This window comes from Electrophorus electricus, chromosome 6 (genome assembly GCF_041902795.1).
Source record: "Electrophorus electricus isolate QZ-2024a chromosome 6, ASM4190279v1, whole genome shotgun sequence".
NCBI lineage: Eukaryota > Metazoa > Chordata > Actinopteri > Gymnotiformes > Gymnotidae > Electrophorus > Electrophorus electricus.
In genome coordinates, this window is record NC_137502.1 from 14,870,002 (window position 1) to 14,926,664 (window position 56,663).

Consider the following 56,663-nt stretch of genomic DNA (forward strand, 5'->3'; position numbering starts at 1 on the left):
TGTTCGAGCCCTTACTAGCTTTAAGGTTGGGCTCAGTACAGGTTTGACTAGGCTGTGTCCTTGTTTGGTGACCATGTTAAAGTGATGTAATGCTTAGTTTGTAAAGTGTGTCAAATGTCCCATTCAGAGGCACTTTAACATCTGATCCTCTGCCTCTTGTGATTTGCCCTAGTAGCAAACGTGGTTATTAGGTGCACATTATGAAACCTGACATTATTGACACTTGCAGTTCATGTCAAAAATTAATATGACAAGTAACTTAAAGCTCCACTGCCTGACAGCATAAAATGTCATCATGTTGCCACTTTATTTGCTCAGTTGGGCATTTCTTGTACATGTCAATCCTGTAAAAATGACTAAAGTCAGAGCTGTGGGAAACTGGCTAAATAACATTGGGTAGAGTTCTTCATGAATATAAAACTCACTTTACAGTCTCTGGCGTTTTATGTTTTTCATCACAGCTGTAGACTTGCACACTATAGTCAGTTCCCAGATGTGGTGAGCTAAGTTGTGATTGTACAGTGTACATCATAATTTACACAGATATCCTATGATATGTTAGAAATTTTTTTTTTTAAGTCAAAACGCTTTGGTTTTATGTGCCATTTGGTAAGTTAGGGTGACTATATTTTGGAACAACTATGTTAACCACATTTATTAGACTTACAGAACAATAACAATTGCATTCTGAGTCTATATGGCCAGGTAATCTTATTCCTCTCCAATCAGCTGTTCCTTATAAATACAATACAGTTTTAAAAATGTATGTTTTATTCATGGTCATAGAATAAATCAAAGTCGGTTGCCATAAAAATGGACTACTTCACTAATTACTTTTCAGTAGTTCAGAGCTATTTGGGGTAGTTCTAAGACTTATTAAGGGGCCATACAAAATGCAGGTACATACAGGTAGATACTAGATAATCGAGCAGTCTGATAACCTATGCTGCGTGTAGGGCATGTACATGAGCTGGGGCGTACGAGAAGGCGGGACCTAAACACAATGGTCAATGCAATGCAAAAAAAAAAAAAACAGCTGCGCGAAGTATGGAAAATGTCGATATGAAACAGATGCCAGATTTGTGCCATTTTACAAATTTTTTACATTTTTAGAACATGTTCGCAAAAAGTACGTATGGTCACCCTTCTATAAGACTGAAGAGCGGAAGTGTGGTAGCGCTACAGAGAGCAGGTACAGCTGTAACTAACCCACGGTATGGGAGCACGCTAGTCGAATAGCTACATATGGGAATGGAGAATAAAATCCGTTGCTAATTCAGCTATTACCTCATGACTGTCTCTTGTTAATGGCACCTCAAATGCTGATGGTACTGTTTACTTAAATAAGTGAGCCTTTGGCTATTTAGCTAGCTAGATAAGGTACTCGGACGGTGTTAGCTAGCATAGCTAACCTAGCTCTTGCAGACTAGATAACATAAGTAAGTTAGCTAGCAAGTTGAACGAGTTACTGTTTGTACCTACCCTCTTTCTTTCTTTTTAGCCGACATCCATATTGAAAACTAGGACCTTCTTTATATCTAACTTTTTTAAGTCTTAAAAGGTTGGCCATGTAATTGACTCCTAATGTCACCTGCCCTGTGTGAAGCCGTTAGTCTGGACAGTTTTGACGGATCTACCACGTCTTCGGAGAGGCCTCAGAGTTGGTAACTAGCCAGCTAATGACACTGGAACACAGATGTGTGCCGCTGTAACAGAGACATGCTGTATAAAGAAATGCCTAACGCTACGTGGCGTGTTCAGTATTTTGTCGTAATGTTTCATCGCGCCAGTTAGCTAACCTAGCAAGGTCGCTGAAAAAGTCGGCAGTTATCGCCAACCACTGACGTGGGGTTTTGGGCACGCGTCAAATCTCGGCTGAAGCTGGAAACTCGCAGAGGTGACAGACGAAAGACCCTCCGCGTCTCCGCGACGAAAAGCTAGTAACTTAACGGGACTTTTTTTTAAGTATGTCCAAAAGCAGCCGAAGATACAAGGCTTTGCAAGGGAGCAATGGCAACGCTGCGTCCGGCTGTGCGCGGACGAGAGTGGCCCGTGCTCGCGTGTTGCTCTTCTGCCTGTGCTGCGTGCTGTCGCTGGCCTTGATCCTGGGCTGGTACCTGTCCGGCGAGACGGCCGGCGTCGACCTCCGAACCCGGGCTGCTGATTTATTGAAGGACAAGGTGGGTCTCCGCTGTCCGTGTGCATTTCACACTAAACGTGCAGATGCCGATCATCGCTTGGCATTCATAAAGAACCGCACCCAGAGATTCTTAAACTTTGGTTGAGAGTTAAAGTTGTAGGGCATGGTGTCCCAGTCCCTATTACAGTTTTGTTTACTGTGGTCTTCTGCAGCAAAACCTCCCTCCCTTGCTCACATGAACGTCTGATGTGCAGTCGTCCTAGGTGTTGAAGAATGTTAAAGGATGAAAGTTACTCCAGTTCTTCACATTTCTATTCAATGATGGACTGCTGTGCCAATTACAAGTTCATAAAGTGCTAATTACAAGTTGTAATTATTGGGCTAATTGCCTACTAAGTAGTCTCATTCAGTATCAGAATCAGAAGGATACACAAGCTGATTTTCTTGGTTTCTGCATAAATAAGGAATTAATGATACAAATACAAAATACAAATATAAATAATGCATGCACTGAGTATAGAGTTCAGTTACATTACATATAAATACCATTGACATGACCTGTTATGCAATAAATATTTACATTGTAGCATGTGTACCACAGTGTGACACCACTGGTGCCAGGTGAGGGGACTTTGGCTTGGGGAAAGAAGCCGTGCATGTAAGGGTTAGTCCTAGAGTTCAGAGCTCTGCCTTTTGGTCTCTGCTGAGAGGTAAAGGAATGGAAGAGGGAGTGTGTCTATTGTGTGTCGGATCAGTCGTGATCTTTATTCCCTAAAGGGTGCAGATTCAGGGCTGGGAGCCAACGCTTTCCTTTGCACGTAACAGAAGGCCCTGTATTGTTCGCTTATTGCAGGACGAGATGATCAATTCCAGTGTGGGTGTAAAGAAACAGGACTAGCGGTGCTTGTGACGGTCTCAATTCCATAAGCTGATGTGCATGCATGGTTAGGCCTGCTCAGAAGCTGTAGGCTTGTTCTTGAGCGCATTGGAAATCCTGTGGGTGATAACTAAGTAACTAAAACTTTGCAGTACTGCGCTGTGTTCACCACAGAGCCATGTGTGCTGTGGCTGGCCTTGTGAAGTCCACAGCCATCCCCACTGCGCTCTGTGTGCTGAGCTCCAGATCATTTGCTTCACATTGTGATGCCAGACATGAGCGTGAGAGCTGAGCAGCTGCTGCAGCAGGCAGCACAGAGATAATCCTCCACACACCTGGTAGAATTGTAAACAAAGGTATGCAGTAGATGCACTAAATCAAAATTTTTAAAAGTTACATAGAAAGAGAAGTCTGCTAACTAAGATTGGCTTTCGCTGAGCCGCTCATCTTAAAGTGTCTTGGAGAACGGTAAAAGAAAAGAGCTAATGAAAAAGTTACAAGAATGAGCAGTAGCAAACAAACTAGCCCACATTTTTTCTGCATAAACTTTACCATCTCGCCACCTCATTCATCAGCCCTTAACTCCTCACTGCTGAGGAGTCTCCAGGGGCCCTGGAGTGTCAGTGGAGGAAAGGCCGCACTGTCGGACTCCCGCTACCGCTCACTCGCTTGGCTCTCCTCTTCTGCTCCCCCTCTGCGCAGGTCTCCCACAAGCCCAGGAAGTGTTCCACGGCACAGGTGCGCAGGCTGGCCAGCCAGGTGGACAGGACTCGTCTGTGGGAGAGCCAGCTGAGGCCCATGCTGGTGGAGCGGGTACCGGGCACGGCAGGAAGCCAAGCTGTAAGGCGGGTAAGAGCCAGGGGCGCTCACCGATGTAGGCAGCCCCCCGGGACACAGAGCGACTCTGCTGCAGTGATTTTTTTTTTTAAGTACAGATTAATAATTTAATTAATTAATAGATTGAACCTCAGTTTTTTGTTAGTATGTATGCCATTTGCATGGAATAACTATTAAAAAACATAACTATGATGCTTTTGGCAATATTCAATTGATATTATCTATACATCTGGCACATACATTTTAAAATGCATAAATTAATTATGTTCTCCATTAAAAGCAGATTTTAGACATTTATTAGGGTCTTTTTGACACAACCCTATGTTAATTTTTGTCATATTTTGAAGTATGCACAACCATGGGAACAACATTTTTAAAAAGTTTGAATATTTTTTCATGATATGTACAGGGGATCGAGTGACTCGCCATCGATATACTGCTAATTCCCCTAGAGTGCAGCTTTGTGACTGCTCTTATCCTTGTGTGGTCAGCACATCACCAGCCAGCTCAGGTCCCTCTCCGCGGGGTGGACGGTGGAGGAGGACTCATTCGAGTCGGCCACACCAAAAGGCACCGTGGTCTTCAGCAACGTGCTGGCTGTTCTGGATCCCACCGCCCCACGCAGGCTCCTCCTTGCCTGCCACCACGACTCCAAAATCATCCCTCGCGACCCTAAAGAGCCGCAGCGGGCGTTTGTGGGCGCTAGCGACTCGGCCGTGCCCTGCGCCATGCTGTTGGAGCTGGCGTCGGCGCTGGATACGCAGCTCCGAGCCCTGAAGCAGCAGGTGGTGTGACTCAGCCCCCAACCAACATTTCAGCGCACACAGCAGATACTCGGGTGATGGTGTAAGCTTCCGCGTGTAGATAAGCTTGCACAGCTCAGTGGGTGTGGTATTTTTCACTTTACATAGCAGGCCTGGGAAATAAGGCGAGACAAAGGAACTCGATCCGGCTGCTGAAAACTAATTCCCAAGTTGGCGATTTTTAGAGATTTTGTTTGTACAGTGGTAACAGTACCTGTTTAAAGTCGTGTATGTGTGTGAGGGTGGGGGTGTTTTGGTAAGAAAGGCATTTGAGAAAGGGAGCGAGAGAGTGTGAAATGGAGCAAGGCCCAGAAACTGCTGGCTGTGTGCCTTTCGTTGCAGCTCTGGGCCTGTGGCTGGGGTTGCCCATCATAATGATAAAACATTTTTAAAAAATGATTGACCTTGTGGGATCATTTTGCTCATTATTAGGACAAAATGCCTTTTTTGTATGTACTTTGATTTAAATTTTTGTTCCATAAAAATTTGTTGGCTACTAAAGTTCAAATTTGGGCATAAAGATTTTTTTTTATGACAATTAAACATTTAATCTCAGTTTACAGTGATACAAACTCAGTTACAAATTGTCATCACCAAGTTTTGTTCGTTACAAAACACAAATACACCCCCCACTCTCCCACCAACCAGCAGACATTTGGAATGTCCAAGAGTGTCCACTTCAACCCTGTCAGGGTGTTAGATGAGGACAGGCCTGAGGAAGGATCAGTGAAACGCTTCCAGCACCTATAGAACATGTCTGTGGGTCCTCGAAGACCAAAAGTAATCTTCTTGAGATGTAGAAAAAAAATGTCAGATCTGTCAGCCACAGAGGGCAGGTTGGAGGAGTGGTACATTTCCTGTTGATAAATATTCTCTGCCTCACCAAAAGAAGCAATAAGCAATAGCATTCAGTCCTCAGGGCCTAAACGCATTAGCAGAAACGCCAAAATTAGCGAACAGGACAAACCTTTAGGTGTTCATTAAAAACTGAAGCAAGGTAAAAATTCCAAAATCTCCCCATGGTTTTACACAACCAAAACATGAAAGGGATGTGCTGGAACATTGTGTCAGAGAGGACATGCAGGACTAATGGGAGCCGGCTAAATCTCAGTTTGGCATTTCACTCAGCAGCGAGCTGCATTATTTATCTAGAGGAACATTCAGGTTAACAGATAATTCCACACACAGTGGGCAGAGTGTAAGAATGAGTGAGTACGGTCCTTTCTTGCCAAACAGTTTCTTCACAAATCAGCACCGTGTGCATTCAGTGACACATGCATCCACTTAGTTGTGCTGAGCCAGCTCTTAGAAGTGTGTCGGAACACTTGCATTGCTCGGCCAGACTCACACTCCCTATGTACTGTGACCCCACCCCCATCCCCTTTTTCAGAGGTCAGTAATCACTCTGCAACTCATCTTTTTTGACGGGGAGGAGGCCTTCGAGGAGTGGACGGACAAAGACTCCCTCTACGGCTCCCGCCATCTCGCTGAGCTCATGAGCCACACACCTCATCCGCCTGGCTCCACACACACCACGCAGCTGCATGCAGTGGTGAGGCTGTGTGTGTGTGTTTCTGTCTGTGAGCTCACATTTGTGATTTTCAGTAAATTTTCAGGACACTCACTCTTTTGTATGTCTGTCAGGATCTGTTTGTGCTGTTGGACTTACTGGGCGGTCCAGAGCCCCTGATCGTCAGCCATTTTGATAACACAGCCCGCTGGTTCGACCTCCTGGTTGCTGCAGGTCAGTAATCTGCCTTTCCTATGTTCTCTCTGACACTTCAGCATTTCTACATCGGCCTGCAAAGAGTTCAAACTGCGCTATTCAAGGGTCCTTCACGCCCGCACCGTCTCATTAGCGGAAGACGAGAACCAGATGTCTTAAATGATAGAGGACGCTTACGTCCGCAGTGCTGTGGTCCTCCAGCACTGGAGTCTGACAGCTGTGTTATAGCATGCCCTCGTAACAAAGTGCTGACACTGCGGTTCTCCCTGCTCTGTTGGTCCTGCCGTCTCAGAGGCAAGACTGCACCGACAGGGCCTCCTCTCCTCCCACCCCTCCGAACAGAGCTACTTCAGGAAGGACTTTTACCTGGGCCCCGTGCAAGACGACCACATTCCCTTCTTACATCGAGGTGAGTGACAGCACACCCCCACACACGCACACAACATTTGAGGACTTGTACTGACTCCGATGTTACTACAGCAAGTGTGTGACCATGTCGCTGCTGGCTCCCCTCCCAGGCGTGCCAGTGCTCCACATCATCCCCACGCCGTTCCCTTCCTTCTGGCACACGCTGAAGGACACGGAGGAAAGCATGCACAGGCCTACGGTGGAGAACCTCACCAAGATCCTGGCCATCTTCCTGACCGAGTACCTGCACCTCTAACCTCTGCTTTCGCACACACGACTTTTCGACACGCAGGCGTGCGCAGCAGCGAACGCTGATGGTACTTCATCAGCTGGTGACCAGCAAGCAGGGCGTCGTGCACAGGAGTGCGCCGCACAGACTTTTTGAATGCATCATTTTATTTATCTGCTGAAGCAAGCCATAGGTCACAATGACCATGAACCTAGCTGCTTTGCACAACTCGAAACCGCAAAGCCGTCGCCTCGGTCTGTTACTGCACCAGTCCGTGCAGGATGAGACAGAGCCATTGTTGATGAGACTCGCTACCAAAGACCACACTCATCATCTAGTCATCAAGTGGATCTGACTTATTTCAACAGCCTTGAACTTAAAATCTTTGCATTTGAGCCATTGGTCACTAACCCCTTGCACTGTATGTGCAGGTGAGCAGTGCTGGTTAGTTTCAGTTGTACTGTGTTATATATTTTAGTATCTGAATAATAAAGTCCTGTTAAGAGCCGAATCCTGTTAAGAATTCTGTTTCTCACCCGTGTTGTTCTGAAAGCAGTGAATGTTTAACAGAATAATTTGCAACTAGTTACAAGTACAAAATCATTTTCAGTGATCAGAACTTATCATTGAAATGGGAACAGTAAAAAAAAAAAAATTTAAAGTCTAAGTAACAGATTCAGTAATACATTAAATAATCGATTAGTTAAATGATAAATGGTGAGAGACGAGGGGGTTTGTTACCATAGCTATGACTGTAAAAAAGAATTCTTGATCATCACAGCCTTTGTGGTATGTAACTACAAGCTGAATATTTATATTCACTAAATCAGGTTTCGTGCTACGTCAAAGTATGATTCAGTTTTGAAAAAGGGAAGTGAATTTGTTCAGACATCAGTTCTGTTCCATTAATTTGTCATTCAGCATTCTACAATGAAAAGCAGATGTAGCACAGAAACAGACAGACTCTTAATAAATCGAGAAAAACTGGAACATTGGCCTTTTTTTATTACAGTGCCCCAGTCATTTCTAACTGAATTTTAAAAAATAACAACTTGCTACTGAGGTCTTTTTTCTCCATGTAGAATATATCCCACAAAAGTCGCTTGATGAAGCGCTTTTCTGTCACTAGGTGGCAGTAGCTGTCCGTGTTCATACTCCAGATTTTGGAACAGGCTCAAGTGCGGCCGGTGTGCAGTGCCGCTCAGGCCCTCCCCCCTCAGTACCGGTAGTAGTGCCCAGGCCCCAGGTGCCTGAGGGGAGGTGGCTGAGCACAGGACAGCTGCAAACAGGGGAGGAAGGAGCTGGGGCTCACTGGAGGTGAAAGGTCATCTTCAGAACTCTGGAATGTACCCCTCAATGTTCCGTCGTAGCACAATGACTGCTGTGGCGGGCAATCCTCTGTTTGTCTAAGAGACAGATTTAATGAGATTGAGTTTGTGGGGAGATAAAATGGTATAAATCATAAGGATGTAAGCAAGAAATTTTCATGGGAACACTGAGAATGAGGGAATTTTACAAACTCTAGAAACCAGCGAGTTACCGAGGCTCTAAAGCCAAGCTCACAGCAGAGGTCAACTCATCGCCTCCTGGGCTGCATGCTAGCTCGTGTCCCTCTGCCCGGTGTCCTGTAAAGTCGGTGCCGCGGCCGGGCATCAAAAAAGAACGCGCATGCACGCCTCACCCTTCACGGCTCTGGGCTGCTCTGTCTCGCTGCCGCCGGTTCTTGAACCAGTTGCTGACCTGAGTGGCAGTGAGACCCGTAGCTGCAGCCAGGTCCCGCTTCTCACGCGGCGATGGATACGGCTTCTGGCAGTACCACTCTCTCAGGACACAGCGAGACCTCTCCTACACCCAACCAGGAAAGGGCATGTGGGACTGGCCGTTTGGCATGCTCACCCGGCTATCTAAGCACAGATCTCACCAGGGCCAGTGACAATATAAGACGTCTTGACAGTCTATAATCTCCTAGTTACAGATTATAATCCTATAAATGTGGCACATCTCATAAATCCTTAACAGTAGTGTTATACCCTGAAACAGGTGTAAAAAGCTTGATAAAGACTACATTAACAGCACGTAGGCCTTGTACTGTGCGTCGGGGCTTAACTACCTTAAAGCAATAGCTCGTCTCCTCTCCGTCCCAGATCGTCCTAGGCAGAGGGAATTTACGGCGCACGCGGTACTTGCCCACCGCCCCTAGAGGGCGCCCTCGCTGCAACTCCGCCTCCAGGTAGTGCGCTCGGAGCCAGAGCTGCTGGAGGAGCGAGTGACTGCGAAGGGAGAACGTGCTCCCCTCGATAAGGGCGTAAAGCTCAGCAAAGCGGCCCTGATGGAAGGCAACGGCCGCCCGTGCCTTCAGGACGCTCTCTGCGCCCGGCTGCAGGCCAGGGTACGAGGAAGAGGTGAAGGGTAAAGAGCACAGGAAGGCAGTCAGACGCTCCATGCAGCCACCCTGTAGCAGAACCTCACACACGCACGCCACTTGGTCTTGGGAAAAGCCCATAGCCATGGTCATAGCAGAGATGTGCAGGAGTCTGAATCTGTGAGACAGGAGGAGACAGTAATGTTGGGTTAAGTTCAAATCACACAGCACAGTTCCTTATAGTATTATTCCACCTAATAATCTATCACACTGCTGAACATATCCTAATATTATTACTCAATTCCATTATCATTACTCTACTAGTTTGGGCTTTTTTTTTTTAATGGTGCTTTAGTAGTAGAGGCCAATGTTGTAGCATTTCTTTAATGCAATTAACATCAGGAAATCTATGAAATATAAGTCCAGACTCTTGAATAAAAAGTACCTTCTTTAGGATCTGTTCTCAGTAGAATAGTTCCCCCTCTCATGTGAAAGATGTCTCATATCTTCATATGGTAATCCTTAGTGCTGCTGTACTGTCGAATTGCTGGGTGGCTGAGAAGCTGAGAGTAAGCCCCAGCATGTGAGACTGCACACACTTGTACCTGTACTCACCTGAAAAGATCCACCCACTCAGGTACATTTGGGTAACCGGAGACCATGAGGGTTACAAAAACACTGACATGTACTGACACACACTTTGCGTTGAGTCATGCGCGCATGCACCTGCGCGCACACACACACACACACACACACACACACACACACACACAAAAATAGAAAAAATAAATAAAAACTGTTAATCTGTTGCTTTGACATCATGGATAACAAGAAAAGGAGTAAATTTAAATATGAGTGCAATCCCATTTCCAAATCAAATTAGAGCACTTACATTTGTTAACTAGATTTGGTTACTGGTGCGTCCTACATGACCTACATACATTAAGATCTGAAGGGATGAGGGTTAAGCCTCAAAATGTATAACCTGAAAAAAGCCTTAGCATGAAGACAGCAATGATATCCACAATGTCCAAACACAAATGTATAAAAGAAAAGGACATGGATTGAGTATCTCTCATTAAGCAAGACCTTTGCATATAATGGAATGACTTACCCCTGCAAAAAAAATAAATAAATAAATAAATAAAAAAAAATAAAAAAAAAAAATAAATAAAAAATAGAATGAGACCAATCAGATTGCATTGTAAAGGAGGTTTAATACAGTCATGATAAAACTGAATATAAAAAATAAAATAACTATAACAAGTACAAAACACACCTCTAAAGAGAGATCTGCTGTTTTATGCTGCAGAAAAAAAAATCCCTTTTGTAAATTTAAAGAACATTTCAAAATTCTTTGGTTTGATCAGCTGCATATTTTTCCTCTGGGTATAGATGGAGGTGACCATTTATATGTGAGAGTACTATTAAAAAAAACAAAACAACAACCTAGCTAAAATAAGTCACAAAACATTTATGATTTTGTAACAGCTACTGCAAAAATCACTCAGTCACACTTTCATACATTGCAACACTCATGAGTGGCAGAACTGTCACACAGAAATTCCCTTTGTTTCCGTCATATAAAAAAGCAAGATACATTATCCAGCTAAATGGAAGACGATAGGAAAAAGTGAAATACAAACCTTTGGCAAATAAATGCTACATGACATCTCAAATACACTTGTAAAATACAACCATTTCCAGAAAGGTATTTTAGAATGTATAGTATAGAACACACAAGATGTTCTTTGTGAAGGATCATGCAGCGTATACCTATTAAAGTCCAGGTCCTCTAACATCAAAATGCCACTTCATAACTGATAAATGCCTTAAATACACACAAACTAAAATATGTAATTAGAATTGGGAAAAGGCCAGAATTAACAAGAGATTATGTGTACCAAAGGCAGGGTCCCTCAGGTCTATGAAAGAAACCACCCAATGCATGTTCGTGATAAGTTTACAGTTAAGTAGCTGAGGGAAATTAATTGCACAAGTTCTAGATGGCTTCCAAAAGGGTATTCCAAAGAAGAAACAAAGCAATGTTTTATGGCTAAAATGTGCAAAACATTAAGACATGTCCCCTCTGTAGAGCAAAACACAGACTACTGGAAATGACCACCAGAACAAGTGACATGCACATGGAGTTAAAGGTCATGCTGTACAAAGCCTGCAGGCTTCCTTTCCACCAAAGGCACCCAGAACCATACTGCTGATGCTACATGTGTTACAATTAACTTAATTTAGTTAATTAACCAAAAGGACATGAGATCACTAACAGTACACCATTGACAAATTGGTGAAAGGAACTTTGCACACACTTCATGAGTAAGTCATTCAATTTTAGTATTGACCTGAATTTGGAGAGCACAGTTCTGTTTGATTTGACTGCAGAGGAGTAAAAGATGGCATTTCATGCAACTGAAAAAAACCTACATTTCGACAAAAAATACTTTTCAACATGCCAAGACAAACAAACTGACATATCATTTATGTATAAATGCTGTAATGTAGTGTGAAAACTGGACTGCAATCAAACAGTGTACACCCTGTTTTAGCCTAAATGTCATTTTAGAAAAAAGAGGTTACTAGGTATAGCTTTACTTCTCTGTATAGTAACTGTAGTTATGCCACATCTCTCCAACACTACTCCCAAGTTGGGGTTACCAGTTCACTTTTCAGTGGAGAACCTAGTCGTTGCATAGATAAAGCGTTAAAATACAATATCTTTTTTTTTTCCTTTTTTTTTTTTTTATTTTTTAAATAAACTGGCCAACAGTGCCTTTTCAACATATGTTGCATTGTAGTGATGGACTGGAGTGTCATATAAATAACAAAATGTTCAACTAAAAAGGAGCAATATCTTGTAAACTAGTTGTATAACGAAGGAGTTTTCGTGAAAAATTTAAACTTGGAAAGATCAGACCTCATTCTGTGTGTATGTCTATAAAGTACTGCCCTGTGCTTTGCCAACAACATCTAAAGCCATCGGTACTACCCACTTTTTCCATGGAGATGACAGGTTTAATGAGCCAATGTGCCATCCACATAACATCTGGCATAGATGAGATGCTAGTAATGCTCTGAAGAACTAGTTTATACTTAAAATGTACATAAATGGTTAATTAAATATAGATGTGTATACACATATTGCAGACGAATACTATGCAGAAGGAGATGGGTAGCACAATAAAGTAGCTAAAACTGATGAAATAACTGAGTATTTTATCAAACTAATTGTTTAAAACATTCATGAAACTCTTCCTATTTAGGAGATAATGAGAAATTGCAAGAGATTATGCACTTGATCTTGGTAGTGCTCACAAAACTGTAATCCTGGTTCTATTACACAACCCACATAAAATCAGTCCTATTTAAAGTAAATTTAGAGTAAAAGCCAGCTTTTTCAAATACATTGTCCTTGAATGTTGAAAGTGTCTAGTAATTGTATTAAGCGTGGAACTGTCACAAATGCCAAGGCTCGTGATGCTCTAAAGCGGGACGAGCGCCCTCGTTTCCAACAGTGGTTGTGTCAGACCTGCGAGCTATGCTGCTTCCTATTTCAGTGTCAGCATGCATGGTCATATCTGGAACTGAGACAACACGGATTATCAACAATATGTCTAACAGAGACCACAAAAAGGACTTTACTCCTTCAATTCCATTCTGAAATGTGCTGTGTTCTGACAACTGTGTTCAGCACCACAAAATAGCTGAGCAAAATGAATTTGGACTGTATATGATGAATGTGACAAGGCACAAAGTGGGCATCCCAGCTACCAAGACGCAATATCTACAGTGCTTATATATAGAAACAAAGTTCCATTTAGACTTCCTCTACTTTATGTTTCAACCCTGATGCTGGTTAGAAGCTAACCTTTTTTCCTTTTCTATAAAAGCCTTCTCTGCATATACATGCTGCACTGTAGTGATGGACTGGAGTGTCTGATAAATCAAACTATTAGGAGCATCCTCTCAAACTAGTACACAGCAGTTGCATTGCTAGCTCAAGTTTACATGCATAATTTAAACTGAAAAAACAACCGTGCCTCCAAGGTAATGTTACCTATCTAAAGATTTCTGTACCACCAATGCCTTCTTTAGAGACAACAGGCATGATGAGTAGATGAGAGACAATGGGCATAATGAGTACTAATCAGCACGAGAATGGCAACCAGTGTTGATTGTTTTAGGCCACATTGTAGCTCTAGGTCTCCCATCAATGAGGGAAGGCAAGGGAAGGCAAGAGGCTAGTGCTCCTGACATCAGTGCCCAGGCTCCTCATTGATAAGTAAAACTTCAATAACATATGCTGGTTTTATGATTTCGCTAAATGTTGGTTTCAGCAAAAGTGTGCTAGCTGACTACCCACCTTGTTAGTTATCAGCACTGGTCTTCTGCACTATTTTAGCATAAATCTATAGGAGAAGTAATAGGGTGTTTTGAGTTTACAACCAGGATTCCTACCTCAGAGGTCATATATCAGTTGTCCTCTGGGATAAATATAAGGAGTGTAACCTATTGGTGACTGAGTTCACTGGACACAGAGGCCCAGGGGAAGAAGCGTTACAAGCCCAATTCATCATCCACAGGGACAGACTGTAGTTGTGTCAGAATTTTCGAGTCTCCATCCATCTCCACATCATCCAGATGAGTCTCCCTTTCCAAGTCATCACTTGGAGGAGGGGTGCCCAATAAAAGAGACTCTCCACCTGGTAAGCCCAACAAAGCTGGGTCCTCAGGTAGATCCCCTTTGCCACGTACATCGAACAGCGCAAGGCCAGTAGATGAGGCCAAGGGAACAGGGCTCCATGCTGGTTGTGGGAGGTGGGAACCACTAGAAACACCACTGCTGATGGGACTGAAAGAAAGCATACTCTCAGGGCTAAGGGTCTGCTGGGATGGTAGCACACTACTTGGGGTCGGGGTTGAGGAGTCTGGAGTGTTGGGAGAGGCCCCTGGAGTAGGATTGGCCAGAGTTCCAGGTTCAGGACTGCAGTAAAGTGAAGATGAGCCAATGAAAGGTGATGACTGTAGGGGACAAGAGGTTGGGACAGAGGATGACGAAACCATCTGATTATCTAACGAAGAATGAAGTGGAGTTTGCTCCAGCCCACTGCTAGTGTCTGGGACTGGATTTTCTGGGATGGATTTGACAGGCATACTGGTGAACTGGATGCCAGTTGGGATGGTGAGGATGAGTTTGCCATTCTGAACACTCAGGAATGGGCTGCTTCCTGCCAGGAGGAAGTTACCTGAAGACAACAGAAGAATGATCCAATCTTATTTGGTGGTGTAAAGAACATTTTTGTGCACTATGCATACTTACTAAATGCAAGCTTCAGTTTCAGTGGACATTCAACTCTAATGATTCATCTAGTATGATCAACGAAACACATGTCTAACATGATCAAATGCATTACTCAGGGGCATGGACACGTGGCACAGGGTGGCAGCTGCCACTTTACACAAAAGCCTTGCCATCCAAGTTGCCACCCCAATTCAAGTTCTAAAATTAAATAATACAAATTAATTAATTAATTAAATTAAATTAAATTAAATTAACATCACAATTTTATGGTTATATTTTAGATCAGATATTTTCTCAAAACAGAATGTAAAAAGCAAATTAAGCATGCATTTTAAACTAATATGCCTTCGGACTGGATTGCTGGTCCATCCTCTGATTGGCTCAGCAATCATTATACCACAGTTAGTTCCATCTTGGCAATGTGGTCTAAGAAATATTTTGTGAAAGACACTCAGACCACATTTTTTAAAAATCTTGTGGCCTGCTCCATCACTACATCTGTATGTAAAAACTTGCTTGTTAGAACAGTGCATCATTTACATGCAGGTGAGCAATTCCTTTTTAGTTTCCACATAAAAAGAGATATTCTGAATATAATTTAGTGCATTCTGTCTACAGATCCATTCCGCATCCATGCTGATGCTAGCTATAATGACCAGTCCTAACATTTATCATTCTTTAAGACTTGTAATAGTCCTTTACTGTTCAACTACACTTAAGGCAATGCAATTAGACCTAGTTCCTTTTGTTGGTTACAATACATTCAATACTACTATAATTATTTAAATCAAATTCTTTGAGTTTTAGGAATTACAGAGCAAATATGAAGCCAATACATATGCCCATTAATTTTATAGGTAAAAATCATATATTCTGCAAATGCAGCTTTGCCCTAATAAATAATTAGGTGGTGCCACCCTTCATTGTGTTCTTCCCACCCCCATGCTATTACATGTATAAAATCCTGGACATGCCACTGGTCTTACCTGGAGGAGAAGTAGGGAGACGAATCACCCCTGAATTAAGAAGCTGGACACTTGGAATAGGCCCAGGTGTAGGTACACTCTGAGGGGGTCCTATTGGGCTAATACGTATAGGTCCCTGGGCCACACCAACACCTGCTCCAGTACCAGAGGCTAAAATCTGGAAAGCACCTCCAGTGGATGGTATGGACAGAGAAGGTGCTGCTGGGACCACCTGAGGAAAAGAGACAGTCCCTGCAGGGGCTCCAGCAATGGAGGACATTGGCATAAGTTGGGGCAATGGGACCAATTGGGCCTGCCCTGTGTCCTTGGACTGTGAAACAGGCACAACCTGCATTGGAGAGGAGATAGGAAGGACTTGGGTTCCCATTGGGGTCTGTATTTGGGGGGTGGAAGCTGAATTGCACTGGTCTCCCAGTTGAAATGTCAGCCCTTGTGGTAGCTGTCCATTTGATACCTGGGAGGGGATAGACACAACAGTGTTGTCACCAAGCGCAGAGGAGCCATTTTGAGGTTGGACTTTAGTAGGCCTCCGACCAATGTGTAGAGTCTGGGTCTGAAACTGAGGGATGGTGCCTTGGGGTAGTTGAGGTGTTATGGGAGACACTGGCACAAGCTGAGGGCAGGAAGAGACCTGAGGCCCAGATGGGTGCTGCACTAACTGGGATACTGGCATGCCCTGGATAGATGGTACCACCTGGGGCAAAGAAAGGACCTGAGGGCTGGAGACAGTGGAAGACGATGCAACATGAGAGATAGAGGTGGTAGAGTCCAACTGAGAACCAGTCGATGCCAACACCATGACCTCTGATGGCTGAGTGGATTGTAGTGGCACGATGGGGCTAGAAAGTATTGTACCAGATGAAGAAACTGTTGGAGAAAGAATCCCATTTTGGGTCAGTGTCAGTGAAGGAAGGGATGTCGGACTTATCACTGTGGAAGAGATTGTGGATGTCGATATGGAAGTGGCAGGCACTGTTTGGCTGGCATCTTCATTCTTTATCATGACACTTTCTGGAACATTAATAAAATCCAGTGGAGACACACTGCGGTCAGACACCTTCGCTTCCTCAGGTATCGGAACAGGAACTGCACTGGTGAGGTTGGCTTGTGGGTTTAGGACTACTGTGGACAGACTAGCCCGTGTATCCATGTCAGCAACACAGTGTTCCTCAGTGCTACTGTCAATTTCACTGCCCTTAGAAATAACCTGAGCCCCATTGAGCAACAGTGGAGGGTTAGTTGTAATGGAACTAAGCGTGACTGTGTGGCCATCACTCAGTGTAAGTCCATTGATGATGACTCCAGTTCCTGTCCCTGATAGCAATGGACTTCCATTGAGCAACAGGGGATGAGGGCTAGTCAAGAATCCACCTGTGCTGTTGAGAATGAGCTGACCTCCAGTATTACAAGGTGCACCAGAGAGGGATATGAGAGAAGCAGTCGAGCCTACAGCCTCTTGAGCAGCAGATTTGTCAGTTATATCCTCCAGATCTGCCTTGCTAGCTTCATCCTCTGTGCTGTGGTTTCCATCCGATTCACTGAAACAGTCACAAATATCACAACATGAATCAACAATTGTAATATGTCAAGTAAGAGGGTGGGTCTTGTTTAAAAGTGATATCTGTGTGTGGAACATGCTCTCCAGTGTCAACAGTACACAAATAAAGTTCTTCCTTTCATCTCTCTGGACTTAAATTTTGGATGATTCTGTACTACCAACTTTGCAGTGGTTTGACTTGAATCCAGATTTTCTAAATTTGACCATTTTCACCACCCTCACACAGTTCTCAGTACAGAAAAGATTTTATGAACTAGACACACCCAACTCCATGATGCCATGTGGCCACATGTCAGCATTGTAACAGTTACATATGAATTCAACAGAAAAATAATGTATTGTGGATAAATAAGTCAATAAGGGTGTGCCCACAGACCTGCACTGCCACACACTTTGCCTAGTATTTAAAAAATACATTTACTAAATATACATTTTTAATAATATTAGATGCAAGTAACAGCAAAACTATAACCACAATTCACATGAATAATGTACTATTTTTTAAATTGATTTTTCCTTCATTCATAGTTTTATTGCATTAATGGATTTATCATATATTTTGTTTATTCTTTTTTATGTTAAAGCCTGAGATTGTCCTAAACAAAGATTCTTATTTTTTTATTGCATAATTATTCCAGAATTAGCAGGATTACTACCTCATGCAGTCTGGCCTGACCCACCTTGAGACCCTTCATGACTCACTTAACTAATTTTTCTAGAGAAGCAGTAAATACAAAAGCAGGTTAAAATTAATTAACCTCTGTCTCAATCTATGATAAATGGAGTGACCAGATGTTCCACTACTCTGACAGCAGCCATGTGCAGCTGTTCCTATCAATGTAGTCTGGAGTGTAGAGCTTTATCACCTAACTACAAATTATTCTGATAAGAGACAGGACAGCAGTTAGCTGTTTGTCTTCATCTCCAACTACATTTCTAGGCCTAACCTAACGTAACTTCATGTTCCACCAGTCGTTTCAAATTTCCAAATTTTTCAAGACTATCTGAAAGTCTTTAAAATGTATAACTTTGCTGTAGTCCAAGAAATTATATCCTCAACTCTCGATGACTTCAGAACGCAGTAATGTTATGAGAACTGAATTGAATATTTTGATTATTATTCAGCGATGTTCGTTCCTTTGCCTTAGGCTTCGTGTAGCACGCACTGGCCTGTGTACCGCTGGGAGACATCGCGGTGCGGGATTTCAGGAAACGTGAGCCAGTCAGGGTGCCGCGGGCTCACATTTCACAACAAAGCAACATGCTTCCAGTCGTGCTTTCCGTGATATCAGTGAAACAACCACCGTCGCATTCTCGAACAGTTGGCTAGACGCGATCGATGTCATCTTAGGAACAAAATAGCGACCTTTCAACACCTTTTTTTCCCCATTTTGGAATCGTAATCCAAGAACAAACGCCACCTTCCACATTCCAATGGTCACAGATCTTAATTTGAAATCGTACTGGCCACCACGCTGATTCACCCACGTCCGTATAATAGACTGTGATTATAGCCGCAATACATCCTTTAATACACTGTATCGAGAGGCAGAAGGTGCAAATGAAAGTAACCAAACACTAGGCCTATCATCTTTAAAGCAACAAAAAGGGCTCATGGGCGTATAACTTTGTTTCTGATTCATCAGCCCCCATCTGTCAAGTATTATTTTGTTTATATTGACCTCTTCCGTCGTAAATGCACAAATCTGTTAAACAAATCAGGCCTGTTTGCATATATTTGGGTTAGAGAGAGTTTGCCTGGGCCTACAAACTTCCAAGACTGCAAAATGTCTTCGATCACTTATTCACATCCCGAAGAACCTGAGCATTTACCTTTTACTGTTGGTACCGGACGGGGTTCGGTCTCTCTGTCGGCGATTCTTAAACCAGTTGCTAACTTGAGTCAAAGAAAGTCCAGTAAGTTTTGCTAAATTTTTCTTTTCGTCTGGAGTGGGATACCTGTTTATTTTATAGCATTCTTTGAGAGCATTTCGGGACTTTTCTTTAAAGCAATACACGGTCTCCTCTCCGTCCCAAATTGTTTTTGGCAAAGGAAACTTTTTCCGAAGTCGGTACTTGTCCACGGCGCCCAGGCTGCGTCCTCGGGACCTCTCTGCCTCCTTGTAACGTGCCTGCAAATAGAGGTCCTGAAGGAACCCATGGTTACTCGGGTGAAAGTCCCGGCTTTCTAAAATTGCGTATAGCTCTTTGAATTCTTCGCGGTGAAAGGCGACTAAAGCCTGGGCCTTCAGTAGGGTCTCGTTGCCACGTAGCAGGTCAGACGAAGGAGGGATGGTGGTAAGGAATCTCCACAGGCGATCCACATTGCCCGCCTGCAAGAGCGCTTCGCAAAGACACGCGACTTGGTCGGTGGAAAAGCTCAGGGAAGAGTTCTGAAAAGTTTGGAGCAGTTGTTCGGAAACTTCGTCCGAATCCGTCTCTTCTTTAACTTTGGCTTCTTCTTGTGTGAACCCCCCTGCGCTATTCTCGGTTTGTTCTGCAGACTCCAAAGACAAGGAAGCCATTTTTAGTTGAACTTTTTTCTTTCAGTTCCTCCTCCCTCCCCTTCGCTCTCTCTACCATTCTCCGCGTAGACGAGTGTCTGCAACAGATTGAGACGTCACGCCCCTGCCTTTCGTCAACCACCCCATTCAAACATTTATGGTATGCTAGAACATAACACAAAGTAGTGAAGATAATTTCATATAAATAGAATTTCACTAATTCGTGAATTTCTAGGTCCACAGTCTCTTGACACAATATCTTTGTGTGTTCGTTTCCTTTCTTTTTTACTTATGTAAAATGTGTCAAGAAAATTCCGTGTCTATTTAGATTTGCTTGTGTCACTTGTGACCACTGATTCTATTTCCACTGGTGAGGTGCAAATTGCCACTATACTTGCAAACTATACTTAACGCAAATATGTACGCAGGAAATAAGCCCAACACACCGTCTTCTGTTACATGTCAGTGGTTTTAACAGTGTAATACTTTATAATGCTTGCTCAGTCGAAGTTTTTACACTGTGCAATATCTAATAATCTTAGACCGACTTCTGCTGTTGGGGGTGGCCTGTTTAATTAAAGGTTAAACTAAATAGGCTAAATGAATAAACCCCACACTGTACATTTTGCCAGTAGTATGTGGCTAATAGTTAAACGGAGCGCACTGCAACTAACAACTTAATACATATGGAAAGCGTTTCGTTGCATAGCAGGTATGCAAGCGTAAGTACAACATGGAGACCATGTGGTGTTTTTAGAGCTAACTGAAGCTGATCAAGAATAACTCTACAGTAGTTTAGTCTGTTATTTCATAAGCTAAAACTAACAGCTAATAAAATTGTTTGCTATTGTTATAGTTGTTTAGTTGTTACATGTTTGAAAATGAGCAATAGGATAATGTGGTGATTCCAAGAATATCACTAGAAAGTCAGTGACACTGCTGTCAGCCATCTCCCAAGTTCAAATTCGATGCTGCAGTGTATAAACCACCCAAATTGGAAAATTACCTTTTGCTTGTACATTGCCTAGAAAATACAAATGACATATATTAGGAATAAAATCATTGTTTTACAAGCATGCTATGAGTACAAAGATAACAAAAAGCTTTTTGCATGTGGGTGTATGTATATGCGTGTGTGCATGTTTGTGTATTTGTATGTGTGCTTCAGCTTTGCATGCTGAGTAGACAGGGTGAATGAAGACTTTAACATATAAACAGTGACATGTACACCTGGAGACATATTGACAGAAGGAAACAAAGCAGGACCTAGCACCTCCATATCATCCTTCTGAAGAATGTAAACTCCACTTCCATGGGTGGAGACAGAGAGCAGTGAGGGACTGTGGGTGGATGGGTGCAACCCCCTGCCCCCATGCTCCTTTGCACCTCTGGAGCAGGCAGCCTTTGATCTATGTGTGCCTGTGCACACTTGTCCACCTAACTTACAAACACCAATCTTTTCAAAGTATAATAGTATCTAGTAGGATTTTGCTCTAGTCATGTTTTCACTTTATATATATATATATATATATATATATATATATATATATATATATATATATACACACACACACACTGCCTGGCCAAAAAAAAAAAGTCACCACCTGGATTTAACTAAGCAAATAGGTAAGAGCCTCCCATTGGATAATTACTACATGGGTGATTGAGTAGCTTCTCATTTGTTAAACGACAGTGTCGAAAGACACATCCTGTGGTCGTGGAACAGATGTTAATGTGTTTCAGAAGGGTCAAATTATTGGTATGCATCAAGCAGAGAAAACATCTAAGGAAGTTGCTGAAACTACTAAAATCAGGTTAAGAACTGTCCAACGCATTATTAAAAAGTGGAAGGACAGTGGGGAAACATCATCTTCGAGGAAGGAATGTGGTCGGAAAAAAAAATCTTGAATGATCATGATCGGCAATCATTTAAATGTGTGGTGAAATAAAATCATAGAAAAACAACAGTAGAAATCAGGGATATGTTTAATAATGAAAGCAAGAGCATTCCACAATGCAAAGGGAACTCAAGGGACTGGGACTTAACAGCTGTGTAGCCTTAAGAAAACCACTTGTCAGTGAGGCTAACCGGCAAAAACGGCTTTAATTTGCAAGGGAGCAGAAAGATTGGACTGTGGAGCAATGGAAGAAGGTCATGTGGTCTGATGAGTCCAGATTTACTCTGTTCCAGAGTGATGGGTTCATCAGGGTAAGAAGAGAGGCGGCTGGAGTGATGCACCCATCATGCTTAGTGCCTACCCTACAAGCCTGTGGGGGCAGTGCTATGATCTGGGGTTGCTGCAGTTGGTCAGGTCTAGGTTCAGCAGTTATGTGCCCAAAGAATGAGGTCAGCTGACTACCTGAATATGCTGAATGACCAGATTATTCCATCTATGGATTTTTTGTTCCCTGATGGCACGGGCATATTCCAAGATGACAATGCCAGGATTCATCGGGCTCAAATTATGAAAGGGTGGTTCAGGGAGCACAAGACATCATTTTCACACATGGATTGGCCACCACAGATTCCAAACCTGAACCCCATTGAGAATATTTGGGATGTACTGGAGAAGACTTTGCTCAGTGGTACAAATCTCCCATCAATACAAGATCTTGGGGAAAAATTAATGCAGCTCTGGACAGAAATAAAATGATGTGACATTGCAGAAGCTTGTGGAAACGATACCAAAGCGAATGCGTGCCATAATCAAAGCTAAAGTCAAAATATTAGTGTGTGACCCTTTTTTTGGCCAGGCTGTGTGTGTGTGTGTGTGTGTGTGTGTGTGTGTGTGTGTGTGTGTGTGTGTGTGTGTATATATAATATATAAAATGTGTGTGTGTGTGTGTGTGTGTGTAATATAAGCAATAATGTTTTTAACTGATTTACTGAGCCTCATTTATTTTACAATTTAGATCGCCAACCAATTAAGGAAGGAGCACAAATGGTAAAAGAAAGTTGAATTATCAATCGATGGTGTCTATATCAAAATGCCATGCCTTTTATTCGTAAGCACCCTCGTGTGGAAGAATTTGGTGGCGTCTCTCCAGGGAGATTCTGGTACATCTTTTATCCAGTAAAACACAATCTGATTGGATTTACATTTCTGAGTAAATGTAACACAGGATTAGCTCGAGCACACTGAGACCTTAAAGTAACATAATGTTCTATTGGTCAACTCTCTATTCCGCCCTTGCGGTTTATTTTCATTGGATCAACACTGGAGTGGGTGGGCAGAATATTCCAGAAGTGGGCGCTGGCGTGGCCTGTGGAAGGTCTGTTTTCAAGTCATCTGATTTTACCCAGCTATCTACAACATTTACGATATAAGAATTCGCTCGCTTTATTTGTGGGCTTTAATAAGGACGAACTCCAGAATAAATTTACAAAGGTGTGAAAGTGTTTGGTAAGTCTTGTCACGCGTAGAGGTTGGCTAAGCTAGCTAGGTTAGCTAACTTCCAGTTAGCAAGCAGGTGTTATTTTTAACGGCGTTTGTTGTCTAATTAGTAAGTCTTGCTTTTTGACATTTATCTAGAAGAGATTTCCTTGGCAGCTTGGTTGAGTTTGCTTATTTTGTACTTTTCCACTTTAAACAGCAAGTGAAAGAGGAAGCCGGCCACATTGATCCCAGACCAGATAGCCGTGTGCTTAGCAACAGGAAGATGGAAGAGTGCGTGACAGTGGTCAGCAGTCCTACGGTGTCTGTGCGCTTGACCAGCACCCTCAGCTCCTTCGAGGTGAACCGGAGATTTAACCGAGGGATCACAATCGCAGAGTTCAAGGTACTTCATCCTTTTGGAATGAGTTATCTAGCTTGGGTAGCTACCATGCTAGGAGTGTTCTTTGTTTGAAAATGTCATTATTCACACCATATCTGGAAATAAAAAAACAACACTATTTTAAAGTTAGACACATGCACATCCTTTAACTGTTCTGTCCAGCTTCTCTGTACCCATAGGTTAAGGAAACCAGAATGTTTCAACATCTGTTTCAGTATTACTCTGAGTATATTGGGCATTTATAACAGAATTTTATGTTGATTTTTGCCACCTCCTTGTTATTGTATTTTTGTGCCACTATGTTGTGTGCGTTTGTTCCTCAGAGCAAGCTGGAGCTTGTCATAGGTTGCCCTGCTGCCTCTATGGACCTTCAGCTGTTCAGTACTTCTGACAAGTTTCTGCAGAGTCTTGATGATAATGACACACTGCTGGGTTCCTACCCTGTAGATGATGACTGCAGAATACATGTGAGTCCAGGCGGTGCTGAGAGAATGTTGTCACAAGGGTAAAGCTTTATTGGAAAAATGTTCTTTTGACCTGGCTTTTACTTTATAAGTAATCAGAGTAATTCTCTTTACAAGTGATTGCAGGCTTTGTGTGCCTGATAAACATAAGCCACACACTTGATGTGATTTTAGAAAGAGGACAAATAAACGACAATTTTATATTTTCTTTTTTTTTTTTTTTTTAGTTTGTGTTAATTACTAGTTTGGATATTCTTCTATGTTGTAACCAAAGGTGATCGATCGCAGTGGTTCTCTGACTGGAGCTTTCAGCGATTTGTCCAAGGTTGAGAAATATGAGATCTCTGAAGATGCATATGAGAAGCGAGCAGGTAATGTGTAAGACATCTCATGTAAAGGGTTGTGTTGTCACAAAGATTGCTTGGTTATACAATATCAGTTTGTACAAAAATGCTGTCTACTCGACCTGCTGCATTCTCAAGCTTGTCTGTGTTAATCTCATCCTTGGGAATTTATATGTGAATCTTCCTGATGTTTCCTTTTCTAAGAATAATACTTCACACATTTGTTAATGTTCTGATTTGTCCCCAATATCCTCATAGAAGTTTGCTTGACCACATTTTCAGTCTTCAGCCATTTGCACATTAAACTTTGCAATACACCTTGTCTGCCACTGACTTTCCTTAGACTCACTGCGAAACCTCAAGAAAAACATGAAGCTTGGGCGCTTCAACGAGGAGTATGTGGCCATGCGTGAGGAGACACTTGCGCAGAAGGAGGCGGAAAATAAAGCTGCATTAGCCTCAATCACCGTTGGCAAGCGCTGCCAGGTTCAGGTCGTTGGGCAGCCCACAAAGATTGGCACAGTTATGTTTGTGGGTGAGTCCGTCTGAAGCTTGTCTTCATGCTAATGTACAATCAATTGTGTGGCCTAGTTGAATATTGGCCAGGGGATTATGTGATTTTATTAGGCTTTCAAAATTAAGTTCCCAAAATCATAATTTTGTTGCTCAGTTGTAGCTCTCATCAAAATGATGAGATCTAAAACCTCATCCCTGTTGAAACCAAACTTTGGTGAGGATTTTCCCAAAATACTAGTGTCAGCAGTTCTTTTGGTAGTTGTAAAATTTGTGTGTCCGAACTGGGAGGAGAAAAGCCCAGCCAGCCGAGATGAGACAAAATGTTTCACCATAACATAGTTTGAAACTTTGAATTTTACAAACATTTCCTATTGTCCATCCCCCTATCCTTAGGAATGACAGACTTCAAACCAGGCTACTGGGTAGGCGTAAAGTATGACGAGCCACTTGGCAAAAACGATGGCTGGTCAGTATCTGCCAAACTCATCTCCATTGTACTTCTGCTATTTTTATATGCTTCAACAAAGCACTTACACAGTCTGTACTCCATAGTCTGTGGAGGTAGCACAGATTCCTCATGTTGACGTGTGTGTCCCCATTTCAGTGTGAATGGGAAGCGCTACTTTGAGTGTGAGCCAAAGTATGGTGCATTTGTGAAGCCCATGTCTGTGACTGTGGGAGACTTCCCAGAGGAGGACTACGGTCTGGATGAGATGTAGGCCCTACCTGGGACAGCGGAGCAAAGGTGCCGGGCTGGACACACATCCTGTGCTAAAGGATGAACTTTGGGGAGTCCAGTGTCACAGCCTGTGACTGAAAGGGTTTTTTTTTTTTCCCCTCATTGTCACAACTAATCATTGTTTGTCTTGCTGGTCTAGAAGAGGCCAAAATGATGCTATCATACCATTACTAGGGTAACTTGTATGTTGATTCTTTATGGTCAGACTGAAACTGATTTAAAAAAAGACATCTATTGTGACTATAGGCTGTCCAGCTGTGAAGCACAGGAGTAGGCCAGATTAACCTGTGGGTGTATCAGATGAGCCGTAGTTAGCACATTATGCTCTTTGCAAAGCATTTTGCCACTTGTACATATTTGATTACTGAAGCCTCTTCCAACTTCAGTACAGTGTTTTATTTACCTTAACATCTCTTCACAACTTCTTTTTATGTAAGGGGCATATAACATGCACACAATCATTTGGATTTCAGCAGAGCTGTTTTATTTTCGATAGTCTGTATAATATGTATAAATGACCTTTTGGATATTCTAAGAAGTTTTGGTTTGAGATAAGTACACGCACGTTCATTTTAGATGCGCACACAAGATTCCAAAAGAAGGTGGTGTGGGGGAGGAATGGCATGGAAGTTTGTTGTGCTGTATGTTTTGTAATTGCACTTGTCCATAATGCTGCCCTGATTTCACCATGGGATAAACAGGTAATATATTTTATATCAGTTTGTCCATCAGAACCTATGGTACACAGTGGCAGTGTGTGGTAAACTATAATTACCGCATTAAACACCAAGTGGCAAAGCAGTCTTGTTCTCTTAGATTCTTTGAACGTTTAGGTATATAGGCTAATTAGAGTGCAGATGCAGGCTAAACACATTGGCAGTGTTTTTAAAAATTAAGAATGTACATGTTGAAACGATCGTCTGACCTTACGAATATGAAATTTCTCATGTATAGGCTATGACATACAGATCTGTTGGTGTGCAGCAGTTGTTCTGTAATTCTCCAATAAATCGTATGAATTATTTGAATATCATTAAAACACTGCAAATCTCCACTAACTACCAGTGCACCTAACAATCCCGTCTATTCATGGGCGAGCTCCAGTGTATGACCCCTGAAACCGACTAAATTTGGAATCGGCGCAATGATCTGTTGGAAAATTCCAGCTGATGCTTTAAAAAGTAGGATTTTTACGATTAAATTCACTCGCATAATATTGTGCATTTGAAAACTAAACTAAAAAACAACGCACTGGCGCTCTGATGACGCGAGCGCCTTTCCGAACATGACTTGCGCACATTCCAAGAGCTGTGCAAACGTCATCCGTTCGTGATGAGAATGAAAATCAGAGCATATTTAATGATCGGCTGTATCGTTTGTTTTGAGACGCATGGTAAGTCTGTTTTCCCTACTAGTGCGTTTAAGAAAGATGTCCTTTTCTGGCAGCGTGTTGCTCTCTGCTTAACGCAAATCATGTCTCATTCTGTATAGTCTACTAGCCTACGTGTACATAGTTTGTATGGCGTCCCAGCAGCAAACTGAAGTTTTTTCGACACGTTGATCAAAATCACTATAATATTGTCTGGAACTCTTATGTTCTCTGTACTTCGAAGTCAGTGTAGGCGACCGTAGGCCAAATCTGCGATTAGGCAAACCTTTTAATGTTTGTCTGATATTCAAATTTATCAGCTTCCCACCACTCAGACAACAGGAGCACGTCAGACAGCACAGCAACACATTTCCCCACTAAAAAGCCTTTTGCAACTATGGCCGGCCATTCAAACCATGACTCTATATCCCAGCCTGGACCAGTGAGAGCGGGAGCTGCACCAACAGTGATCCCAACTCAGACTCCAGTTCCTACAGCAGGTATTACCCAAACTGCTGTCTTCCTTTCACGTACATTCAGACCACACACGAGCTAATGTGTCGTTTGGTAGGTTATAATAGAATTTACAAACCAAATCATGGGACATGTCATTTTATCCTTAAAGGCACAATCAGGAATTTTAAAGGAACAATAAGTCATTTTGTACCATCAAAAAGTAGCCGATATTTATTAAAGTATTTATTTATTTATCTAAAAAGTGCAGCTCACATGAGAGGAAGAATCAGATTACTTTGTAGTTCTTCAAATGAACCAGTGTATGCTTAATAGAGTAGATCCCACACATGGAGGCAGCCATGTTTAAAATAATTTATTATGGAATTTCTGAAACATCCAGGCGACTAGGTCTTAGTATAATGGTTGTTTCATAACATGAAGAAGAATCACTGGAAAATTGCCTTGTTGTTCCTTTAAAACATAGTAGCATCAACACAAAACTTTTAAAAATAAAACAAAGCAGATGTATGTTTACAATTAAAAGTTTCACCGGAGATACTGAAAAAGTAGAAAAATAACCACAAAGACTGGTTAAAAACATTTAATCAATTTAAGTACAAAAATATTTTTTACATTTCCATATTTCAAACCACATTTTGGAACTGGGTATTTGCTATAAGTATTTGGGCCAAAATGCATTTCCATTGTCCTATTAATGGCTTTACTACAGAATAATACAAGCCTGGTTTCTGACTTTACTGCATTTACTGCATGTTGTTTTTACAGACCACTGGGCCATAAATAAACAAATAGTTTATTTGCTGTTGTTTTGCCAAACGCAGGTATTATCCCCAGCAGCACAATATACCAGTCCACAGAAGCCCAGTTCCACACTGGCACATTCCTGGGTGGGATGATGCTAGCCTTCATCATAACACTGGCTGGCTGTGTATGCTACAGGTTAGCCTGCTCACGCCACTTGGGCCACTACAGACCCATGTGAGTACAGCCCCTCCTCAGCCTGGTTACATCAGGTTAATTGATTCCAATTTTATCAGTTCTTACTTAAGTTATCACTTAGTTGATATTTTCATGATTTTATATGTCAAATAACTTTGGACTAACTTAATAAAACTCTTGTCCTTCTGTGTAAATGTGAATGTCAGATGTTTAAATTTGGCAAATAACCGTGCTATTTCTTATCTTTCAGCGAGGAACATGATGCCATCATATAATAATGGAATCACTACACAGCCTCACTGTCATAAGAAACTGATTTTCATTATGAAGGGACTCAAAGGTCGTACTATTGTGCTATGCGTTTTGTTGTCACTGGTTAAGTGCATTTACAGATGGATTTCGGTCATTATGGGCTTGAGGTGTCCTTGATCTTTCTTGCTTTTCATTTTAAAGAATTGGTCAAATGTAGAGAATTACAGGTCAGTATTTCACAACTCATTACTGAAAATGTGTTTTTAAATGTACAGCTGACTGAAATGTTCCATTTCATGGAAGAGAAATATCTGCATTGTTTACAAACTATCATAACATTTGGCTTCTTGTATTTCTCTGTATCACAAAATGGGGGTGTACAGTGAAGTCAGAGTTAACTCACCAAGATTACATTTTTGACTGAAGTAGGTAGCATTGATATGACCACTTACACTGGCTATATTTCAAAGTCCTTTTAATCAAAACAATTTAATGGAATGGCTGAATTATGTTGGTTTCAAACTACACCCAATATACTTCAAAGTGCACTATCCAGCGTGTCCTATACTTGTTCTCATACTACTCACATCTGGCAATATAAGATTCATGACCATTTTTACCCACCACATCTCGAATCCTCACTCTGGTTTCTTTGGGTTCAGAAGTAGTAGTTTAATACAAATTTGCATTCAAGACATGTTCTATTGTGACAATTGTCTAGTAAATTTAATATGCTTAAATGTTGTTTTTGATCTGCTTTATGAAACATCTTCCATACCCTCTTACTGTATATACATTTTGTAGCATTTGCAGAAAATAATCTCTAAATAATCAGATCAATTTAACAGGCTTTGCACACAACAAAACTGACTTAAATATTAGCAGAACATGTTAAAAAATATTTTTGCTCCAATTACTAAAAGGTTCTAGAGATAAGTGATTAAATTCAGCCAGTACAACAAAGTATATACTTTATTACAGACCCATTTTAAAGTATTATGCAAAGAGATAGACTGTAACAGAACATAAGGTTTTAAGATACATGCACATACATCTATTTTAAAAAAGAAAAAGGTCATAAATGGATAAATTCATTCTTTGTGCATTTAGAGAGATCTAAATACCAATCCTTTAACTTGGCTGATTAGTACTACCACTACAAACTGTAAAGTTATTATATATTTTTGAGAGCTGCACACTAACTACGCATAAAGTCATGTTTAAGTAACATACACATTTTACGCAATGTTCTTTTAAACGTGCAACACCAGCACTGTACCAACAATTTATAAAAATTTGTTGCATTGCTTTCTCCAACACTGTTTTACCTCACTAGTGTTCGCCATCAATACTATACTTCTGCAAAATAGATTTTACTCTACAGATATTACTTAGCATTTTTTCACATATCACAGTGGCACAGCTTGCCTGATTTGATCACAAATTTTGATCATTGATCATTGTTCACATGGACTCAAAGGGAAAATTCATCTGTAAATGTAGGGATATATGTAGAACATCAAATAAACCATAGTACATCAAAACCTTAACTAAACAAAAATACATTTAGAATGTCATCACTGAAACATTACGTAGTGTAGGGGCAATAATCTTGTAAACATTTGAAAATACACATCTTGTCACTGTATAAAGCATTCGCAATAATATTGTCGTTGAAGAGTTTTCTGTAGTGTTTCTCTCTACATCAATGTAAACGATTCGGACAAGGCCGTGGTAGGTAACAGTTATAGGTAACTTGCTCAACCAATGTCTAGTACGGAATCAGTATGGGAGATTGTGAGAAAATAATTAATCAAATATCCACCGTTAAGTCATCAGCTGGAGTTTTTTTCATTAGCTTATGCCATATGTTACACAAAAGAATATGATAAATTATTTGTTTTTTTTAACAGGAAAAAAAACAAAACCAAACAAAAAAAAAAAACCAAAACAAAATTCTTTGGAAGCCTTTAAAAAAAAAAAAAAAAATCCTGACAGAAATCATAACTGATTGTTTCCATTAGTCTACAGCAACCATCATCCATAACCACAATTCCCAAATCAAGTACCATCTAAGCGCTACTCTACACCACTAACCCTCAAGACTTGCTTAACCATCTAAAACATAGCAGAACCATCACTTCCAGCCACCATTGCTTCATCAGCATTGTACACCAGTCTGAAGGTCATCGCTTATAAAGGGTCCCAGAGCAAAGGCATCCATCCTCTAGTTCATGCTGTTCACAAGTTACAGCTGAGCCAAGTTCCATTGACCTGTTTGTTCCTTGCATTTGGCTGTCAGTTCATAGGATACTGTCATTAAATATGCAAAAATAATAAAAACTAGATACTGGTATACAAAAAAAGATTTCAATCTAGGGAGACCATTCTCCACTGATTACTGGGTAATAGCATCAATTGGTTTCGTGTATTCAAATGATATTCCATGATATCTGCCATTTTAGTAGACATAAGAAATGTGCTGGAAGGCAAATGATGTTAGAGTGGCAAAAGACAACCAACAGAAATCAGGTATAGTGAGAAACTAATCAGTTTGATCAAATCAGACACAAATGCAATAATCAAGTCAAAAAAAAAGGAAAAAAATAAAAATCAGACTTAAATAAGACTGTCATACAAACAGGCTATGGTTTATAAAAAAGACTCCTAATTCCCAACATAATACATTTTATATAACCTTTGAAAGACAATTTTTGATTAATGAAAATGGTAAATAGAAAAGAATGTGGTTGATTTTGTTCTGAAATATAAGGTGTACTACCTTATAAAAAGATAAAGAAGAAACATGATGTTTTAGTTGCTCCACTAAGAGATTAAGTGATAAACTGAAGGCACTTGATTACAGGTTCCTAGTTAGATGTGCTGGCACAGCCAAGCAGGGACACTCGCTTTCCCAAAGCCACAGGTTCAACCCCCTCAGAGATCAAGAGCTCCATCCCATTATAAGCCACAGCTAGATATCTAGGCCTACTGCTCCTTTTGGTTTGCCAGGATCACGATAACTGAAGGTGGGAAGAGAGGATGCAGGGCTGGTTCTGGCTGTGGGTGGGTTAGAGTGTGGGGTCACGGAGGAACCTGATGAGGGTTCGGCACTCTCGGCCGAACGACAAAGCCCTCAGAGAAACGCGCTCAGAGCGGGAAAACACACAGACTATCAGCTATGAGGGAGATGCGGGTTCTTGTAAGTAATCGTCTGTTCATGGGCCAGCCTTGAGGATGCAGACATGGGGGGAAAAAAGAAGAAGAAAAACTCTGCCTCTACAACTGCGTACAAGCCGTGAGTGCCGAATGTGGGAGGAAAACGAGAGCAAAGTCCATGGGAGTGAAATGTCCTTTAAGGAGGGGAGGGGGAAGAAAACATAGCAAAGCATCTACACCTCCTCCACAGATGTGACCAGGCAGCAGTTCGGTGTGTGTGGAAGGGGGTGGCGTGGTGGTGCTAGCAGGACGCCTATAGCCAGGTGAGGAAGCTCTCCTTGTCAATCTTGGTAGCTGCCAGCACCGACTCCATGTCGTTGAGGATGTCGGAGCTCAGGGCCTCCTGCAGGCTAGGCATCAGCTCCTCACCCTCCACCGCCATGCTCTCGCCCTCCAGCGTGCCCAGGTCCACGTCGGTGCCGGGGATGGCATCCAGGTAGTCAGGGAAACGGTTTGGCTGCGTCGCCATAGAAGCAGGGCCGAGGGAGTCACCTGGGGGTGAAGGAGGATGAAGATGGATTTATGTAAACGGCTCACTTTTGTTGTTTATAACCATAACTGACCTTAGTAGAGCTTTTAAAAGCACGGTGCATTATAAAGTTTTTTTTTTGTTTTGTTTTTTTTTGTTCTCCCTCATCCACCACCCAGATCCACCCCAACCCAGAATTTTACTGAATTTTGATTCGGTTTAGTTGTTACACATTCCTGACCTTCCCCACCTCATATCATGCGATGGCTACCAATCTAGTGAAAGTAAGGGCTACATGTTTGAAGACGGTGAGAAACTAGTGACCACAGAGCAAGAGCAACTAGGCTTCTTTAGACTCTCACTTTGGTGGCTGTGTCACATGACTGCACTTGAATCGGATTTTAATGAATATTTTTAAGCACTGTACTTGTCTCCATCTCATCCACACTGTTGAGGAAGTCGTCTGGAGTGCGTGGAACACTGTAGCTGCTCATACTCAGGCCACTGTCTGTGCTCTCGTCTCTGGAGTGATACGTCCCACTGGGGTTGGGGGTTAAGACAGACACAGAAGAACAGTCAGACACACAACCATTACCTCACCATAATCAGAGCTTTTCTGCCATCTCACAGTACAAACTCCATTAAAACTATATGTTTGACTGTTCGACGTGAGAAATCAAATTTTACCTTCAATGGCCTATAAAACCAACTATTCAGCTGAGGGACCAACAACTTCGGAGAACTTGAGAGATTTTATTAACTGTACATTTAGTAAATAACCAGACAGACAGTTAGCCTTGGACTGCTCCGAGACTGAAAGCTCTGTGAAAGGTGGTGTCTGGCGAGAGCTTGGGAATAAATGCCTCTCTGCAAATAGAGCCCTTCCCAGGCGAGGGAGGCTGAGCCGCTGGCTACAGTGCGAGAGGAAATATAGCAGGCTTATACTAATGAAGAGGGCGAGAGAGATGTGTGTGCAGTGTTATGAGTGTGGCGCAATGAATGGGGTCTTTGTGAGAGCTAAGGGGCGGGGGTGGGGGGCAGTGGACTGTCTAAGGCTGAGACCGCATGTTCTCACGGGCCGTGCTGCCTGCTCACCCCCCCACCCCCCTTCACAAGAGGAGAGGCTCTACCAGACAGGGCCCTCTTCCCGTTAACGGCCACTGGGTGGTGTGCTACTGTTATATATAAGGACTGCACAAGTCACACAGGACTACTTGTGTCAGTTCCGCAACACCCGGCTGCGTCAGCTTAAAATTATCGGAGATCAGCAGTGAGTAATGCCATCCTGACTAGTGCACTAGAGGGCTCTATAAAGTACAGCCTCCAATTACATTCTACTGTTAGTGACGGAGGCCCCAACCCCACTAACAGTCATCAAGACTCAAACGGATGCGGTTCCTGGGGAAGACCACAGTACTGGGCAGTCACCTGTTGAGGAAAGGGTCAGAGCTGTTGGTGGTCATACTGCGGGCGTCCTGTGGCATGCTGGGTGATGACACTGGGTTCTGGCTGCCTCCGTCCTGCTCCATGCTAGTGGCCAACTGGTTCCTCAGTGCCAGTTCCTGCACAAAACACGGACACGCGCCATGGTTTCTAAAAGACTATAGTAATGTTTTTCACGCTAGTGAAATAAATGTGTAGAAATACTGTACATCAAGCTGTTTTGAATGCTTCTGTACTAGTAACATGGCTTCAAAAAGGTCAGACCTTCCACGAAGGGGCCGTAATAAAAGTTTCTAATAAGAGCGGGTGCCAGTTTTGTTTAAAACAATAGAAATATGATCAAGCATTGCATCACTGACAACTGAGCTTAGTACTGGAACTATTATGTCACCAACATTTAGGTTTGTAATCAGAACTCATGATGGGAAGCTTCTGGCTAAATCAGAACCTCCTGTTCTGCTCATCCTTAAGGCTACTCTGCTCTTTCAAATACAAAGAAACAAAGAATTGCACTCCTGTTCTGTTGGAGAACAAACAATTCAGGTTTTGCCATGGCAGGCATGCGAACATCATGTGAAAAAACTTCTTCACCTACAAGGTGTTTCTTTTTTCCTCCCTCAGCAGTTTCCTCCTTTACCTGTTTGAATGACACCATGATGCCCATCCCAGCTAGCACGTCATGAGCCACGGATCTGGTTCTCGTTTGCGAAGAGTCACTCTCCATAAATATCCTCGGTAACTTTATGGCCGCAGCCCAACTGGGTGGTTAACTGCATTACAGCACTAAGCTCTTGCTAAGGTGTGTGTTTATTGCACATCATTGAGGACTGGTTAGGGCATGGGGTCAGAACCCTCCTCCCCACACCTTCTTTTTATTACACACTTCCTATGCGCAAAGAACCGTAAACAATGACATAAACCTTGTTAACAAATGGACAACGTTATAAATGACAGGGCATGGAGAGTTTCCCCTGAATTACTCACTGCACAAGAAATCAGTGTTTCACAGTAAACAGGAGGAGTGATTCAGTCATTAAAAGCCTCGGAGAGGCAGCGAGGCCAGGCCGAACTTCATTAGCGTGGAGAGCGATCTGCCAGCAGTCCAGATTGGCCCTTACAGCGCAGTGTTTGTTTAGTTTGGTACTGGGGGTGGGGGGTTGCAGGGCAATGTCAACACTGTGTTTACATTCCAAAGCGGGGGGGTGGGGGGAGGGGTGGCCCCTCCCCCCCCGGCTCCGGCTCGCCCCTTCCCCGTCTGCCCAAGGACCCCCACGTGCCTGCCTCGTCTTCCGATTCCCGACCTCTCGCAGTGCCCCACTCCAACACACTCTCCCGCACAAACACAGACCATCTCATCAATCCACACAAGATACCGGGATTGACGAGACACACATTCCGAGATCAAAGTAAAGATCTTTGCTTGCTTTCAACAGCACGGTGCTGATCGCGCCGTGCTGAGCACTTTCGTACACGTGTGTACGAAAGCGTGACACTGCGTGAGAGACGGAGAGAGAGAGAGAGACAGACACATCCTGAACAAGAGTAGGCAAACTGGCAGAACTTCAAGCATGACAAAACAAGACTCTGACACCAAAGAAGCCGCCTCAAAGGGATCATCTTACAACAGGCCTCAAAGTGAGTCGAATCGGAGACGCGGTTATGTAACAAAGATATGCACACGCAAGTACACCACGCACCATTTCAGCAGGACTGTGCTGGTGCCTGGTTCCTGTTGGCCTAGTGTCAGAGGTGTGTGCATGCATGAATGTTGTGCATGCAGTGTGTGTCGCATGCGTGTCTGTCTCGGACCTGAGGTCTCTGGCGGAGCAGTTCCTGGTGCTTGAGTCGCAGTCTCTCTTTATCCATCTGAAGCTGCTGTAGCCTCATCTGACTGTTTCCGCCCAGGATGGGCGCATTCTGGGGGCTGGAGGGCAGAGGGGCTCCCGGCTTCACTGGAGCACTCTGGGAGATGCGCTGTTGGTTCAGAGCTGCACACAGGAATGCACACAGCTGCTCATTTGTGCTTCTAACACACACACACACACACACATTACAATACTTATAAGCACTTGTAGAAGACGGCAGTATGATATGGACAAGGATACCACACTGCAACTGTTCTGATACACTGCAGTAGTTTGCAAATGTAAAACCTTGATGTAACGGTTTAAAAAAAAAAAAAGAAGAAAAAAAAAGGGCACATTATTCCCTTTTCTGGTTCATGATTGCAATGATTCCTCAAAAACACCCATAGAAGTCCAAGGAGATGTTGGCCAGGCTGGTCCAGAGACTCCCAACACACAGTAAAACTTTGTGCATTTGAACAAGAACTCGCCTGGACCGCAACAACGTACTGGAGCCGCCTGCTCCTGACTGCTGGCCACGATCCGTAGCTGCGGCGCTACGGTGTTTACAGGCCACTGTCAGCTCCACGGGACAACAAAGGATCTCAGTGTAAATGTCCCGAGTCGAAGCGAGGGCAGGACGGGGCAGGAGTGCAGGTGCCGTGTAACAATGCGCTTCAGTCGTCTAAGCGCTCCCTGGCTGGGAGGCGAGTACATGTGAATGAGGTCATGCGTACTGCCGGGGACTCCAGTAAATGAAAGGGACAAGCGGGGTCTGCTGTGGGAGGTGCCAGGTGTTACTGTACTGACCAGCATGCCTGTTTACTTATGCGCTCGGGCCACCAATGGGAGCACAGCCGTGACGGCGCTGGTGTTGTCATGCGGGCGAGCGTCCCCGCCCGTCCCCACTCAATCAGTGTGTGTTTACACTCGCTCAGGCTTCATTGAGTCTCTGGCCTCCTCTCTCCGTGGGAATCCAAGCCTCACCCCCTCACACACACACACACACACACACACACACACTTCCCCCACCTTGCCAGAGGCTCTCTATTAGTGTGTGGGAATTTTGTGATTGTGGTATACAGGGGGTGGTGATGTGTGTGTGTGTGTGTGTGTGTGCGTGTGTGTGATGGGGGGCTCCTTTCATACCCTTATCTTGCATAGATATGGGTCTATTGAGGGAGGACCATGGCACTAAAAGGACAGCCTTTTCGGTTCCCAGAGCAGGAGTAAACCCAGCTAATGAGCTGCTACACTGAAACCTGTTCCATCTTGCCCCCATTACCATTTAAATGTGAAGCAACTCCATGTTATAACTAAAATGTTTTCAAGGTTTAAAAAAATAAATAAAAATCTGAAACCACCACTAAACGCACCCCCCCCCCCCCCCCCCCCAAAAAAAAAACACCCTTATATTCAAGTCTAGATGTGCCCGGCATGTCTGTGACCCACTTACTGAATGTCAACCGTCTTCCAAACAGAGACGATATACTAGAGTTTAGACTGGGACTATAGGAGCAGAAACGAGGAGGAGGTTTAGAGATAGAGTCAGAAATGCTTGCTCCTGATAAACCTGCAGTTTAACTTGGAGCTCAAGTTCAGTGCGAATGAGTGTGTCATACTATGGCCATCAAGCTACATTTTAAACCAGTCCTGTGCGTGCAGATATAATTGTATAAGTACATGACATATTCATTAAAGTAGCTGTGAGTGTGCATGTGAGTCTACAGTAGGTGTATATGAAGCTTTAATATACATATTTTTTCCCATTTTTGTTCTCTCTCTCTCTCAACAATCATCACTTTTAATGTTAATAACTGTAGTAACTGTTCATCACTTTGGCAACAGTTGTTAATTACAATACATGCCTGTACTGCTTGGCATGAACTGTAATGAACAACTTGCGAGTGACAGTGAGCGCTATACGTCCTTCCTCCCGCACGGCCCGGTGGAGCAGGCTGGGGAAGTCATCGCTCTGGCAGCTTAGCCAATGCCACGGGGATCCTCTGCGAAGGCAGGTGAGACTATGGGCATGCCTAGAAACTTCCAGAAGTGCTGTGAAGGAGCGAAGCCGAGCAGGGTCACTTTCTTTGAAGCCTGGGTAAATATTTGGTCCCTACAGCATCTGACTAGATAGGCTGCAATGTCGATGAAAAGGAGGGAGAGATAGATAGCTAGCTAGCTAGCTAGATAGATAGATAGATAGATGGATAGCACGCAAGCATCAGAGTTACAGAGAAAGTGAGAAAGTTAGTAGAGAGACAGAGCGAGCAAGAGGAAAAAAAGAAAAGAGACAGACATTGCTTAACTGCCTGAGTGAAGTCAGCTGTGTTGGGCTGTCACTATCTGGTATGGAGGGCAAACAGCCTGAAAACAAGATGGCTGCCATACACCCTATAAACAAACTTTGTACAGACATGAATAGGATAACACAGCCAATTAGGTTTCATTCAAAAGAGTTTTGTGTTTGGGTGTGTGTTTGTGCACACGCACAGCAAACACGACACTGATGTCAAACAAATTAACTGTTTACATGTGTATCTCCCTCAGTTTCCCAATAAGGTTAATGCCAAGTGTGTCTGTGTGTGTGTGTGTGTGTGTGTGTGTGTGTGTGTGTGTGTGTGTGTGCACAAGCAGGCATGTGTGTGGGAGTCTGAGTGCGAGTCGGAGGCAGGGTTAGCGCAGAGCTGAGTGCTGGAAACGAGAGCTCCATAAGAGGGTGACATCACCCAGACCCAGCCAACAAGGTGTCAACTCCTGCGCTGAAGTGTAGCGATAGCCAATCAGCCACAGCATGGCGCCTGACAGCTAACCCAAGGTGACGCCGTGCCACTTCACGGAGAGGAGCGGTCGTGCCAGGCCCGGGATCAGGTGGGTCTGCGCCTTTGAGGCTTTTTTTCCCCCTTCAGGCTCTGTGTTAAACACCCACTCCCCCTGCTTTCCTTGCAGACAGAGTGAAAAAAAAGGGAAGAAAAAAAACGCACATGAAAGCTCCGGGTCAAGAACGCCGAGCCCTGCCTGCTTTCTGAAGGCCTGCCTCCTCGCTGCTCCCAGCCTCTCAGGAGAAGGGGGGGGAGCCTGCTGTCGGGCTTCTTCCTTTAACTTTTCTTTTTTCTCCCTTTCTTTCTCCCTCTTTTTCTCTCCCTCAGACACCCCCCCCCCCCCCTCCCACTCGTTGGTTTGCTCTGACTGAAAAGGTCTGGAAGAGATTAGGTGCAGGCCTGCAGTATAAAGAGGTCTGGCTCCGGCTCAGACCTGTCTGCCTGCCCTGGGCCTCATGGGGGGGGACAGAAAGTGAGAGTGGGGAGGTGGGTGCGTAGAGGGGTGTACAGTACAGTTGCTTTTCTAACAACTCTAAATAAACCATTCCTATATCACTAATGATCAGAGATTCAAAATGCATCCAAGTTAAGCCTGGAAACCTACAGAGATGATGTGCCAAAACGCATCTAAAAGTGCCATCTGTTTACCCGGTCTCTAATATCTTTATTGCCAGCGTATGATTAATACACTCATCACTAAAATCACTTCGCTGTCTGTTATCTGTCCTACAGGACAAAACAGCAGAACTGGTCGACCCAGGATAAACTCAGCAAATGTTCCCAACACAGGCGGCGTCGCCTAAAGCCACACGGGAACAGCCAGACAGTTGGAGTCCGCGGCAAGGAACGGGTTAATGCCCTCTCCCTCTCTTGCGCCCCCCACATTACGTCTGTAATTCTGGGGCCCACCAGGCTTGTACAGTCGAGACGTATAAATCTTCAAAGAGCTGAAGGCATGTGAGCAGCAGCTTCGGCTCTTGGAGGCACTGCACACGGTGTCTCCTCCTTTCCCATGAGCGCCTCCATGTGCACAGCTGCACATCACACCATGGCAACCTGTTCTGTAACATTACCGCTGTTGGCCTTTTAACACGAAAGGGGCCAAATGGGTGAATGCTCGCTCTCTGTCACTCTCTCTTGCGCACGCACGCGCACACACACACACGAGAGAGAGAGAACAGTGAATAAGCAGGAAAGGGACAGAAGTGAGGGAATCTAGGATAAAGAGAGGAAACGTCAAGCGTGAGTAACTCAAAGTGACATAAGCAAAAGCCTGCATCTCTTTGTGAGTCTTATCCGGCAGAGGAGATTAAGGGGGAGGCAAGAAAAAAAAAATGGATCTCAGAAAGACCACCAGTGCTTGTTGCCATGCCGACAGTACACACTCTAAACCAAAAATGATTTTCTTTCCTTTTTTTTAAATTAGGGTACGAGAAAATTAATCTTTGACTATTGTCATGTGAAATTCCAAAGTTCATATCTGAGAAGGGCAGAAGGAGTACTGTGTGCATGGTGTGTGTGTGTGTGTGTGTGTATGTGCGCGCGCACGCTTGTGTGTATGTGCGCACAGAGACATCACATAGCTGAGTCCTGAGTTAGAAACAGGATTGGCTAACCTCAACATGAGTCACAGGAAGTGGGATTTTCAGAGAATTGTCTCTCTTAAAGACTCTCACACATACAGACACCAATTCCCTCTCACTATCACACACACACACACACACACACACTCCAGTCATCTAAAAGGTCACACACATACTCATACACCCAACACTAAACATGGGGGAGGGGGGGGGCGTTCTCCACGTTGACCTTCTCCATCCCCCTGAAAGGGGAGAACTTGGCTGTGCGCTCACCGTAACGCGGGTCAAGGCGTGGGTCCAGCCAGGACGTGGTTTTGTTCTTGTGGTTGATGTAGTAGATCTCTCCCTCAGCAGTGATGGCCTGCTCCCAGCCGTCAGGAAGAGGTCCTACCAGAACACATCCGGGTTACAGTGCCTCCTTCATGTTTACTGCACACATTTTCATTTTATGTGACGAACCCGAAACGGGTTCCGTGCAGCGTTTTTCCCTGCACTGAACAGTTGAGTGCTCTCCTCGCTCACTACACACACGGCTTGACTCACTGGCCAGTCAGTGAGCCATTCTTGCTGGGATGAGGAAAACGCTAAACTGCGGCGTGCAGGGCGGCTACGGGAGCAGGACTTTAGCGGCCCGGCAGAAGCACGGCCCAGACGGTGCGGCAGGGACCAACGTGCCTGCAGCGAGGGTAAAATGCAAGACTGGAGGCAGTGAAGTCTACAGGTGGGTAAATGGATCTGTGAACATTCGAATCACTGCGGTGGAGGCTCCACTGTCTTCACGGCAGGGGGTGGGGTAGGTGAGACGGGTGGATGAGGTGGCCCTGCAGGGACATGGGGTACGACCAGGCATGTTTTTACATCTCTCCCAAAGCGCCTCCAAGCTACCCCCTCCCACCACCTATGCATATGAGGCCTGTGGAGGAACTTCTAGTACTGCACACCACAGCCAACATCCATATGCAACCATCAGAACGCAGGCTGCTAAATCATCTATACGGCCAAGATGGATATTCTAGGAATAGTAAATATGCAAACGCACATACGCAAGTGTGTGTGTGGTGTGTGTGCGCGCGCGCGCGTGTGTGTGGTGTCTCCACTGCAGACCTGAGGCCGGGTTTAGGAGGTTCTGCTGTTGAACGGGTGCAGGGCTGCCCGGGGTAGCCTGGTTTATCTGCAGCATGGCCTTGCGTGGGTCCTGCCAGGTGGTCGACTGGTCGATGTGGCTGGAGGGAGACAGAGGCAGACAAGTCTCACCTCAGGATAACGATCGCATTATACATAGATAGATAGATAGAGAGAGAGAGCGCGAGAGATACAGAGATACAGATACAGTCAAATACAACTAGATCAACTCCAGTTAGATTTTGGCTACATTTAGCCAGTGGATGCAGGTCAGCGGAAATCAGGCAACATCACGCACTTATTCCTCAGTTCTCCAAGAGAGCCACACAGTGTTGAGGAGACATTACCTACTGGGCAATGGGATTTATCCAAAACAAAACAACCACCCACAACAACAAAAAAACAAAAAAAACAAAAGCTCTGTAGAACAACTCTCAAAAGATATGTTTATGGCAATGTAACTTTCTTTAAACCAATCTTAAGGTAGCAGTGTGATCTTCATAACTATTCAGAAAATAGGGATCCTTTTAGTTACTGTTTCTGTCCTTTCAAGCCGAAGAGAACTGGGGCAAAACCCCCAGTGGCTTGGCTGAGCCCCCCCCCCCCGGCTCCGCTCAGGCCCATTCGTCTGCCCCAACTAAAAATAGGCCTGTTTTAGGAGTTCGTTCCACAAACTTGAGTCTGCAGTCGGAAGAGAGGAGGAGCCGGGAGTCGCAGAGCAGAGTCAACTTTGGCCCACATTGCATATGATCTCAGGAGCAGGAGAGAGAAGGACCGCTGGAGTGTGACAAAGAACCGAGTGCCTTTCAAGGAAAACCATCTCAGATGAGGACGGACACACACACACACACACACACACACACACACACCTGTTTATTCAGCCTCTAAACAAAGCCAGCCGGCTGGGAGAGCGCCTTGTGGCATTTGCTCCTGTGGGGTGTGCAAGGTTCCTCCATTTCACAGCAGTCTGCCACACTTAAAGGTTAGGCAACCTGTTATGTGGGGCTTAGACAACCACGGTCGGCTGAACCAGGCTTTTGACACCACACGCAAGGCTCTTGCACAACATTTATGGAAGCAAAACGCAATTGAACATCCAGTATTTTCTGGGAGGGGGGGGAAGAATTCCAAAAAAATCCAGGACAAAAAATAATCAAGGCTGTTCCTCTGTCATTACCACTCACCAGGGCAGTGGGGAGGCATTTCTAATCGCCGCTTTGTTGCGACCCATTGCCTGATTAAGATGGAAGGCTAACGGTGGGAAGGGGTTGGGCGGTAGGCCGGGCCAGGGCCCCTTCACGCGGGGTCGTCCCTGGGACTCCTCCCAGCAAGCTCTTTCTCCCGCTGCCTGCTCCGACACACTGAAGTGTCAGGCCATTGAGCGATCTGGCGCCACCGTTCTAAAGGCCTCGTCCGTTGGACAAAGCCTCAGACAGAGCTACGACCCCCCGAAAAGGCCGCGTGCTATTCACCGCGTCCCTCGCTTTCACCTCCGCTCACGCGGCTGCCCTCCAGGGCCCATTCAAGGCCTTCTGACATTGAAGAAGAGGACGAAGAAAAAACAAAACAAAAAAACAAATTAAAAAAACCAAAAACAAAAACACCGTGGCCGGCCGTGGTGGGATTCGCGCGCGCCGAGCTGAAGCGCGCCTTGCCCGGCAAAGATCTCTCGTTACTGAACGATTCCAAAAGGTGCAGCGTCAAGCCGCTGAATCAAAGTCGGCTCAGCCCGCCTCCAGATGTTGGAGGCAAAGAACTGGAAATCAAAACGTCGGAGAGCGAGAGCATCGGAGTTAAAAAGAAAGTGAGAGTTCGAAGAGAGAAGGAGGAAGCGGGAGAGAAAAAACGAGAGAGACACACTGACTCAGCACTTCTCCCCCTTGCTAAGCCACCCATTTTCAAGCCTCCTCTTGTTTATGCTTTGCTGATCAAAGGATCTGCCAAATACTCCCCCTTCCTCCCACCCACCAGTAAACCACCCCACCCCCAACCCACCCACCCACACCCACACGCGCAGCCAGGAAAAGAGCCCAGGCTGCTGCAGATGAGGGAGACCGGGGGGCCTCTCGAGGAGGGTCATTGGGGAGGAAAGGGAGGGATGACCCTGAGGAAAAGGGAAAAAAAAAAAAAAAGACACAGGAGGAAAAAGAAAAGAAGAAAACAAGCACGGAAGCAATCCCTCAGAACTCCGCTGGCTGAATGGATCGCTGTGGTCCTGTTACACTTTGTGTCACTCTGCCCCTCCCCCCTCCACTGTGCTGGAAACTCTGACAGACAGAGGGAGGGAGAGAACAGGGGGCAGTGTGTGTGAGTTTTAATTGGACCACAGGATGTTATGCATGGAGTTCTCCTCTCTTGGGTTTTGGGATAAGGGTAGAAGCAGGAAAACAAAGCACAGGTGGGCTTTATTACGTCTAGAAACACACTATAGCCACCCGCCACCCCTGACCAACCACTACACGTGCACATGAATTACACAGCAACAGTTCTGCACTCGATATGTAAAACACTCCCGTGCTTATTCCTTCACCTGAATGGCCAGACGGTGACTCTCACAGGGTGGTGCTGTCTGAGACAGCCCCCGAGGCCCAGTCCCCCAGCTCTGGTTTCCTGAAATGACATAATACTAAAACGCCTGCAAATACAAACACAAGGTATCGTTTCAGGCCAAATGCTGAATCAGCCTATTAACAGGCTGAAAACAAAACACACACACACACACACATACATACACACACACACACACACACACACACACACACACACAAAAACCCTTATTGTTGCACGACTCTCTTAGTTGGCTCCTCAGCCCACCCCAGAACCCCCCTTTCACGCCGTCGGCCGACACACTCAGGAAAGTACCAGGAAACAGGAGCAAAACTGGAGCGTGTCCAGCAGAAACAACGGAGGGCACGCGTGGATGTCCAGAAACGCTTCCCTTCTTCTCTATGCTCACGCTGGGAGGAGGGGCAAGGAGGCCTCTGTTCTCTGCTAAGCAACCGCAGTTATTTTTAATGGCGTTTGTTTATAGTCGGTGACACTGCATGGTAGCGCCTTACGTGCATGTGTGGTCTTATATGGCAGCAGGGAGGGAACCATAAGCCCAGTGCTTTTTAACAGCCAGAGGGGACAGCTAGAGAGGGTGGCCATCACTCAGCCGCAAAGCTAAAGCAGCCCGACTGCTCGCAGGCCGAAAACCCACCCCCGCCGGCGGGAGTACTCAGCCTTTCCTCAGGAAAAGCAGCACACGCTGGCCTTGGAGAGCCACCAGCTGTGTGTAAGGGTGGGTGGGTGGGGGGTGTCACTTCACTTAGCTGGTCAAAAGTGCACACTGGGGCAAGATCTGCTCCGAGGGCCTCGACGTTTCCAGGCAGGCTTGGAGAAGGGCAGGGGGCTGGGGACAGCTGGAGGAACCTGGTGTGGGTTTTGAAAAAGACAGAGAGCGAGAGCAAGGAGCTACAAGCCCAATACTACCCCTCTGGACAACAGATTGGGGAGAGAGAGCGCGAGGGTGAGACAGAGAGGAGACACACAAAAGCAGTAGTACTCTTAGGGGGTCTCTTTCTTTCAGGTTCTCTCTCCAGCTGTCATCACCTCAGCTTTTGTGGAGGAAATGAGTGAGTAGTGAGAACTCTAGGAGACCAGGGGGGGGGGGGGGGGGGGGGGGGTCTCACAGCACTGGGCCTGGCCCCACCCACAGCCCTGGGTCTGGCCCCACCCACATCTCTAGACACAGCTCTGATTGATGGCCCAATTATCAGGGGCCTGTTTATTGTGCTGCTGTTATTTATAACAGCAAGGGGTGGGGGCGAGCACGTCCACTCGGGTTCCTCACAGCATGCTCAGAGCTGTTAGAACTGTGTGCGCGCATGTACACCCATACACTCAAGCTTATGAGTTTTCTCTAACAAACATGTGACTTTGTTCAGAGAGTCAACACAGTCCATGGATTTAGTCATACACTGTGCTGACTCTCGCCTGGAACTGTGACTGGAGTTTTCTAAGTCAACATCCCACTCAGTGCTCTCATCCAGCACTGACTCACTTTGACCTCGGAGTCCACGGCTTTTGCAGGACCACTGAATAGCGGGCGCGTCTGGGCTGGCCGGTGGCGAGGGCCAGGATGCGCAGGGCGCCTCCCACTTACAGGTGTTTCTTTGTGAGCCCAGCCTCCTCCCCATGGCCCTACCGCGGAAGGAGTGGGCCGGCGGCGTGGCCTTCCGTCAGCACGACGTCATCAGCAGAGATTACCGAGTGACCTGCTGACCCCACTGGCAGGATTAAGGCTTTTCTTTGAAGGAGGACCTGAAATCACACAGTGACCCGCTAGCCACCCCCTGGAGCAGGAGAGGCGGGGCAGGACTGGAAAAAGCGGCCCGGGGAGGGTGCTGTGAAAAACTCGCTGAAAAACAAACAGAGGCAACAGAAAGCCAGAGAAGTGTGTGCAGAACCCAGGAGAGGGGAACAGTGACGCTGGGTGTAAGGCCAGTGGTCCATGGGAACTGCAAACAGCTCTCCAAGGCAGAGGCAGTTAAAATGCTGCTATTCCCAACTGGATCGGGGGAGTACCGATGTCTGGGTTAAAGGCGTTTCCCCCTCTCCCTCACACACAGACACGCACACATTAAGATCACCATGTTTGTGTGTGGTCAACAAGCCAAAAAATGTGGCAAACACAAATCTATGCCAAATGAATAACTTTCTACCAAGTGACTAACGCCGACGAAGGCTGTGGAAACTACTGAAACCTACAATAAAATTAACAATAACCCAAATAAATACCTATAAGAGATTCTGACACTAAACTATTTCCAACATGAACAAACAGCTTAGAACCGAACGCTCTTTGTATTTAATTCACCTCAGTCGATCAAATTTAGCATCACAACTGTATGATTTTGAACTGGTGTTTTGGAGGGAAGCCATTTTGAGCACAGGAACATCAGAGCCGTAGGGCTTTCGTGTGTGTGTTTGCGCGTGTTGCACAGAGATGGTATACAGAGGCAGAACGGTCTGGGATTCTACTTGCACTGCACACACTTGCGATAAACTCACACTCCCTCGTTCAGGCCACCACACACCAACATGCTACAAATGGAAGCGGAGAGAGGTGGTCAAGCCAGATGGTTTAACAGTCAGCAGCCAGCCCTACAGCAGATCTCCCAGCATGCCCCTGCAACGTATGGCTTCTAGCCCTTACGCTACTGCCCTGCTGCGGTGGTGCACAACTCTGACTGAGCCAGTTCCTGTGTCTCACTGAATAGATCATGAAATAATTCAAAAGGAATAAAGACCTGGCATCCATATATTAGATATTTTTATTTTACAAATTAAAGTAATTCCAAAATGCATTAACAGAATTTACTAATGGCACAAGGGGGGGGGGGGGGGAAATCAGTTAAAATGAGAGGAGACGACAAAAACATGTACCTGAAATGTTTTCCTTTTTAGCATCAGAAAAATACAGAGACGACACCCCGCTAAAAAGGTGTACTCTGTAGACCTACCACCTGGATTAGCAGTACAAACTTCATTGCGCCACTACTGCTAGTACTGACAGAATTCAAGACAAAAGCTTGTGTAAATATGAGTTTCTCTCTCAAACTACAGCAGACCATTTGTGAAGGAAATCCAAACACACAGATGTTGATTAAACCAGGCGACAGATCACCCCGTGCAACGTGTCGCCGCTTTCCCCAATTTGTGCTTTTAGCAGTACAGCAACTTCCTCAAAGTCCAAATGGCAACAGCTACATAAGGAAATAAGGGGCCTTTCAGGGGTTTATGGAGTTTGTGGCCACACAATGCTGGCGGCAGAGCGAGTTCGAGCTTGCCAAGCATCGCCAAGAAAACCGCTCATTTTCCAGTTTCCCTTCTCCAACGGGACCCTCCTCACCTCCACCTGACGAGCGTCCTGACTTAGACAACTGCCCACACAAGCCGGCAGCCCCTTACACACAGGGTGCCCCCGGTCCTCCTCCCTAAATGACTCCACCCTGTTGGATCTTGGCCTAGGATCTCCTCAGCAATTTAAACTGGGACTCTTTTCTCCTTCGTTCGTATTCCACGCGGTTATGGGATGAAAAGCTCTCACGCAATGCGTTAGTTCGTTTAGCCAGTCATCTAGAGGGCAGAAACCCTCTCTGCTGGAATAAGGCACACCTTTGTAAAGCTGATTAGGAACAGATTTTTTTTTTTTAAGAAGGGGGGAGAGGAGGTGGGTGAGGTGAGCATGGTTCTCATCACAGCAGCTCACTGGCCCTCCTGCCCCGACCTGCCTGTAGGGTTAGGGCTCCCAACCCCAGCATGCTCTGGCTTTAATAAAGACAACGGAAGCCCTGATTAGCCTGCTGTGTTCGGCCAGAGTCTCTAAATTAGAACCCTTCATTAGTTTATGACCCTGGCCTGAACACTTCTGCCCTATGAAGGCCCCCACTCCACCCCTCTGTTCTGGGGTTGGGAGTAGGGGGTTGCCCCCAAAACGATCTTTGAACAGGCAGGCAAGAACTAAACAGTGTGCCCCCCACCCCCAGTTATAAATCAAAGCTCACAGCAAACTGCTGGGTGAAAAAAAGGATAGGTCAACACACCATGTTGACCTCTTCCCACTCTTCCCTTCAAATGGGGTTTATAATGGAAGCTGGCAGACACGGGAGGAGAGAGACAGAATAATGAAAGCTGATAATCCACTTCCCTTTATCTGTTTCAAACCATCAGCAAAGCTGGCCATACCCCCTTGGGTTCTAAAGTTTTTCAGGTGCTTTAATCTGTACGTTCAAAGATCCTGGGACACAGAGTATCTGATGGCACTTCTGTAACTTTAATCTCAAGCAAGGTTAAAATGAACACCAGAACACTAAAGTAAAGGAAACTCTGACCTTTGAGTATCTATCTAACCTTATCTGGTGTTTATCTGAGTGGTGTGTGTGTGCGTGTGTGTGTGTGTGTGTGTGTGTGTGTGTGTGTGTATATACACAAACACACCTATTTTTGGCTAGTTCATATAAAGGGTCTACTGGTGTATGGACTGCATAACACTACAGTTTCATCAGTAAAACAAAGCCAGAGATACAGTGGCTCTCTCTCAGTCTTCCCTCTTGCATCCTACCCCACCTCACCCAACCCCACCCACACAGTCACTCCCCATCTCTGAATCGACATCCATTCGTGTCATGGTCGCAGGTCGAGCCTCTACAACTCAGCGAGGAACACGAGGTAGGAGCGCAGAGTCCTTCTCCAAAACAGAAGTCCTGCTGAACAGATGCAGGACATAAAAGACAACAATGATGATGGACACACGCGTGCACAAAACATACACACAAACTGTCTGTTTACTGCAGTCTTTGAACCCTATGGGAATGAATGACACAGAGAAACAGAGACCGCGTGTGGGTGTGAGAGAGAAAGTGAGAGTGTGCAAGTTTGCAAACAGGGAGAGAAAGGAGGACAGAAAGAGGGGTGCCCTCAGAGACTTGCTGGCTCTTTCAAATCATCCACCCATCCACACCGCCTGCGTTTATAAATAGGAGTGTGTGGGGTTCTTTTTTTCTCCTCTGTACATGCTTACCGAGGCAGCCGGCAACTCTGCAAGCCATATCCTGTATCTACACTTTGATATGTGATACCGTGTAAATAATTTGGAAGCCGAGAATAAAAGGCATTCAAATGTCTAATTTTCTGTGCATACTGGTCGTGTTCAATACGCATCTACATTATATCCATATTAATACAACACAAACAAAATCTTTACGCTCTCCTAACCCTTTGCACCTCTATGGAGTTCCGATCAGGGAGGCTGCCCACAGAGAAGTCACCGACAAAGCACATCAGGGTCTTGTGGGAAAATGCACCCTACGCAGGGGTGAGGTCAACATTAAAACAGAGACAAGATGAAAATAAGGCTTCCATCTCTCTTGATAGCCCAAAACAAAACAAAACAAAAGGCAGGAATTCACATGTACAGGGGATCGGGGGATGGCTCAAGTCTCGGAAACTCATTTGTGCATTCAAGCACCCAATGAAACAGTGTATAGACAATGGCCACACACAGACAGGGGACTGCCCAAGTGACCGGGTGTGCGCGCGTGTGTGTGTGTACACACTGAAGAGGTCCTTTAAAAAACGGCCAACACAGGCCTTATTCTTTCCACGCATATGCACCACTCTCAGCAGTTGACCGTCTAGCTCATAGGAAATAGTCTTCCTCGTCTGATGCAGGAGCTGTTTGGAAGCTTCCAGATACCAGCTTGGTTCACGCGAGTCGTCTGACCGCGCAGGGCGGCGCATGCCCCCTCCCCCTCTGCTCCCACAGCCCCTTATTGCACCACTCTCCACAGAACTCTGAAGCCAAACGGAGCAGATGTGTGCCAGATGTTTGCCTCCAAACATCTGGCTTCAAAAGCTCGCCTTTTCATCCCAGTCAATCTGAACTTAATCATGTTTGTCCAGAATCGATTGGTCTGATGGGTCATCAATTTCAAAACCCCAAAAGCTTCATTTACAAAAAGAGAGACAATACACAGAAACTGGTACACAACTTGTAAAGAAACAGTAAAAATATTTAGTAGCAATAATAAAATAAACAACAACAAAAAAAACCCAAACATTTAAACTCATTTAGCCTCCAGCGGAAATATTTTTCTTCATGATAATTCAAATGGTACAAATGGGCCTTGGTTAAGGTCACGATATAGACGATTACCAAAACAAGTCAGTCTTTAGTTGGAAAGCAACAGAACCTTCCTTCCAACCGGGAAAGGTGGCATTCTCTGCCTCGAAGGGTCTGTCTCCCGGCTGGGTGGACAAGCCCTGTAATCGGGCAGATGAGTTTAGCAGTCCTCCCTGTGTTCCACTCTCTCTCCCTGCTACACTGGCTCTTTGTTCATAGCTGAAACATGATCTGCACAGGCACTGAGCGCGTGCGCATGCACACCCACACACACACACACGAGCCTGAGCACTAAGGCTAACACAGCCCTGACCTATCAGAGAGAGGCCCTGCATCTACAGAGATCGAGGAGACCAGCTCCTTTGAAGCACGATGCAGACCCCAGCTAAGGTTTAGCCTGCTTACTGCACGGCTCAGCTCTATGCACACTCTCACACCATCACCTACACACTGAACTCATAGGCATCACAGCCTGGGTGGTCTGTACCACGACTGAGGGGGAGAATAGGAGTGGGGGTGGGATATATATTATATATATAATTTTTTTTTTTTTTTTAAAGTCACTTTACGCATGCTGCTCACTGTGCTCTAAAGGGTAAGCAGACATGTATTGTTTTGAATTGCAGATATACATTTTGAGCACTGCAGCACTGTGACAGGAAAATCAGTCAGTTCTGAGGAGAAACTTCCTGAAGTGAGCATCTGCAAACAAACCTTACCCAAATGTCAGCAAAAGGTCAGCTCTGAGATCTTAACTCACATCTGTACGACCATACCACATACACAGACGTCTGCTTCATGCCCTGATTTACAGTACTACTACTGCTGGGGTAGACTTCTGTTTCTGGAGCACAGTGTCAACATTATCGCTACAATTCTTTTCCAGCTAAAATTTACAAAGAGTACTCAAAGGTTCCCAAGCTGGTTATGAAAAGACTGTCACTTCCAAAGATTCATTTTAGATAGTCAGCAAAAGGGAGAAGCCAAAAAACAAAAACAACAACAAACAAACAAAAAAACAAACATCCATCCAAAAACCCACTAAACATGAAATGTTAAAGTGAACGTGCTGGCTAAGATGTAATATCAGACCGAATCAAGCATCTTAAACTACTCACTTCAGGAAGTATCTCTGGCCCGAAGCCGTCTTGGCCATCTCCCATCCTGGAGGCAGAGGGACATCGTCAGGTATCTCGTAGGAGGGTTGGCGGAGGTGCTGAGGGGAGGTGCCCGCTGGGGTCATGCCAGCCAGCGTGCCAGGCGAGACGGCTCCGAGCTGCAGCGAGGCAGGCGAGGAGTGTGCCCTGACATGCTGGGGAGTGATGGTACCCGCCGTGCCCGCGTCTGTGCTAGCCTGGGGAGGGTGGATCAACAGATCATAAAAACCCACACGCACACACACGGGCCTACGCTTTAAGAGCGCTACCTAACACAGCGATGTAAACGGAGTATACGGATGCTTTAAATGGACTGATGGTTTGGCAGCTGCATTGAGGATGACTTTTGCGGATAAGTGAAAAAAAAAAAAGGAGTGGAGGGATGTCAGGTTAAGTGACTCACAAAACAGTCTGAATCACTTTTCTATTCCAGTAGATCAAGATGAGAAGGAACGAATCCGCGTGAGGTAGGTCGGTTACATCATAATCCGATATATTTCCCAGCGGACACGTGCCAAAAGCGCACAGGACGATACAGACGCATCAAGCTGTGTAGTCAGTACACACCTCCAGGAATACTTTTATAGTTGTATTTAACGTTTGAATAAAGTTGCATTTTAAGGAACAGACGCAAACGTGTACATGCGGACGTGAATTTGCCTTGGTTTGGCCTACTCTTGTTAAGATGAGGGGGAGTAAGACAGGAAACACAAGAGGCCTGTCCTGGGGAAGCTCATAGGACTGCTAGTGGGGACAGGAGATGAGCTACCGCGCATGCGCAACCTCAAGGAGTCGTGAAGCCTGACTATTAAAAACGCGTCCTGTTACCAAAAACAAGCAAAGGTTTTCACTGCGAGCTTTTAACATTTTCGCATCCTCTCGACTATGAAACAGTGATACATTTAAGACTGCAAAACATCAATCAAATAAAATCCGAATATTCATAAGAACTGGCGTTAAAGTGTTTACAAAACGCATATATCTGCTGGCTACCTCACGCCGTTTGTATTTTCCTGTGAACGCAAGATCATCCTATTTTTTATTATGCTATTATTTATGTTCGTGGAAATTTACGACCCGACTTGCGCATTCGTGTACATTTCTAAGAAACACGTTCAAACGACCAGTTTGTACTTGATCTGTGCAAATGCTCGTCCTGGGAGTATAAAACGTGCACTAAAAAGTTTACCAATAGAAATGATGTCATCAAAAAGACCACACAACAGTTTCGGAGCGCGCGGGGGGAAAAGATACGGGAAATAGTTTGTGGTTTCTGTGGGGGTGGCCTTACTTGTCTGGAGTGGGACTTTGGCTCTGGCGGCTTGAAGAAGGAGTCTGGTAGCTTCCTCATCCTCATAGGTAGAGAAGGGGGTACGACTGCATTTTTCGGGTTCATTACAGCGTTAAATAAAGCTTCCAAATCGGTCTCTGAATCACCCCGAACATGGACGATTTGGTGGCCGGCTGGAGGGTTGTGCTGGCTCGGATCCATGGCTCCAAAGAATAAAAGAAAAAAAAAAACGCTGGAAAAGCGCTCTAATGTTGGACTGAAATGCTCAGAATCTGTAGAAAGACAAGTTAACTGCAACAATTAATTCCAAAAGCGTGAATTTACAAAAACCCAAATCTTATCCGCAAGTCTGTCCAAAAGTGTAGTGGTAATTATCCAAGTCTCGCGAAAAAAAATAGGCAACAATTTATTTTTCTGCTTCGCGAGGACGCACTGACAAATCTGAAAACGCGCATATCTACCGAACTTTCTTCGTTAAACTCCTTCCAAAATTTCCAATCGAAGTTTCAATCGGTATCTTTCTGACTTTTCCGAAGTTTGCGGACTTCAAACTGAGACATTGGAAGCAACTGCGGGCTACTGCGAGTTGAAAATCACTGCGCATTCACTACCCAAACTTTTTTTTTTTTTTTTTTTTTTTTTTTTTTTTTTTTTCCTCAACTTCTTCTCAAACTTTGGGCAGGACATCAAACTTTCTGACTCATGTGACCGCTGACTCAGAGAAGGCGGGTCTTAGTGTAATTAATCGGGACGAGCAAGAGGGTTTAAAGCAACCTCTCCTTTAATGTGGGAGGCAATTTTACAGCGGTAACGTTAAATGTGTTCACTATGATCTGCCGTCTACTTTGCAACTTTTGAATAACAGCTTTAAATAACATTGTGGATTGTTAGCATGTTCAACGTTCCCAAAACAAACTGTCCGAACTGTATTTAAATACATTAAACACATTAATAGACAACATTTAGTAAGAAGGACAAACGTTTACAAAATATTTTATATAACCTACAGGCCTGTTAAGTTAAACGTGTTTTAACGCATACATTTCTAGTTGCATAAAGACTACAGTAAGTACAGGTGTATTTTTTTACAGTTAATTAATTCGTGATAAAGGTTTAGACAAACTCGCATCAAACAACAATAAACACAGATGCACTAAAAAAAATCAATAATTTTTCTGTCGTGCAACGGAAAACAGTTTCATTCGCTTCCCAGAATTGTTATGCAAATCATTCTTCCCGTTTCATTGAGAAATTATTTTGTCAAGATTCTGTCAGTGTACGCGTTCACTCCCCGAACCCTGAACGAGGTAGCGCTCATGAAGTCTCATGAATCCTCTGCGGGAACTGTACAAGCAATAAAGAACCTACTTGAAAAGTTGTTTTATACTTTCCCTCTTGTCCAGGGGATCTTCAGCGTCTTTATACTGACCCAGTAATTAAGCTAACTAAACTCAGCGTTTGATTTGATTGCGAAAGTTTCAAGATACAGTTTTGTGAATGACCCGTGTCCGTATTAAGACAGTGCGAATATATAACCCTTTATTATATGAAATGTGAACGACGTGCTACTCTAAGAAATATATAAATTCTTGTAAACAACAACAAAAAAAGTGAACCATCCGTAATTTTAACTGAAAATATATAAAAATGTGATGGAAACAACAAGAACAACAGAAGCCAATTAATTATCAGGTATGACAAATTGATGGCATTCAAACGTGCTTTCTTGGGGATGCAAGAGTGTGATTCTCGGATCAGTAATGAGCTCTAAACTTCCCGCGGCGACCATGGCCATATCTAAGCACTGCCCTGGGGGCTTAACGGTGACCAGCCCCAAGGGGACCACCCACTTTGTTGTTCTGCGGGTAACTCGATCATTTGGTCAACATGTCACAGAGGTTATTCTCTTAGCCTTATCTCCACAGCACCCCTCTTCTGGTGACAATGGCTCAACCCTACTTTCTGTTAAAGTTCAATGAGCTTTTGTTTCAGTGTTAAATCGATGTCGCATTGAATACAAATTAAGGTTTATTGCCGTATAGACGAAAATGGTATTATTATTACTTATTTTGTTGTTCTTATTGTTCTTTTTTCTTTCTTTTAAATTCATTTTAATTGCTATTGGGGTGGAGAAAAGCCCTTGGAAATTTAGGATACTTATTTCTTCTAATATATAAAAGGTACGAAAGTCGCATGAAATTATCTTTGCCCTTGTTGCACAGCCTAATATGTCTTGACGCGACCCCAGTCAAAACACTAGCTTATACTTCATTCAGAACTAGAGTGAAAGGACCTCCAAATCAGTGGCGTTAAACATTTTTTGCGCCCTCTACAGGTCGGTAGTTTCAAAAACAAACAAAATTAAAAACATTTTATTTTCTACAGCCAGCAATTGCTTAAAAGTTACTATTACATACAAATAAGACCTACCATGCAATTTCACATAAATATAAAATAAATACTTCAGATACAAGAGAGGGATAAATACTAGGCTAATAACAGTAAACTGGATAAAACTAACTATTATGATAACTATTCCTTCCATCAGTGCATAATAAAAGAGATTTTTGAATTCATGTTTAAAAAGTTAAGAATTGATGTATGAGTATGATCAGACACATTACACAGGGGCTTCATACATATACATAGAGGCTTATGTGTATTATTATTATTATTATTATTATTATTATTATTATTATTATTAATAATAATAATAATAATAATAATAATAATAATAATAATAAATGTTTATACAGAAACATTTTAAAGACAAGGATGACTGGATGCAGTTTGGAGTTTTTCTATAATTAACAGAAAGCTCTGTGATTGTCATTAATGTCATTAACATTTTTTTTTGTACTAATTACCTGGGTAAACAACAAACTCTACAATATTGTGGCCATCCAGGGCCTGGGTTACATTAAAAACTAACTTTATACTCTACGCTCTTTATCCTGCTATTTAAGCCTTCTTTTCTGTTAAGCTATTTTCACATATAAATTTTTCCCTTTTATATGCAACAGTTGTTTTTTCACATAAGTATGAAAATTGGCCACATTAGTGTCATATCACCTAATTATGTTTTCTGGTCATTACACTAGGGCTGGCAGCTGAAAAGGCCAGGTGTTAGCCCAAGGCAGGCTATGTCTAAGGTCATTATTTAGCCTAAGAGAGCAAATCCCACCTGAGGGACCTTGTTTTTGTGTAGATACTGTTTTCTGGGACTGCCAGCCATTAGATTAATGCCCATCACCTTACATAAATGCCTTAATTTCCCTCAAACGGATACTGTTTTTTTTTTTTTTTTTGGTTGATATTGTAGACACTTAAAGAGTATTTGCTGCAAGGAACCCGAAATATATAAAGGTCAATATGAGTTTGTTTAGCATATACACACACAATTGGACTTGTCACATTCATATCCTTATTATATTAATATGCAAAGCTTATATTATATTAGTTATATGATGGTATAGTGAGGATTTTTCAAATTTTGTTCAGAGGTTTTATCCTAAAACTGTTGGAAAAAGACTGAAAGGTCATGTTGAAACTCATAAATTCATAAAGACTGAAAGGTCTTGTTGAAACATGTGCATTCTTAAATCCCTGGGCTTTTTACATCACAAGAGGAAATCTTGTAAAATCTCTTTCTGCCAAAACAGACAGGACAATCTGGGTTTGAGACAACCCCTGACATATTGCAGGACCAAGGCACAATAAGCTGAAACCTGTTTAGCAGGTGTGTTCAATGGAAGACAGAGTAGTTTCATCACTTCTGAAAGAAGGCAAGTCAGTGCCAAACACTAATGCAGTGCATGGGTTTCCTCCCTCCTGTCGCAACAAGACAAGGCAGGCTGACCTGAGGCAAGACTAAAGCCTGCACAGGAAAGACGTGACAAATTAACAGAATTACACATACAGGCAAAACTTTAACTTTCCTTAACTTAAGGCAAGGTGAATTTGGCTTCTCCTTGTCTTTTGTTTTCTCTTTTTGCATGGTTAGTCATGTAGGCACTGCCAGTTATTATCCAGGTCGTTTAAAGAATCGAAAGAGTTATTCTCATTAACCCAGAAACATGGCCCATGGTTAAAATGACTAATTGAAAAACAAAAATTCTGACAGGGCTGAAAACTACTATGTTTACCCTGTAAAAGTAAAGCCTGACTTTTGGGAACACATGCAGAAGTTTATAGAAAGATTTCTCAGGGGCACACATATTCACCATATTCACTTCTTCCAGATTAAGGACTAGGTAGTTATTTAACAATTCTTAGTTGCTCTTTTTTATAAATTATTATTCAAACACAGACCATATTCTAGTTTTCAGACACCCTTTTAGACATTGCATTGTGTGTGTGTGTGTGTGTGTGTGTGTACTACTTTAGATTCTTTGTTAAGGTTGACTGTACACACACTTGCAGGC

At 44.0% G+C, this 56,663-nt stretch overlaps 5 protein-coding genes across 7 annotated transcripts; 2 read left to right on the forward strand and 3 right to left on the reverse strand.

The window, feature by feature from the left end:
- The first annotated feature begins 995 nt into the window (after window positions 1–995).
- qpctla (glutaminyl-peptide cyclotransferase-like a) lies at window positions 996–7,531 on the forward strand. 2 transcript variants are annotated; one of them, XM_081715646.1, is made up of 7 exons: window positions 996–2,180; window positions 3,720–3,866; window positions 4,346–4,639; window positions 6,048–6,209; window positions 6,302–6,401; window positions 6,726–6,792; window positions 6,902–7,531. In XM_081715646.1, exons 1-7 carry the CDS (start codon window positions 1,968–1,970, stop codon window positions 7,104–7,106), a joined length of 1,188 nt encoding a protein of 395 aa, XP_081571772.1. In that variant the 5' UTR covers window positions 996–1,967; the 3' UTR covers window positions 7,107–7,531. The 2 variants fall into 2 exon arrangements, with proteins under 2 accessions (XP_081571772.1, XP_026868557.2); XM_027012756.3 differs by having other exon boundaries at window positions 1,000–2,180; window positions 6,676–6,792.
- Window positions 7,532–7,862: 331 nt separating this feature from the next.
- On the reverse strand, window positions 7,863–10,480 carry six9 (SIX homeobox 9). The gene is made up of 4 exons (XM_027012750.3): window positions 9,828–10,480; window positions 9,131–9,560; window positions 8,702–8,865; window positions 7,863–8,426 (listed from the first exon to the last, which is right to left on the reverse strand). The coding sequence occupies exons 2-4, from the start codon at window positions 9,533–9,535 to the stop codon at window positions 8,237–8,239; spliced, it is 759 nt and encodes a 252-aa protein (XP_026868551.2). The 5' UTR covers window positions 9,536–9,560; window positions 9,828–10,480; the 3' UTR covers window positions 7,863–8,236.
- An 82-nt stretch (window positions 10,481–10,562) lies between these two features.
- On the reverse strand, window positions 10,563–19,808 carry six5 (SIX homeobox 5). Its single transcript, XM_027012751.3, has 3 exons — window positions 19,074–19,808; window positions 15,683–17,220; window positions 10,563–14,640 (listed from the first exon to the last, which is right to left on the reverse strand). Exons 1-3 carry the CDS (start codon window positions 19,763–19,765, stop codon window positions 13,952–13,954), a joined length of 2,919 nt encoding a protein of 972 aa, XP_026868552.1. The 5' UTR covers window positions 19,766–19,808; the 3' UTR covers window positions 10,563–13,951.
- A 3,170-nt stretch (window positions 19,809–22,978) lies between these two features.
- On the forward strand, window positions 22,979–26,642 carry tbcb (tubulin folding cofactor B). The gene is made up of 7 exons (XM_027012757.3): window positions 22,979–23,148; window positions 23,339–23,524; window positions 23,845–23,988; window positions 24,260–24,356; window positions 24,673–24,864; window positions 25,239–25,311; window positions 25,450–26,642. Exons 2-7 carry the CDS (start codon window positions 23,405–23,407, stop codon window positions 25,562–25,564), a joined length of 741 nt encoding a protein of 246 aa, XP_026868558.1. The 5' UTR covers window positions 22,979–23,148; window positions 23,339–23,404; the 3' UTR covers window positions 25,565–26,642.
- Window positions 26,643–29,575: 2,933 nt separating this feature from the next.
- yap1 (Yes1 associated transcriptional regulator) lies at window positions 29,576–52,872 on the reverse strand. Of its 2 annotated transcripts, XM_027012742.3 has the most exons (8): window positions 52,240–52,871; window positions 50,910–51,145; window positions 41,106–41,224; window positions 40,275–40,388; window positions 35,562–35,740; window positions 33,738–33,871; window positions 32,737–32,849; window positions 29,576–32,332 (listed from the first exon to the last, which is right to left on the reverse strand). In XM_027012742.3, the coding sequence occupies exons 1-8, from the start codon at window positions 52,438–52,440 to the stop codon at window positions 32,094–32,096; spliced, it is 1,335 nt and encodes a 444-aa protein (XP_026868543.2). In that variant the 5' UTR covers window positions 52,441–52,871; the 3' UTR covers window positions 29,576–32,093. The 2 variants fall into 2 exon arrangements, with proteins under 2 accessions (XP_026868543.2, XP_026868544.2); XM_027012743.3 differs by lacking the exon at window positions 40,275–40,388 and having other exon boundaries at window positions 52,240–52,872.
- Window positions 52,873–56,663: the final 3,791 nt, after the last annotated feature.

Excerpts from the sequence above, each read along its gene's own strand:
- qpctla (XM_081715646.1), top strand. The coding sequence starts at position 1,968 with ATGTCCAAAAGCAGCCGAAGATACAAGGCTTTGCAAGGGAGCAATGGC. Across the intron at positions 6,402-6,725 it reads CGACCTCCTGGTTGCTGCAG|AGCTACTTCAGGAAGGACTT; the intron begins GTCAGTAATCTG and ends CCCTCCGAACAG. Across the intron at positions 6,793-6,901 it reads CATTCCCTTCTTACATCGAG|GCGTGCCAGTGCTCCACATC; the intron begins GTGAGTGACAGC and ends CTCCCCTCCCAG.
- six9 (XM_027012750.3), bottom strand. The coding sequence starts at position 9,535 with ATGACCATGGCTATGGGCTTTTCCCAAGACCAAGTGGCGTGCGTGTGT. Across the intron at positions 8,866-9,130 it reads AGACGAGCTATTGCTTTAAG|GAGAGGTCTCGCTGTGTCCT; the intron begins GTAGTTAAGCCC and ends GGTTGGGTGTAG. Across the intron at positions 8,427-8,701 it reads GCAGCCCAGAGCCGTGAAGG|ACAAACAGAGGATTGCCCGC; the intron begins GTGAGGCGTGCA and ends TCTGTCTCTTAG.
- six5 (XM_027012751.3), bottom strand. The coding sequence starts at position 19,765 with ATGGCTTCCTTGTCTTTGGAGTCTGCAGAACAAACCGAGAATAGCGCA. Across the intron at positions 17,221-19,073 it reads TCCGGTACCAACAGTAAAAG|TGAATCGGATGGAAACCACA; the intron begins GTAAATGCTCAG and ends TGACTGTTTCAG. Across the intron at positions 14,641-15,682 it reads TCTCCCTACTTCTCCTCCAG|GTAACTTCCTCCTGGCAGGA; the intron begins GTAAGACCAGTG and ends TGTTGTCTTCAG.
- tbcb (XM_027012757.3), top strand. The coding sequence starts at position 23,405 with ATGGAAGAGTGCGTGACAGTGGTCAGCAGTCCTACGGTGTCTGTGCGC. Across the intron at positions 23,525-23,844 it reads TCACAATCGCAGAGTTCAAG|AGCAAGCTGGAGCTTGTCAT; the intron begins GTACTTCATCCT and ends TTTGTTCCTCAG. Across the intron at positions 24,865-25,238 it reads TGGCACAGTTATGTTTGTGG|GAATGACAGACTTCAAACCA; the intron begins GTGAGTCCGTCT and ends CCCTATCCTTAG.
- yap1 (XM_027012742.3), bottom strand. The coding sequence starts at position 52,440 with ATGGATCCGAGCCAGCACAACCCTCCAGCCGGCCACCAAATCGTCCAT. Across the intron at positions 51,146-52,239 it reads CAAAGTCCCACTCCAGACAA|GCTAGCACAGACGCGGGCAC; the intron begins GTAAGGCCACCC and ends CACCCTCCCCAG. Across the intron at positions 33,872-35,561 it reads TGCTCCGCCAGAGACCTCAG|GAACTGGCACTGAGGAACCA; the intron begins GTCCGAGACAGA and ends TGTTTTGTGCAG.